General features: G+C 34.8%; 1 protein-coding gene across 1 annotated transcript; it reads right to left on the bottom strand.

The window, feature by feature from the left end:
• Window positions 1–2,183: 2,183 nt before the first annotated feature.
• Window positions 2,184–49,245, bottom strand: LOC133519969 (elongation of very long chain fatty acids protein 7-like). Its single transcript, XM_061854184.1, has 9 exons — window positions 49,083–49,245; window positions 27,519–27,664; window positions 25,849–25,956; window positions 24,634–24,714; window positions 22,508–22,564; window positions 19,760–19,865; window positions 5,926–6,062; window positions 5,468–5,629; window positions 2,184–4,835 (listed from the first exon to the last, which is right to left on the bottom strand). The coding sequence occupies exons 2-9, from the start codon at window positions 27,657–27,659 to the stop codon at window positions 4,695–4,697; spliced, it is 933 nt and encodes a 310-aa protein (XP_061710168.1). The 5' UTR covers window positions 27,660–27,664; window positions 49,083–49,245; the 3' UTR covers window positions 2,184–4,694.
• Window positions 49,246–55,898: the final 6,653 nt, after the last annotated feature.

Raw genomic sequence — 55,898 nt, 5'->3', positions numbered from 1 at the left:
GTCTGTCACAACGCTAAATATCTCGAGAACCACTTAAGCTATCGATTTGAAATTTGGAATAGTTATGAACAACGCTAACCCAGACACCTTTACATTTAGACACAAAGTATTTTTTTATTAACTATGCAAAATGCCCAATATGAAGAGGGGGTAAGAGGTTTTTTCTTTTTAGGGTTCCGTAGTCAACTAGGAACCCTTATAGTTTCGCCATGTCCGTCTGTCTGTCCAAGGCTTTGCTCCGTGGTCGTTAGTGCTATAGAAAGCTGAAATTTGGCATGGATATATAAATCAATAAAGCCGACAAATTCGTACAATAAAATCTAAAATAGTACATTACGATACAAGTGCGAAAAATAGGAAATTCGAAACGAGTGGCGATAAATTAAAACACGACCGAAGGGAGTGTTTTAAATCGACACGAGTTGCGAATTACCTATTCGCACATGTATCGTACAACGTTTTACAGTACATATGGCCCTTTAAATGTTCGACACAGTAACGTAATATGCTACTTCTCGCACTAGTGCTATAAAGTAGCCCCATATGTACTGTAAAAATATATTTTTTTAGGGTACCTCCTTTACACGTAAATTGGGGGTGTTTTTTTTTTTGCTTCAACCCTACAGTGTGGGGTATCGTTGGAAAGGTCTTTCAAAACGAATAGGGGTGTTCAACAAACATTTTTTGATAAAATGAATATATTCGGAGATAATCGCTCCGAATGAAAAATAAAATATGTCCTCCCCTTCTAACTTTTGAACCATAGATCCAAAAAATATGAAATAAATCGTGAAATGGAATTTCATAGAAAAACTACCGTTATTTCGTTAGGAACGCAAAGCTATTCTTCCCTATTAAAGTACGCATCTTTTTCTAGGAAGACCCCTTTCTTGAAAGTAGGTCTTTTGCAAGTTGCTTGATATCTGGGGGCACGGCCGTGCCCCCGCTAAGACGAGACAAAGGGCAAAAGGCAGTGCCTATCTTTTCTCGGCACGTTTCGTCGTATTTTCGGATCTCCCTTATTACACCCTATAAAGGTCACACCCATATAAAGTAAGACAAACCGACAATCACAATATAAATTCCTAAGAATTTACCACGCGTAGTTTTAAGTGAAATTGTATATTGTGAGATAAATAAATCATATCATATCATATCATATCATATAAAGGATGGGAATTATAAAACACACACAACGCATATTTCGACATAGGTGGCATATTTCGGTGAATACATTTTTCCTCCAATACTTGTTCCTAGGATTTGCACTTCGGATCTGAAATGTATGTGAAGATTACCATTCCATACTTACCATTCGCAAATTGTGTTTATAGGTTTCTAGAAATACTGCCATCTTTTGAAGGATAGCCGAACTGCATAGGTAATATATTGTTAGGCCGAACTTAAAGGCGCTTATCTTACGCTACTCAACGATAGATGGCGCTTAGTATAAAACAACTTTAAAGTATAGTAGTAGCAAATAGTAGTTTGCCGGTGAGTAAGGTTGCCAGAGGTCGAGGGTGGGGGGTGTCAGGGTCGGCAACGCCCACCTCTGGAGTTGCAGGCGTTCATAGGCTACGGTAACCGCTTACCGTAGTATAAAAAAAGTATTTGACTGACATGTTTTTCTTTTCCGAGCAATGAGTTGTGAAAATATACACTTTATAAAAAAAATATTTTGTACATCCCTATTCGTATTTAAAAGACGACCTCTATACAACGACACCCCAAGCCATAGGGTTGAAGTGAAAAAAAAAAGCATTCCCACTTTACATGTAAGCAGTGTTGGCCGAAACGTTAATGCAATTGACAATTAACCATTACAAATTGAACCGTAAATTGTAACCATCCGTTACAGGAATCTGTCTGTCCGTCTTAACTAGATTCCTAGTTGACTAGGGAATCATAAAATTATAGTTGAGATCTGAGATTTAGGACTTGCTTCGTGCAACCTAGCCTTCTACCAGTCTGTAGCTAACAATAATTACTTATTACCAACCGCCTCAGTTAAATATTAACACCTACGAGTATAAATATAAATATAGGTTGTGTCCTTCACGTAGACCCGTGCCTTGACTCGTAATGTCATGTTATTAAAGGTTAGATTTGAAAAATCTGCGCGTCATCGTAGATGACACTAACTATATAATTTGTTTGTAGAAAAATGGAAAAAAAACTCATAGTTTTTATAATCTTATTTTTTATTTAAATAAGTATCACAAAGTTTGATAACGCGGCGTTATTTTAACCATTACCTATATACATGATATTAACAATGTCAATTTTGTGTAACTACACTTTCATGGTCAGACCCCTTAACAATCATCTGCTCTTCCAGTGGACAACCAAGATAAAGGTATTCTTAAATAGGCCAGCCAAACGGGGCTAAGAATTTTTTTATGTGTGAATAAATTAACAGGATTTTGGTTGTTTGAAAATCGTGTAAATACAGTTAAAAATTAAATGGGGATCTCTCACAAATGCTGCCTGGAGTCACATACAACCAATTTATCATAGTTTTAATTATAATCTTTTTAAATTGTCTATCAAAATAATGCTTCAAGTGAACCTGATAGTGTAATCTTTTTACGTATGTAGGTATTTAACAGATTTAAGCGAAGACTACTACATGAATCGGTCGAGCAACCAATGAAATTACATTTTATAGGTACCTATCAATTGATTGTTTGTCATAGGAATTGGCATTATGCACTTCCTGATCCTGATTAGACTTCCGGTGTTACCCAGACCCCAGACACCTACGCTACGTCCATAATAGTACAGGACGTTTGCTACCAACAGACTTCCAATATGTAATGAAATGTATGGTTAACATTTAGTTTAGACATAGATAAATAACCATACAAAGAGATATAACAAACCTAAAATCCTTCTCGAAATACAAAAACAAGTTTCTTTCTCCACATACTACGACCAAAAAAGTGATCGGGCAAACAATACCTACTAATATGCTTGGATATTATTAAAAAACAGTCATGTAATTAACAACTAAAAAGAGATAATTACTTTCAATTATAAATAATAACTAAACTAAATAAGTAAAACTATTTTACAGGCTAGAAAAATGGCTTGATACATAGGTACATTCGTATGCTACAAAACTTACAATAATGCCTTGATTATAATAGCCTGGGCTAGATAGAAAAAACCCAAGGGTAACCTCTGCGACTACGCTGGAACTAAGTAGGTAAGTACCTACTGTATAGTACTGCTGCTGTATAGTTCGGCAAATGTTAAACCAACCACAGAGTGCTTAGCCTAACATTCATCCGAGAAATATTTACTAGATTTCGTGACACGGACGTGTAAAGAAGGTAAGATAAGTCCTCACGCAGCCTCTCGTCAAATCGTAAGTTGAGATCTGGAGGCAAAAATAACAATAGGATTTATTTTTCATCGTGAAATAAGTTAGAAAATTCTAATTATACTTGCACTTGTACTACAATATCAAACCTTCCACCTCCACTTACATCGTATTTTTAATTACCTGAATTCTCGGGGTACGATTTACACCGTTTTGGCCTGGCACTATTTTAAAAGTATATTTACCGTTTAGCTTTACCTGACTGGTCGGATTATGTACAGTTTAGCAAGGCATCGGTACCAATGGCACTCACACATTAGACACACACTCATACCATTGAACAGAATCGTCAACAATAATATTGACGTCCTTCAAACGTACTCACACAATTACTAGCAATGTCGACACTTGAAAAGTACTTAGTTTTACTAGACTATTACCTCTTTTATCGAGTGCATTGTCCGAGACGAACCAGTATAAAATGTGACCTCCTTAAAAACTAAGCGTAATCGTAGACCATACCAATACTGGAGCGCCTAAGGCGCAGCGTTCGGTGCATATTGGAAATACGAGCTGCAGTCATAATTATAAAGAAGGTAATAACTTCGTTACAATATAATTAAACTAAGATCAATGCCAGATTCATAGCACAGGAAATCATAAAAGCAACAATGAGAGCGTAACTATTGCTTTAACCGGTAGTTTTGAGGTACAATGAGTTGAAATATTTTTTCATAGATTATTATTACTACTGACAACCATACAAGTATCCCAATTTTATAATTGACACAGATAAACATGCATGCTTTTCTGGTCAGATTGCATACAAAAAGGACGACCCTCTTTAATTATTATAAACATCGGTTGCCTCACACGTGGACGGTTGCTAAGCTAGCATCTTTTAGACAACAAAATATATCGAAACGGTAATCTAAACGTGTCAACGGGTTTTTCCATTAACCCCACAAAGGCGTATAGACTATACTAACCGCAAACCAAACTGACGGCGTAGGCGAAAATCATCTGCATCGCTTCAGCAAGAAGGAAAAAAAAATTTGACTGCGGTGTTCTGTTTGGTCTGCGGGTAGTCTTATTTTATTACGTTGTAAATTACGCAGTCACACAACATCTACACTGATACTTTATAACAATTCTACATCTAATTATTAACAATAACTTAAGATTACCTAATTGAGCTTTCTCCATCGGGTACTCTTATTTAAAGGGCCACATAGAATGCGAAACGTCTACCCCTTTCGCTCTCCGGTAGCGTTTGGATACCGGAATGAGGAGCAGAGTTGGCTATCGGAGTCGGTAGTGCCCCCGTGGTTGCGGGTGGATTGTTCTAGGATCTAAGGGCGCGCGGCGGTCACTGCGCGGCGACGGCGCCGGCGACTCGCTGCCGCACGTCGCCAAGCGCGGCGCCATTGCTGAACCCGTTCAGGAGTGGGTACATCATGTCCTTTGATTCCGATTTCGCTGCCTCCGCTGCTACTTTCGCTTTGGCGATCTGAAAAAAATATATGATATTCACAAAAATATTCTTAAAAACACTATTTATCTTAACTATTTTCTAATTTCTACTATCGTGTCAAATTGAGTTGTTTGAAGTAGTTTCACTCCCACATTACTCATATTAGGAGCTAGACGTATCTTTTAGAGTATTAACCTTTGATTTCAGGGTCCTCACAATCTAGTTATGCTTGTAGAGGTTTGTTTACCTAAAATATTTACCAGTGAAGGTAGCACGCTATGTCAAACACGCCTACTTATTATAGAAAAAGGAAGTGGTCATGTACAAATTAGGTTAAGGTCTTGAACATCAACAGGAAATATGTTTTAAATATTTCCAGTGACCAAGAGAACAGGTTATGGAAAGATAGCCTAGACATGCAAATGATCAAGGGTGTGACCCTAGAGTTTTACAATGTATAATCAGTGTTTGATAACCATGATCGTCTATGGCAGTTCAATTAATAGGAATTATAGTACCTATAGTAAAGGCGTAATGCCAACACTGATACTTTTTATTAAGTTTCTGCTATAGACAAACATCAAGAAGATATGTCATATCGGCCTTGAAACACAATTATTTCTATGGTGACTATATGTATTAGTACAAAGAGAGCTCCAAGTACTCACTTTAGCTTTTTCCTTCCTCAGATAAGCCTGTTTGTAGAAGTCAGAGAAGAGGTAGTAGAACAGGACGGAGTGCATGCCGATCCACCAGACGAAGGCGCGCGGGTAGTCGCACTCCGTGAACAACAGCTGGAACGTGTGGAAGAACACAAGCACGAACTGGACCTGAAATAAGCAGCAACAATTAAGTACCCTTTAGCAAAGTAGACGGGTTACATTTTCGCATGAGTTAGGGTTATGCGTCTTTCCTCTGGGCGTCATAAAATAAATGAACCAATGAGCTTACAACAATACACTTAATTTTATTCGTGTGCAACCTACATTCGTGTGTACCTACTGTCTTATTTTCCTGTAAACAATAATCACATTAAGGCACCACAAATTCATCATCTAAGTACCTACTTTTTCGTTTTGGATGCTCATTTTAAGTATTACTGAGTTTTTCTTTTGTTTGTACTAACCATCTGCAATGCGGTTAGGTATTTCTTCCACCATAGGTACCTCTGCACCTTAGGTCCGAGCGCGGCCAGTAGGTAATACGAGTACATTATGATGTGTACAAATGTGTTCAGCATGCCGAAGAAAGTCGAATGACCACCTGCAAAAAAATAAACATAAATTACAAATAACTCGATTTTAGGTTGTATTTTAAATTCTTTCAAGACACGAAGACCATGAAAAAACCATGGAAACACAACTTATAAAAAAATAGTAATATAATAAGGACACCGCGGCATACAGAATAAAATCAAGGTTGCTGGTAACGATCCCACGTTTTATTTTAGGGTAATAGTGATGCAAGGGAAAGCTGTTAGTCCGGGTTGTTGGTAATTAAGTGCTTACATCACAGGGTTCAAGAGTCTGGATATCATGGTATTTAAAACAGACACTTTGTAGCAGCATTTGAATCTAAAAAAATAGGAAAGTTTGGGTAGGTAAATAAGTCAAACATAGATTGAGGCAAGAGAAACACTTATACCGAATTCCTAAGCATAATAAACTATGTTATATAAAAATGTTCCTCTTAGCCACATTACCTTATTTCATTTGATATAAGCTGTGCAACATTGCTAGCTAAAATGGATATAAAGTGTGCAGGAGAATATATTGAAACATTATCAAATATAAATAAATTATTTCGTGTTCCAATGACGCCGCAAATCACTTTCATGTAACTGATGTAACTTTAACATGAAGAGATGAAAATTAATAGAACAAACTAAACTGAAGTAGGAAATATTCTCATTGGATTCACGTGAATTATTTAACTCTCTCATACACGAATGACTAAATATTTACTTGTAACATGAACATGACTGTAGGTCGACATTGCAATTATAAGTTTATGCGTTGACCTAGCCCGCGCTCAGGTGCCTTTTAGAATTATATGACCCTTTTTTTTGCAGGTAGTAAGCACGTGCGGTTTTACTTAACAATAAACAAAGGATTAGCCGCTTGGGGCCAGCTTCAAATCGAACGACTATAAATATGAGCGCTCTTCTAACAGTCATTAATTAACCTCATTTAAAGCAGTTTCCTTAACTGATTCCTTATAACACTAATCTTACAACTTTAATATACAATGCCATGTAAATGTATTAAAACTGTTAAAGGAATGATTTACTCGATCCAAGTGCAACCAGAACTGGTCTATATTTCTGTAATCGCTTCTTGGAACCTGCCTATGGACATAAATTGCATCACTCAACCGTTTTTGTTGAAAGGCACACTGCTGCTTTTTGTTGACAATTTTTAAGTAAATTTCTGAATTATATCGAATAAATAAAAAATACTAAAAAGTAATAACTAACAAAATACTTGGACTATGAAATTGAATTACCTTTTTATAATGTTACAATATAATAAAATAATTATTACCCGTGATTTTGTTCTGGTTCTTCATAAAGATAATAATTGTTATTTTCGGTAAATACGTAAGTATAAACCTAATTTGAGGATGCTCTCCTGGCTGCTGCGTAAGATAAAACAGCTGTAGATTTATTTTTCTTTATATCATTTTTGATCCTTTAAATATTTTATTAAAATATTTAAATATATATTTTTTTACGGCCGGTCGGGCCCAGTGGGTCTGGGTAGTGACCCTGCCTATGAAGCCTATGGTTCCGGGTTCAAATCCAGTTAAGGGCATTATTTGTGTGACGGACACGGATATTTGTTCCTGAGTCATGGGTGTTTTCTATGTATTTAAGTATTTATAATTATACATTATATATATCGTTGTCAATAGGTAGGTACCTACCTACAACACAAGCCTTATTGAGCTTACTGTGGAGTCAATTCGTGTAATAATGTCCTAAAATATTTATTAATTTATATAATTTGCAACTAGTGATGGGTCGTTACCAGTAACTTACTCAAAGTGGAAATATTCCCGGTAACGCTACCAGTAATATTACCCGTAATATTACCCGTGATCGGTATGATTGAGTAACTTTGAAAAAATAATTAGAATGTTTACGTTTTTTTCGTGTTAAATACTTAAATAAATAATAATGCATATGCAATCTACAGTCATAAAACAGTCAAGGATTCTCTGATAGAGTAAATTCCCAATGTTACCGGTAATGTTCCCACTACTACCGGGTATTTTTCCAAAGTTACTGGGAACAATACTATCTGGAAGTAATTATCAAAATAAGGCTTAATTGTATAAAATAAAATAAAATATGCGTATAAATCAGTATAGTTAAGTTTGAAAATATAACAATCAACATTTTGTATAATAATGATCACAGTTTTATAGTAAAATATCAATTAATTTGTTTAAAATAAAATGAGCTTTATACATTTTTTATATAAATACAAAAGTACATATGTACTAGTATCCAACCGAAACATGTTTTTATGCCGAAACCGAAAGTTCGGTTTTGGTTCTAGTTTCGGCCAAAACCAAAACTTTTATAGACGTATTAAAATTGCGGAGTAAAATGTAAATGGACCGTTAGGTTAGACCTTTCTTTTTAGGCGTGTGAACTATAAAATATCTATAATTCGCGTAGATGGTACAAAATAAAACAAGTTTAGTAAATATACGTTAAATAAAATGTATTTATGAGTTTAATCTTAAGAGATCACAATCAACCAAACTTCAATAAAGCCTATTCAATTCACTAAGCGGAGACTCATTCTTCCACCTCTTTTAATCTGCTAATTTAAAACAATTGTTGTACAGCTCACTACTACTGCTACATATTTGTTGCCTAATAGTCAAATTTTACTCGATGGACCGAATTTATTTGGAACATTGCAAGTTAGTTGTGCAATCATAGTGCACAATGCACAGGCAAGTATTAAGTGCAAAAAATCGTAAACATGTTCAAATTTTCCTAGTCAAACGTGAATCAAATAATGAAAAAATCTTTAGAGAGCATCGTAAGCTTAAAGATTTTTCAAAATACCGGCACAAAAGCGACCCAGCTAATCTACAAACCGAAGTATTCTCATGTGGCTATTAAAATCGAAATCGAAATTCTCAAGAAAGCAGGCTATAGCGTAGCGTAGGCACACTTTGAAATTGATTTTAATTGTGACGTTCTCAAGCAAAAGGTACTACGTCTTCGCTTACCATAAGGACGAAATTTGCTCTTATCTTTATACGAATAACCTTTCAGAGCGTCCTTATGGCAAACGACAATGTAGTACCTTTTGCTTGAGAACGACACAATTGTTGACCCATTTACGGTTCAAGCAAATTGGTTGTAAATACTAACGCTATGATATCTCATATGTCAACTAAACCCTAAATGGCTCAATGATTAAAGTCCGCGACTGTACATAAATTGTTGGACTAAGACAATAACTTCTGAAGCTTATTTTATCTCATATAAATCATGAGTTTCGTATCTTACCATCTTTTGGGAATGTTAACGGTAACATTGGTAACTTACTTATAATATTCCCAAATGGAAAGTTACTGGTAGCGGGAATGTTTCCGCAGCCCATCACTATTTGCAACTATTATAAAATAAAGAAAACTTGTCTTGAAAATAGAAAATTCACTATTGAATCTTTAAGTTTAAGTTACAGATCAAAAGCATTAGCGTTTATTATACGTAGTCACTCGATAAATTTAGCACTCCACCAAAACTAATAGAGTAGCACGATATGAACATTTTTCAAATGACATTTGTAAAAAGAATATTTGAGATAAGAAGCGGTAGTTATTTCCGAAACTATTCAACATTAAATCTCTATTTAAGTTTAAAATTCCATAAGTATGAAAAACACATGAGATAATACATGAGGAGTGTCTTTTCAAAAGGACTTATTTCCATTTCTAACTATTCCTAAAAAGGGTAGGCAAATAAAACTGTCAACACATCAGCTGTTAATAAAAATTAGTTTTATTATATTACAGTGAATTACTTGGGACAATAAGTAGATTTTTTTTTAATGTCAACTTAACATCTATACCTACCAGCAGTTATCTCCATTCACAATTCACTAATAAAATTTCTCCACTTCAGTCAAGATTAACATAACCTAAAAGTCAACACAAAATGGAATCTGTCAAGCAGTCTATAGATGAAATGACAAAGAACTTCAATGAGCAGATGGCGACCTTCCAGAACCAGCTTGAGAAGAATGCTCCGACGAATCCCACAGTTTCATCGCTGGCGGCAGAGTTCAATGCCTTTAAAAATTTCACAATAAAAGCACTGGAAGCACTGCAGTCACAGGTAAAGCTGCTGGCTAAGCAGGTAGACCAGCAGGAAATGAGGACCCGTCGTAAAATGCTCCTTTTCCATGGCGTCACCGAAGCCAAAGATGAGAACACATCGGAACGGGTGCTTGAACTACTCAGGAAGCACTTGAAGTCCGACCTGGCTCTGAAGGATATTGCCCGCAGTCATCGCATGGGCCGGCCGCGAGGCAATCAATCTCGGTGCATTCTTGTGAAGTTTCGTGACCTCTCTGATCGTGACACTGTGTGGTATGCCAAAACAGCACTGAAGGGAACGGGCATTACGCTATCAGAATTCCTAACGAAGCCCCGGCATGATGTGTTTATGGCGGCCCGAGATCGTTTTGGAGTGCGTGGCTGCTTCACTCGTGATGGAAGTGTTTTTGTTATCGGTGCGAACAACGAACGCCGCTGCGTAGCATCTCTCGAGGACGTTAATAAAATCCAAGTGGACGCTGATGCTAATAAGGTTGAGCCCGGGACTTCTTCAAACCAGTCGGACAAAGAGGCTAAAAGGCTCCGAAGGCAAGCGGCGAAGTTGCGCACTTAGTACTTATTATAGAATCATATTACTTTCTTTTTTTTGATATTTTTAAATCCGGACAAAGCTTCTATTGATTAATTTTAGTGTGACTTTCATCCATAGTCGTATAATGTAGTTGTTTTCGTACCCACTTTTCTCTATAATGTAATTACTTGCGTATTACTCATTTCATGTTGTTATTGTTAAATTAAGGTATTTTATGGCTCGAATTTGGCACTTGGCAGTGACAGTACTGACCTTTCTTTTTAAGTTTTATAATGTTGCCAGGGTTTAAAGTAACGTTACGTTACAAATAACGTTATCTAGATCGTTTTTCTGTAATTTTATTTTTTGTGTTGAAATGTTTTAACATTATGAATTGTATTACTGCTGGCGGGTAGTAGAATGAAATTTAGTCTTATTTTTATTTTTGTACGTAGTCATTTTATATTTTAATCATATTCATATTTTTATACATATATATAACTATATAATTTAATTTTTATGACACAACCTAGTTTAGCTTGCGACAGTGATAGTGGTGATGAGTTTATTTCTTTGTCGTCTGGTGAAGGTGACGACAGTTTCCACAGCCTTCCGCCCTCCCTTCATGACATACTTAACAGACAACTAATCGACTTGCCTAAAAACTTTAATGTTGTACATATCAACGCCCAGAGTATTCCCGCCCACTATAATGACCTTTTATTAACCTTTGATTTAAATAACATACATGCCATTCTTGTTTCTGAATCATGGTTCAAACCTTGTTTGCCGTCCACTTCATATTCCCTGCCAGGATTCCAGTTGGTGCGGAATGACCGCTCTGGTAGAGGCGGTGGTGGGGTTGCCATCTATCTTCGATCTCACATTCCCTTTTCTATTATTAGTATGTCACCCGCTTGTTCCAACGAAGCAGAGTATCTATTTCTTGACGTTTCCTTGTCCCATTCAAAGGTTCTTCTTGGTGTTTTTTATTCTCCTTCTATGCATATGAATTATTTTTCTTCACTTGAAAAACTCCTCGAAGACCTTATGCCTTCATTCAATCATCATATTATTATGGGTGATTTTAATACATGTTTATTAAAAAATGATTTCCGAGCCAAATCATTAAAATCCTTAGCTAGCGCTTGCGACTTAGCTATTCTCCCTTCTGGTCCTACTCACCATTTTCCCAATTGTTCTCCATCTTTACTGGATCTTACTCTTGTTTCCTCTTCAAGTCATGTTACTAAATACGAGCAATACCCGGCAGTAGAATTCTCTTATCATGATTTGCTTCTCTTATCTTATAAAATTCGACCGCATAAATCTAAACCTAGAATCCTATTACAGCGCAGTTTTGGTAGAATGAGCATTGAGCAGTTGTGTGATGATGCTCTTCAGATTGATTGGAGCGTCATATCTGAGGCTAGTGATGTCAATGACAAACTTCTTTTATTTAACTCTCTCCTATCACAGCTTTATGATACTCATGCTCCAATCCGCCCAGTTAAAATTAAGCACCTTCCGGCTCCCTGGCTGACCGATAGCATACGATCTTTGATTGCTAAGAGAAACGTAGCAAAAGTAAAATACAGGATAAATCCATCAGACAGAAATAAGGAAAAATACCATACGTTGCGTAACAGATGTAACACTGTTTGCCGTGATGCCCAGAGACGCCACATCCACTCTTCCATTGAAAATGGCGATCCTACTAAGACCTGGAAATTCCTTAAGACATTAGGAGTAGGTAGATCTCAGCAATCCCCTGTAAATAACGATGTAGATCTTGATTTACTCAACCAGCATTTCTCCGCTTCTGCTACTTTTAGTGGACCAGCCAAAACTCAGACTCTCAACAATCTCTCTAATTTCACAACTTCTGCCTATTCTCATTTTTCTTTCTCAAAATTTTCCGAATGTGACGTTAAGAAGAACATACTATCGGTATCCTCTAACGCTGTTGGCGTAGACAATGTAAGCCGTAATATGATCCTTCCGCTCCTTGATCTCCTTGTTCCTATCATTACCCACATCCTTAATAGCTCCATTTCGTCCGGTGTTTTCCCAACGCTTTGGAAAGAAGCTCACATAATCCCTTTACCTAAAAAGTCTAAACCTTCTTCTTTTTCTGACTACCGTCCTATTTCCATTCTTCCCTTTCTTTCCAAGGTTCTAGAGCGTTTAGTCCATCAACAACTAACCTCTTATTTAAATAGATATAGCCTCATGAACCCTTTCCAATCCGGTTTCCGTTCCGGTCATAGCACGGTTACATCGCTTATTAAAATCACTGATGACATCCGAGCGGGAATGGATAAAAGGATGGTAACGGTATTAACGTTGTTGGATTTTAGTAACGCATTTAATACCGTAGATTTTGACATTCTCATTGCAGTATTATGTTCCCTTAATCTATCACCTCCGGTTCTTCAATGGTTTAGAAGTTACCTTGTTGGCCGTCGGCAGAGAATTAAGGTGGAAGATTCTCATTCCTCTTGGTGCAACACTCTTGCCGGCGTTCCGCAGGGTGGCGTTCTATCACCACTTCTCTTCTCGGTTTTTATTAATTCAATCACTAGTAACATTGTCTCTTCTTATCACTTGTATGCTGATGATTTACAAATTTATTCTCAGGGTGTGCTTGATGATCTACCATCCGTTATTAATACTACAAATAATGATTTGGAAAATATTTTAGACTGGAGTCATCGCCATGGTCTCATTGTCAATCCGTCTAAATCGCAAACAATCATTATAGGTAGTTCAAAATTAATCTCCCGAATAGATTTTTCCAACTTACCTACGATTTTATTTAACGGCACACAGATCCCTTATTCTTTTCAAGTTAAAAATTTAGGCATCATTATGGACCGTACTCTATCTTGGGTTCCTCAGATCAATGAGGTTAGTAGGAAAATGTTTGCTGCAATAGGATCGCTACGGCGGCTTCGTAACTTTTTACCGCTCGCTACCAAAGCTGCGCTTGCTCATGCTCTGCTTCTCCCCATTTTAGATTATGCGGATATCAGTTATCCCGATCTTACTGAAGAACAACTAAATAAACTCGAACGTCTTCAAAATCTATGCATCCGGTTCATTTATGGCTTGCGAAAATATGATCATGTCTCCTATTACCGTTCGCAGCTCAAGTGGCTTCCCATACGTTTGCGACGCAATTCGCATATTCTTGCTCACCTGTACGGTATTTTATTCAACCCCTCTACCCCACTCTACTTGAAGGAGCGCTTCAAATACCTCTCTTCTTTGAGATGCTCCCAAAATTATATGCTTGCCCAAATTTCTTCTTCTTCAAAATTCTATAACGATTCTTTTACCTTCAAAGCGATTCGGTTATGGAATGCCCTGCCGTCTGAGATAAGACATGCTAAATCGCTCCCCATTTTTAAGGCTCAACTCAAAATACACTATCTGTCCCTTCCTCAAACTCGTTAATCATTCGATTCAGTCTCTTTGATTCTGTGTTGTGTGAAATATGTATGTATATGTTTATATATATATATATATCATATTTATGTATATATTTATATGTTATACATATATTTGTGCTGTTTTATTTTTTTCCTCTGTTCTGGTTCTCCATTTATATTTGCTACCCTTATACATATTTCTTCCTTACAGTAATTTCTACTACCTGAAGGTTGTCTGGAAGAGATCGCTTTTTAGCGATAAGACCGCCTGTTGTTGCTTAGTTTTTTATGTTAATTACTGTATTTAATCATGTTTTCGTTGTGCACAATAAAGAATATTATTATTATTATTATTATTATTATTCTAACTATCAATGCGGTTATGTTTATAACATAAAATTATGCATTTTCATTAAGATGAAAGTTCTAAAAAGTCTTTTCTTATTTTCTAAAAGAAGGTTCAAATTTCGAAGTTCGGATCAAAAGGGCTTATTTCTTCTTTATACATACACAGTGTTTTGATTTAATCCAACACGATTTTTATTCATAATTTTAAAACGAATACGGGACTTAATCGCGTAAACTTACGTTTATTATATGGCCTGACGTTTCGAACGTGACGTTACGTTCGTGGTCACAGGTAGACTGGCGATAAATTGTATCAACATCTTGCTGCGCGGGTTTTGCGAACTACCCGCATTTGATCTTGATTATTCACTTGTACGCTAGGGTTGTCACTCCCAGAGTCCTCTCAAGGGAACGTCTTTACTACAGCAGGAAAGTACGTGAAGCAATTGAAATCATTAAACACAGAAATTGCTGATAATAACCTGAACCTGAGTATAGTTATTATGAAAAATTGAACAGTTTGTTATGCTTTTAAAATTATTCATTTTTATATAAAATCTACTACAGCACGGAGTATCGAGACAAACCTTACAGGTTTAACGATACTTAGTAAATAAGCTTAGTTTTTTTTTGTAATTACCTGAATAAAAAAAAAACACCACCATATTCCATAACATTAATTTTAGTAGTTACTTAGTTTAATTTCTGGATAAAAAGTTATCGATTTCGAAAAAGTTGATTCATGAAATGTGCAAATCAAAAAAGTGGATATCTCACAAGGCCATAATAAAACGGCCTAATTCCTGAAGTTTGCATCAAAAGTGCTTAATTTTGAAATTTTATAGTAAGTTAAATAATTATTTAGATAGATAATGAAACGTCAAAACAAAATTTATGCCAACTTACGGTAATACTGTGGATTTATGTTTTTTCTCGATTTCCCGAAAAAAGTTTATAGTGGATATAAGCCCTTTTGAAAAGACACTCCTCACATGTCTTTGGATTATGCGTAAAAAATGTGCAGTTTTTAACGTATTACTCAACTATATAGCACAGGATACTCGTTCAAGGAAATCCCAGTATTGCTCTAACCGGTCGTAAAAACATATCGAAAAACCAGATAACACTTTGCAATTGAAGCCGATTTTGATGTTTCATTATAATAGCCTAATATATTCCGAAACAATACCGGTTGGAAATCAAATATCTTAATACCTAACACTAAAGAGCTTATTTATGTAAATGCATATTTAATATGCTTTTCACACTGACATCACACAGATTAAACTAATATTCCTAAATCCTAAATACGACTGTAATTGCTCGGAGACTTGTATTATGTTATGTAAGATTCCCATTATAAACCTTTCTTGACGTCAATATAAGTCAAACAATGTTGGATTGCGCATGTTATTTAATTAATGCATAGGCATTAGGCAACGCAATACTTTGCTTTACTCTATCCCATCTAGCATTTTACCAACATTAATATTAAGATCTGTATTCTGTATGGAATCCTTTCCATCAGAAGTAATACTGTTGTATCAGCAGTTACCAATAGGTCAATTAATCCTGTTGTAAAGCTTATATTATAGCGGGTATATACATAACTATAAAAGTATCAGCCCCAGAGTCACGCACACAACGACGTCATATCATATCAACACTAATGACAGCGGAATTTTTAAATTAGTGTTCTTTTTTCTCACCGATAGCAAGGTAAATTGCAAGATTGAATGTTAGAAATTACTCCAAGAATTTTCATTTTAGGTAAAATTCTTTTATTTAAAAAATCTGATTTAAATGACACATCGTATTATTGCACAATTAGTTACTAATAAAAATTACGAATAATAATTATATTATTGTACAATTAATACGCTATAATATACGTAACATTATCCATTTATTATTTAATGCGTATAAAATAGAGTCAGACCAAGATAAGTTGCCAGCGATTTTGATAGCTCAAACGGGGCAAGTGTCAAGCAAACGGTATAATTCTATAGCAGTTTGACGTTTATGCAAACTCGTGCACCGTCTGGGCTATCAAAATCGCTGCCAACTTATTTTGGTTTGACTCTAGGTATTTGAATTGGATGAATGAAGAATAGAAAATTCAATCATTCGTAAAGATCAAAACTATTTATTTAGAAGTACTAACATATTAGTATGTACCTACTCTATTGTTTAGTCACTAGCTTTTTTGCTATTTGTAGGTACTTTGTGTCGCTATATAGGTATATGCAATATCATATCAATTTGGATGTGCATACCATTGTAAAGTCCCGCATTATTAATTCTTATGTTTAAACAAGTTAATTTGCGTTTATACCAAAACTACGTAAGTTTCCGAAAATACTTATTCGAGAAAAATCCGTTCGGGCCTCGACCGCGTTCTACAAACATCGTGATTACAAAGCGAGGCTCCAGGGGTCCGAGGCCTTCGAACACATTTGCTTTTTTTGCAGACATTATGATTATGACTGCCCATCAAGTTACTCGAATATTATAATTTCTTATTACAATGACGTTAATGACATACACTCAACAAATGAAGGATTTATTTTAAAATTATAACCAGAGACAGGAATTATTGTGGCATTATTGAACTGTCATAGGGAGTTTTCATTTATCGACTTCGAATACACATATATCGATACAATATAGAACACAAAATATTAAAATGATAATAGTTAAAGGATATTTGACAATAAAATAAGTGATTTAAGCGTATAATATGAAAAAATAGGCTAGATATTTCTTTTATAAAGAAACTAATAGAATATTTGTTAATAATAAAACAGACTTTGAGCGCCAAATTGGAAAAAACACGGAACTGGAGTAATTTAATGTGAAACTATTAAGTTTTCATTGTTTTATTGCACATCTCTATTTCGTATTTTCAACTAAGTACTTAAAAGTTATCTGGAAGAGATCACTCTTTCTTAATATGGTATATCGAAAGTTGATAAATGAGAAGTCCATAATGACAAATCAAACTACCACGAAAATTCCGGCCTCTGATTATGATCACACTGAATTTAATTTAACCGTTAACAATTAAAAGGTAACTAGCCTAGGTTGCTCGGGTGTGCCGACACGTATTACTAGCATACGACTAGCCTCTAGAGGGGTTCACGGCACGGTGCACTATGAATTATATTTTCATTTCACAGTCTGTCACAGTTACAGTGTGGGAACTTTTGAAGCGTTTCTTTTTTTCTGCTATTTTAAGTGACTTTTTGCCACTTTTGTGTTATTTATAGGACAGTATAATAGTAGTTTATAGTCAGGATCGCGAGCCCTTTACATTCTCGTAGGAGAAAATGTGTCCCGAAATTTCCATACATTTTTCAAACTTTCATTTTGGTAACCGCCATACAAAGTTTATGGAAAAATGGTAACGCAATAGGAAAACAACTCTGGGACATTTTTTTTATCCCATTAGGATCGAAAGAACTCGTTATTCTGAGTAGAAATACCACAAAATTTATGAAAAAATTTTTTTTTAAAGAAATGCTCTTTAACCATAAGTAAGTACGATTAAGATTATCGAAAAATTAATGTACTTATTTTTTTCTTGACGCTAAATGAGGGGTAGGTATTTTTAATTTCAGGACGTACAACTGCAAACTTATTTACCCTTATCAATCTTATCAGTATTGCCTTTATACAATAAGGTTAATTAAATACAAATTAAAACTCAAGTCTCGTTTATGTATATCTGAACTGACCAAACAAAGTATAATGACCTTTATTTAAATGTATAACACACCTACAGCTCTATAGAATGACAGTCGTTAGAGGCAAAGGAGAATGATCGTTTAAATATGATCATGACCATTATTGAAAATTTTCCAAATTAGACTTGTTTACATTAGAATTGGAATTTTTAAAGGAATTTAATACTACGATTAAAGTGATTTAGATTGTGGTTAATTGTGCACGTGCTCAAATTCCGATACCACTAATTTCGTCCTTAAATTTAGGTCTTTTGAAAATAGTTGTAAGAACTTTAAATACTATGTTTTTTACACATTCCTACTTATTATGTATCTTATCAATTATCATACAGCATATTCAGTCTCGAGATCTTCGACAACGTACTCAGGCATAAAAAGTACTTCTTTGGGGAATAAAATACTGTAGATACTTTATTCTACTTAGTCTCTCCCCCACAAGTTCCCCAACCAAGTAGGCCTGTTTAGGTTATATATATAATAAATCCAAATCGGAAATAAATTTATAAATCGTTACGAGTATTAAAAATAAATAATAAACGCGCATATTGTCGCTAATAACATTTTGGCCACTGCTCAAAATGGATGTAGGGTTAGGTCCCGTGGTACTAAAGAGCTCCTCCTCATAGACATGACCATTTGCCAACAAATCCGACGGAAAAGGGGGGGCCTCTTCCGCCGCTTGGATTGACTACAAGAAGGCCTATGATTCGGTGCCTCACTCATGGCTGGGGAGGGTCTTAGAGCTGTATAAAGTTGATACAGCTTTAAGAGCCTTTCTAAGCGCGTGTATGAGGCAGTGGACCACAGTTCTTCGTCAACCAGGAGGCGGGGATGACCGCCCTGGCCCGCAGGATTTTATAAGGATTGAGCGAGGAATATTCCAGGGTGATCCCCTGTTGTTCTGTCTAGCTCTGAATCCCCTCAGCATCTATTATCACTGACAGGACTATTGTAGCCAATAAGCCTGACATCGTGATCGCAACGCCGGGCCGTGCTCGTCGATATCACCATCCCCCATGATGAGAATCTCGTGAAAGCCGAGAAGGACAAGTTCAGCAAGTACCTAGACTTGGCTGACGAGATAACCGCCATGTGGGATGTTGATTCGACGATCATTGTCCCAATAGTGTTTCAGCGAACGATCTCATAGATAAGAGAAGAGTCTCGACCAACACCTTGAGAGACTCTCGCTAGGTGGTTGGATCAAGGGTCAGATGCAGAAGGCGGTGAACTTGGACACGGCGCGGATAGTCCTCTCTCTGCGGCCCTGACCACCAGCAGCTTGGGCTTTGCCCCGCTGCTGGCGGCACCCTAGGTTAGGTTTTTTATAATGTGTTTATATCTTTTGTATTGTTTTTTAAGTGTTTTTACTTATATTTTACTTTTATATACATATTGTAAAAATCCTAGCCTAAGAGAAAAACAGATAAATAAAGAATAAATAATAATAACTAACATATTTTTACAATCGGTACCTACGGCTGCAACGTGTTTTACTTTAAATATTTCTAACTTTTGTATTGGTTTTTGAAATTGAAAATGTTTGTTACATACCTGGTGTGAACTTGACACCGAACCACACAGACATGGGCATGATGCCGTGGTGGATCACGTGTAACTTGGATACATGGTCAAACTTCTTTCGCATCACGAAGAAGATCTGTAACAAGCATTGAGTGCAAATTATGGACACCATCCGTCTAAAAATATCTTGGTATGAAACCTGTCAGCGGTCAAGAATGAGATTGTTCCCGGCATTCTGGTTCCTCTATAAATAAAGTGTAATTTACATTCTGAATTTATTTGTAAAGAAAACAGGGGCTGTTGCGCCTCTTATGAATTTGGTACTAAAATTAAATGGAAAATTAAGATATTTTAATTGAACTGCTTTGTCAAGTTGCATGAAAACGTAGTATTCTGTTATAAAATATATGTTGGCAGACTGAAGTAAATGAAAATGGATTGAATTAGTTCAAAGTTAGATAGAGATTCAAAGAACGTGTATTAAACTCAAATACATATATTCGAAAACCAACCTCATGTACAACTACGATTCAAAGAAGCAAAGCGAAGCGTACGTAGGTATCCAGCAAATTCTTACAATATTAGTTAGATCGGACTCATAGACTTATGCAAATAATGCTGCGATGTGACCATATTAGTTGCGGAAATAAACATAACCGCCAACAACTTGCCTTCGTGTTGGTGCACCTTGGCAGTGTTCATTTATAACTTTTATAAATCTATAAAAACATTTATTTAAATGCACTAGTATAAACATTTTCTAATCTGTTTCCAACTCTTTCAAATAAGTATATTCATAATATCAGTTTAACGTATAACGTATGTATAGGACTAGGGAATAAATCAATTATTTTATTTAATATTTTGTTAGGAAACACTAATTTGTGAATTGTAAATTGAAATAGATACAATTATATCCGAAAGAAAAATTAACCGCTGTCAGTTCCCAAGGTTGCGATTGAAGAAGACGTTGGTTCCCAGCCCTGGGCCTGTTGTGTTGTTTGTATAATGTTTTAGTTTATATAATGTACCTATCTATTGCTTAGTGTCACTCGCGCCATCCAGGGTTACTCACTAACTCGGGGCTTACCGGTTAAACCCAGAGTTACCAGTACAATTTAACCCTGGGTTAAAGTTTAATTCCGAATTGAGACATTTACACCTCTAAATAATTTTAGTTTAGGTATGGCTTTGATTTCTTTTTTAATATCTAAGTTATTATAATACTTTAGTTTGAATTGATATTTACAGTTATTTGTATTTTATAATTGTTGGTGTTTTTTTTGCTTGTATTTTTTATTTATTTATTAAAAAACAGTCACTCATTAACATTAATCAGTAGATTAAGCAGCAGTAAATGGACCTACAGTCTCCTTAATTTACATATCAAAATACGTAGCTAATGCACTTTTAAATACAATGTATTGTATGTAAATTTCGAAATTTCCTAAATTCTATGTTGAAGCGGAAAAGTTCCCTTAGACATAAGTTCGCCTTTGTACGTAACATGTTTGTTTTGTCTGTTCTACGTTAAGGGTAACATAGGGAACAAGTGTTTATGTGCAAAAAAGTGACATACAAACATACAATGTTAAAGTTTGAAGTTCGGACCCAGGATTGGTGCAAGTGGCCCTTGTATAAATAAGGTGTGTACCTAATTTCCAAGACAATGTTCTATGTTATAACTTATAATAGTTATCATAGGGCCCAGAATTTTGGCTGCCGCTATTGATAGATTATAAGGCGAGACGCTTTTTAGGGTTCTGTAGTCAACTAGGAACCCTTATAGTTTCGCCATGTCCGTCTGTCTGTCTGTCTGTCTGTCTGTCCGAGGCTTTGCTCCGTGGTCGTTAGTGCTAGAAAGCTGAAATTCGGCATGGATATATAAATCAATAAAGCCAACAAATTCGTACAATAAAATCTAAAAATATATTTTTTTTAGGGTACCTCCCCTACACGTAAAGTGGGTCGTGAAATTTTTTTTTCGCTTCAACCCTAGAGTGTGGGGTATCGTTGGAAAGGTCTTTCAAAACTAATAGGGGTTTTTAAGAAACATTTTTTGATAAAGTGAATATATTCGGAGATAATCGCTCCGAAAGAAAATAAAATGTGTGTCCCCCCTCTAACTTTTGAACCATAGTTCCAAAAAATATGAAAAAAATCGTGGAAGTAGAGCTTAAGAAAGACATTAAATGAAAACTATAGCGGACATGATCAGTTTAGCTGTTTTTGAGTTATCGCAAAAAGTTTTCCCTTCATAGTAAAAAGACTTACTTTAATTAGGTACTGATTATGCAAATTTGCCTATTTGTTTAATTCGGGTGAACGGTACCGTTTCATCCCTTGGTTAACAATTTACTATACTTTAAGCTCCAGTTTAGCTTGTTGTGACGGAAGAGTAACTACGGAACCCTACACTGAGCGTGGCCCGACATGCTCTTGGCCGGTTTTTATCGATATAATCAGACTGTTACTGTATCAATGCAGTTAATTAATTTTAATAAAATTACGGAGAAGTCAACTTGTTAAAATGGATACTCATATCAATAAAGCAATTTAAAAGGATTAAACTTTCCGATAGTTCGATTTTTTTTTAATATTTGACCGTTGTAAAAATTGCGTATCAGAAAGTTTTATACACATCGTTTGAGGTTTGATGTTTAGACTTTAAAAGAACTATCGTATTATCGATAACATCGATAAATTGTTTTGTTCTCTCCCTATAATCCGCACCCAAAATTCTAGGCCTATGACACTCCTAAATAGTAGAATACTTACAGTATCGAAAAACTCCGTGAATTTAGAAAAGTAGTACCACCAACATCCGGACGCTGTCTGTAAACAACCAACGCATACATGTTATCATTAAAATATATAAAGTATCTATTTTATTTAACTAAAATAACAATTTCGCTAGTATAATGATTCATGAATAACTTCCTAATTAACAAATTAAACATGAGGATATGAATATATGATTTTTTTCTCAAACATACGTACCTACCTATTGCGACGTTTATTTAACATTAGAAAGAACTCCGTAGAACTAAGCATGAGGATTTTATTGGGGCACTGAATATGGAAACGAAGCAGTTCAGCAAAAGAAACATCTTAAAAATTTGCCATAGAAAATATCTGATGACGTGCTGATGAGTTAAGTTTTTGATACAAAAAAATCGATAGATAAATTTATCCAAACTACCTATCATCAGGTCACGTCGCCTCAAATGAGTTTATCAAACTACATATGTTACTAAGCAAACACAAATCCCCACAACCAAACGTGTTAATTAAAAGTAACTGTCGTGTTGGATCTTTTCTTACACTTTCCGAGCGATGCCATATTATACAGATATGAAGTCCGGCTTTGATGCTCATCAGCCATACATACACGACCGTGTATGTAAATTAGCAATTTGCGGGTTATTAAATTTCGTTTGCTTAACTACTCTATCGACAAGTGTAAAACGATTACACGAGTCAAGCGAGAATAAGCATGAATGTATATGTTTTCCACTAGAAGATAAGATGTCGTTTACCTAATACCAAGGGCAAGTGTGAAATAATTACACTAGTAAAAAGGAAAATAATGAAGCTAAATATCATAAGCTGAATTAATATAAATATTGAATCGTATAACCATAATTATTGGTGATGTTTTCATTCATAGCAAACGAAGAATGTACTCATTTTTGTAAATCTAGTATTATATATCCAGTTTATACATAATTACGAGTAATTTAGCATTTTTTTGCACAATTACTTGCAGCACTCGTCCTAAATTTTTTTTTAAATTGACATTGCTATTACCCATTCACAATCTTCAAGGGCTCATTACTGTTTCCGTATTACTGACAGCTCACCAACAATATGTAGATACACGCCTACTCTGTGGCGATTCTATTGAGTTTTCCGGTTATAAACTTCATCAAATTTACCGGTGATGTTATGCAGGCGCATACATTAGCCGGTCACTTGATCATTGTTCGTGTCAATAACGCATACGAACTTGAAGGCAAACAACCTGTTGTTTTACTCTCGATTCCCTATAACGTAGCCGACAATAGACATCTTACTCTAACTAGATACCTAAATCTTTTTTATGTTTATTCTCTTATGTAACAGTAAATGAATGAGCGTTTTTTTCTTAGACAAGTGGCTCATCTTACAGGAACTCCACAAAAGACAATGGAAATACATACCTAAATAGGTTGATAATGATAATGTCTGTCATCATTCATCTATTTTGTCTGTCAATTTAGGTATACATATTTACAATATCCTTATACCCTTTCAAAGTAACATAACTTTAACCCACTTTCACGCATAAGCTGTTTCTGAAGCGAAGACTGAACGCCCGAATCAATAAAATCGGACAGACAGACGGACATGACGAATCTACAAGGGTTCCGTTTTTTTGCCATTTGGCTACGGAACCCTAAAAAATAACTGCAGTCGGAGTAACATAATTTTTTTTTTTGATAATTATAAACTCATTTATTAATTGACCCTTATAAGTATACACCGTGGGCCAATTAAACCCGAAAAATGTTAAAGGTTAGACTACTGAGAGACATTTAGGTTTTAAAGTAAACTCGCAATTTTTATCTGTAAAATAAAACTTTACTTATTCGTAGTAATGTTTTTTTTTTACCAAGGTGTATAAATAAATAACGTGTCGTGTGCCGAAAACGCAAAAAAGTTCCGGCGAAAACATTTAATTAAGCATGAAATAGGTATGTAAAGCGTCTGCTAATAAACATGACAATGAGAGTTTATGTTAATAAAGCTTGGGCCTATGCTATGCTATCAAATTAACCTGAACTAATTTACACAAAAAAATAATTGTTGGTAAGATTTCATTTGACCTCATTGAGTATTAAATAAAAAATAATATCGCTTACCCTCATTGCCATTGGTGACCGTGAGTAGTCTACAGGCTGGCATCGGAAACTATACGTCGTGAACCATCCACTGGCTATGCTCTGTCACGGGAAAAATATGCAAATATTAATCACATACTCACATAAAATTGCCTTGACTTCATGCAACTCAATATACTATCTTATGTTAAAATCTAGGTTTAGGTATGACATATGTGAGTAAAAAAAAAAACAATATATCATTCACTCATTTTACATAATTGCTAACCATTTGAATGTCATCTTAGTCATTTCAATCTCAAAGTCGGCAGGTGCCGCTGAACTCACACCGCAAACAGCGGCAGTAGTTAATAAATAATAAATAAAGTTTTAAATAAATAATAAATAAAGTTTATTTCATTCAATATAAGTTAATACAAAGATAAATACAATTGTATAAATAATATGAGTAAAGTCTAAAAAAGTAAAAGTTTGACGATTCTTATGTCGATAACTACAAAACTAGGCAACTACTTAGGCTGTCAAACTCGGAATCTCGGAATATGTACTGCCCATTAAATATTTCAATTTTATCGAAGTGAATTAAGGATTAAACCACTTTTTCATAAAACATAGTAACCTCTTACAAACCTCTGTTAAGTTTTGTCTCTTTCTGACAAACAGAAATGTCAAAATGACGGATGGGACAAACGATTATCAAAGGTTTGTCCGATTTCACAAAAGTTTATGGAATAATGGCATAGTAGTACATTACGATACAAATTCGAAAAATAGGAAATACGCAACTAGTGGCGATAAATTAAAACACGACCGAATAGTGTTTTAAGTCGACACGAGTTGCAAATTACCTATTCGCACATGTATCGTACAACATTTTACAGTACATATGGCCTTTTAAATTTGCGACATAGTTACGTACCTAATGTGCTAATTAACGCGGTAAAGTACCACCAAATGTACTGTTAAAATATGAATCCCTTGAACATTAAGCAACTGGATTAGTAATTACATAAAACGTTGATTTCTTTTTTGACTATTCAAGAATATATCTTTATTAAAATTATTACCAAATATCACATATCCGAATAAAAGAAAAAATAAATATGTCATAATATTACAATCTAGGTAGTAGGTACATATTTACGTTCTAAGCAGCATCAGACATGCAACGTACCTAAGTATACTTAAGGTCAGGACAAGCAATAACAAACACATTATAACTATAAAAATAATTACCTCCTTAAATAACCATATACTGAAGAGCACTTGAAATAAATTGTACCATATAAGCACTTGTTTGAGTTCATAGGGTTTCCTGTTTTCCATAAACTTTGGCCCCGCTACCTGTAAATAAATAAAACTTTTTAAAATACTGTTATCGCTGTTTAATTCTTTCTTATCAAGAATTAAGTATTTAAGTCCAGTCCTAAAGTGATCACAGTAGTAGGTAGCTGCTAGTTAAATCCTTAAGTGACATATTACATATAAGTATAATGAACATCCTACGATTGAGTACGTACATACGGGGTATTTAATCCAAGTTAATAATAATGTTGTACGTTCCTTTTTTGTAGCATAGGCATGAAAGTACTATGCCCTCCATTATGTTACTTCTTCCAGCAGTTGTCCGGTTTTTACACAAAAACAGAGCCTAAATCGGGTAGCAGGAATAGAAACATTTTCATACAAAAAAAAAACAACTACTTTCGAAATTTTATAAATAAAGTTTTATTTCGTAATTCGGCATCAAGGTTCCTAAATACATATTTAGTTATCTTGTCTCTTATATCTTTGATGTTTACTGACTGACCTAATAGGATTTAATACCCTGTATGTTGAGTGAATCTCATTTACAGATTACGCAACATCAATAATTGTCGCAATACACGCAATATACCTACCGTACTTACGCGTCATTTACTACTATACGGTACTCGTTTGTAAATGATCATAATCGTCTATGGTTAGTTAGGTATTAATTTCTAGCGCTAATATAAAAAGGCAAACCTCTAGATTCGTTTCTCTTATTAATAGTTAAAATTTGTGGTACGGAGAAATTTTAATAATTTAAGTATCGATACGAATGTATAATTCCATATTTTTATAAAAATACAAATTGACAACCAAAACGACGCGCCATCTCCGAAAATACCTATATGTAGACTTAATATATCCTGCAAATGATTGGTACACTTTTGTAAATATTCGAACCCATTAATGTTGATAATATATCTCCGAAAAAGATTAATTGTATGTATCTTATTAGTGTATGTACTTAGTAACGACGACACGATGACAAGTTGACGATGACGGAGCTTTTTATTAGAGGAATTAGGAGGTACTATTCTTAACGAGTTGTGTATATTGTTACTAACCTAATTCGATTATAAACTAAAATTTAGCAATTACAATATCAATGAATACCAATTTGTTTTGTTTGACTACTGTTACACATTCGTGACGGCGGTTTAACATCTGGATGTGCTTTATTAATTATCTTTAAATAGCAATGAAACACGTATCTTTTAATCTATGAATTGATGCAGGAATTTGTGTCCATATATCGCTTTAATTCAAGATGCCTTTTGCACTTAAGCTTCTTAAAACCTTAAAGGTAGGTAATTAAGAAAAACGAAATATTGCCTTCCTCTAGATGTCATAAAGTTTAGTTAATTAAAAATCCAGAATTAAGCATTCTAAATGAACAACGAAGGTTAACATCGCAAATAATAAAAGCATTAATGTTACTTTAGTTACATTCTAGTTTTAAGTAGGCAAAATTTCATGATTAAAGAAATCTTGAGACAGTATTATCATGGTTATTTATAGATAATTATGTTATTAGAATCGTTATGTTATAACTCATGACGAATGGAAGTATATCCAATGAGACGTATTTTACTTACTTTGACTACGAATACGTATGTGAGGCATATCGCCAGCGTAGGCAGAGGGGACGACATCATGGGCCAATCTTTGACCCTCGGATCACTTTTGTTGTCCATCAGGTCATGGTAACCCGCCACTAGCCGATTCAACGTCTCCATTTTCACTGCAACAAACAGAAACTTATTTAAATTTACGACAGTCGAGCGTATTAGGTGAGGTGAGGTAACTAGCTGCTAGCCAGGCCGAATGTCAAGACAAACTGGCTCTCAGATTAGGATTAGGCATTTAACGTTCATTCGACCAAATTCTGTGTAGTGCCCTTGTACTCATGAACCTAGTAGTGAGTGGAGTGGACTGATTGATAACAGATGGTTTCTTAAGTATAGAGACAATATTTATCAGTTTATTTTAAATTGGATGCAACCAATTTATTCAACGAATGTAACGAATGAAATTAAGTTTCCGATTCGTATAAGAGTCTAATATACCTTTTTTTTAATAAAAATTAAAAATATAATCTATAAAAATAATTTATTTATCATCAATATCATCATACCATCCACTATTTATACGAAACAGTCACAAATGACTCTCAATTTGTTACCTATATTTGTTTCAGCCGTTCAGCGCGGTAACGCCGCCAGCCTTCTTGGCACCCTACTGGACGACGACGGCACAGATCTGGAGCGCATTTTTTATTTGTAGAAATTTTGCTTTTTAGATAGTTTTAGTTTAGTTTTGTATAGTTTATAACTTTATTGTTTAATTTATTTTGTTAGTTTTAATTTATTTTAGGCCTTATATTAGTTTATTTTTATGACTCAAATTTCAATTATTGAGATTTTAGTTGCCCTGGCGCAATTTTAGTGGCCCTCCCATGAGCCATGGCATAAAGCGGGGACAACGCCAGGAAGACCATATTTTTGATAACCGTAGATACATACATCGTAAAATTCATAAACCATCTCTATTTTGTTTACATTAAAATTATTTTACGAAAGTTACGACAACATCTTTTTCGAGGCGTTTACAAATTAGCTCCTGCATAGGTATACTGTAATCGGGTACTTATGAAATAGCAAAGTTCCAAGACAATCATAATTAATCAGTTATCTATGAATCTAAACCCGCTCACTAGCCATCAAGGCTAATGCTATATGTGGACATATTAAACGCATACCTTTTGTCAGTAATTTTGTTAAAGTTTTAATCAAGATATAATTATGAATTTGGTGTAATTTAGAAACTTATTTAGGAGATATGAACTGAACTATCGGTACATACATACATAAGATTAATTGACATACTTATGACCAGGCTTCGGAGTATTTTTAGCACGGTAAGACTAAAGTGAGCTATGGAGTCGTTGTTTACTTTAAAATTAAAGTTATACTTATACTCATCCTCATTAATTTAACAACATTTGCAATCCACGTATCAGATTCAAGCACATCCAATTCAGATGAAGATAGGTGAGCGTCAGGATGGCGGGTGGCGGGTAATAAATGGATGTATTTGTATTGTACCTTCAGTGTACCTCTGTAAACTATGAATAGAAATCAGTGTACCTATCCTTGAAGCGAGATATTTAACAAAAAAGGTATTTATATTTTCGTAAATATCTCGTTTTAGGGAGAGGTACACTGATTTATATTGAAGGTACAAGATTATACGATGATTGAATAACATAAATTTAATATGCACACGAGAGAGGAAGAGGAAATATAGGTAATTTAGTCCTACAAAACCTTTAATCTAATACTACATTACGCTTAATGTTTGATAAGATCTACAGGTACCTACAGTCAAGGCGCAGATCATATAATACTAGTACCTAGTCACGGAATTAATTATTGATCACGACAAAGTGCCAAAAACATGTAGAATACCCGACCTTAATGCCCATACATTAAGGTAGTGTGTAGGTACATACATTGGCTCTCCATCATCAACAATCAATACATCAACATCCGACCAGCCAAAATGTATTGAACAGTAATTCTTTTTTTTGTGATTTCGGGATTGTTCCCATAGTTGAAGTTACTCAACTCAATATGACCTATATATTCATCTTTCAAAATATTGCAAGTTATAAAAAAACATCCCATTTTTTTGGTACTATGTCAGTGTCGATATTTATTTTAATACCTTGACTGTGAGAGTATTTTAAAGCTAGTTTGTGATTAGAGGATGATTTTAATCGATGATTTTAAATTTGCGATACAAAAGCACCAAGAACTGTTACAATAAGTTCCTAACCTACATTTTAAGTAAAGATTACATGTCTATTTTCTAGCTTAAGGTGGTTCGATTTTCATACAAAAAACAATCGCTATTTATTAATTAATTACACAATATTATTACATAAATAGTTGCGCATCTATCTACTTTCGAATATTCATTTGCGCTAAATTAATAGAAAAACTTTGTTTCATACAGAAATCATGCAATAATCAACGTTATATTTTTATAAATTTTACTCATGTGTGTGTGACAAATGTCGTGTACAAATACATTGCGGCGTTGCCACTCCATGCTTCGGACGGCCATCGGCGCGACGTTGCGATGTTTGACGCGTTTTCAGCTGACTCTGTCGACACTGACATTCAGTGTGACCAGGCGTACGATAATTGTCGTACATGTACGATAATTTGGGCCCCGGTATGACATAATGTTCCAAAGAGCATTATCGTACACTAAAGTACTACAATTTCAGCCCTTGGATGATGCCACCTTAAAAGTCTAGTAATTTGAAGCAAAATATGACACTTTCTCTCAGAAATAGGCTAAAATGAGTATATTTTGGGTGTTCGGCTCCTTGGTGTAAGTTTAAAGTTTAAAATGTCTCAATTTCCTGTATACCGTTTGAGTCTATCCCAAAAATACACAAACAAACAGATTTTTTGCGCAATTTAGACGAAAATTGTCTTTTTTTTATTATTAATTGGAAATTTAAGCTTACTTTTTACATTTTTAGGGGCTGCCTTTTTGATTGGCGTACGATATTTTTTTCAACGGTACAATAATATTGACACTCAAGTACGTAAATTCTCTTCCGCTCGCCTGGCAACACTGCTGAAACTTGACAGGAGCTGGGGGCCTACCGCGAAAACCTAAATTCGCAAATTGCGGGGATCTTTCTCTTTTACTCTGACTAAGACGTAATTAGAGTGACAGAGAAAAATGCCCGAAATTGACGAATTTCGATTTTCCCGGTAGCCGCCCTGGTGCTTGACGTACTTGATAGAAAACAACGCTGCCGCATGTTCTGAATTGTGATTTTATGTGTTTTTGGATTGAAAATGATAGCGACGTCTAAATCACGTTACAAAAATCATCGATATTCTGGTCCGCGAAAAACTAGGAAAAGTGTAACTGTAATTGGAGTCTACAAAAATGACCAATTCATAGAAAATATGACCTAGAAACTAGTTAATTTTTATAAAACTCAATTTTGCCCGAGATTGTACTTAGGCGAATACCTAAGGGAGCTAAGTGTATTGATCTTGAATAATTGAATAAACATGATATGGACATTTACATCATAACTATTATACCTAGTTGGTTACTAAGTTCTGTTACTCGATTTCTTTCTTTCTTCCTAGCGTTGTCCCAGCATATTGCCACGGCTCAATCTATATATTTCTTCCTGCTCTTAGCAGCTAGTGTAAGTTATATATCATTTTCGTAAATAATACATCAGGTTTAAGTTTATAATTAAATAAAATATAAAATCAACCAAATGAGGGTGAAAGTTTGTCTTCTTCTCTTCTTCTTCCTTGCGTTGTCCCGGCTTATTGCCACGGCTCATGGGAGCCTGGGGTCCGCTTTGACAACTAATCCCAAGATTTGGCGTAGGCACTAGTTTTTACGAAAGCCACTGCCATCTGACCTTCCAACCCAGAGGGTAAAACTAAGCCTTGTTGGGATTAGTCCAGTTTCCTCACGATGTTTTCCTTCACCGAAAAGCGACTGGTAAATATCAAATGATATCTGTTCTGAAGTTCTGTTACTCGATTTGCAACCTCTTTATTTCCGTTAAAACAAATGCTACCGATAAAATAAAAAATGACATAATGTGGTGGATTTGTGAGCTATAATTATATACCACACATAACGCTTATCTCGTCGTATCTATAATGAATTGGGGCCTAAAAGAGAATCGTATTCCAATTTTTTGAAACGCTTGTATTACTTTCTATATTAACTAAAAGTTGCCTTAAAATTCAGCTTTTATACTAAAAACGGCTTTAAATATGTTAAATTAACAAAATATATTTTGACAGATGCTTTCGCGCCCAAAACGCTCTTTGAAAATTGTGTGACGTCACAGTTTATGGTTTGACACATAACTACATACACACGTAGAAGATACGAACTGTCAACTGATATTTGTCATTTGTTGTTAATCGCCTAACTGTCAACAGTGCCAATCCGAGAGTTGTGACGTCATCAGAATCTTCAATGACGTTTCGAGTTTGGTCACGTGACGTGTGCCAAAAGATATTTTAAATTCAATATTTACAAAAATATGGTCATTACAGGTCCCCTAAAAGTAGTTTAACATGTTCTTATAATCCAAAAGAATTTATTGGGATACAATTATGCCCTAAGATTTGTAGATGGAAACAACCCTATTGCGTTGCACAAATGTGGGCACCCGCCAAACATGATTTTGGGTGTGTCATACTCAGGGCTAACACAGATTCATTTCTGTGAAAAAGGTGTGAAAACCGGAAACTGGAAACCGTTCTCGAACCAATAGTGAAGCCCTTAAGCCACACCCTATTTCAAAACCAGCCATGGATCTTTGAACAGGACTCAGTTCCTGCACATAAGGCAAAAACAACTCAAGCCTGGTTTCGAAGGAACAAAATTGACTTTATTGCCCACGAAGACTGGCCGTCCTCCAGCCCGGACCTTAACCCCCTGGATTATGCCATATAGCAGGTTATTGAGGAGAAAGCCTGTGCTAAACCCCACACAAATCTTAACTCCCTCAAGCGGGCCATAGTTAAGACAGTGACGGAATTAGACATGACAATCGTGCGTGCCGCTATTGATGACTGGCCTCCTCGTTTGAGGGCCTGTGTCAAAGCCAGAGGAGGCGATTTTGAATGATATTGTCATATGTAATTCCTGATTTTGTGTACTTCATTTTAATATATACTTTATTAAACTTTCGTTGGTATATTTTATGTAGATAAAGATTATTGCAGTAACAGAATTTAATAACCAACTAGGTAGAAAACAATGCAATACATAAACACAAATTGGATATGATGTGATCCGTTGAATGAAATTGACAATAAATAAAATAAATAAATAATTTTCTATCCCTAGGCATTGTGTGAAACTTCTAGTTGTGTCAAAATATCGGTAAATCAATAATATAAACAAACATGGTAAATATCTCATTTCTTTTTATAATGGTTATAAATAGAAGGCCATGCAATTTTGTAACTCACTGTAATTTAATTAAATGTATCGTAAAAAAAGGTTTTAATTCTACTGTAAAATAGTACCTACTTTTTTAAAGGCTGGGCAGTAAGGGAAAACAGCGTTTTTTTAGGGTTCCGTAGCCAAATGGCATAAAACGGAACCCTTATAGTTTCGCCATGTCCGTCTGTCTGTCTGTCTGTCTGTCTGTCTGTCTGTCTGTCTGTCTGTCTGTCTGTCTGTCCGAGGCTTTGCTCCGTGGTTAGTGCTAGAAAGTTGAAATTTGGCATGGATATATAAATCAATAAAGCCGACAAAGTCGTACAAAAATTCCTAAAAATTAATTTTTTTTTAGGGTACCTCCCCTACACGTAAAGTGGGGGTGAATTTTTTTTTTCGCTTCAACCCTAGAGTGTGGGGTATCGTTGGAAAGGTCTTTCAAAACTAATAGGGGTTTTTAAAAAACATTTTTTGATAAAGTGAATATATTCGGAGATAATCGCTCCGAAAGAAAAAAAAATGTGTCCCCCCCCCCCCCCTCTAACTTTTGAACCATAGGTCCAAAAAATATGAAAAAAATCGTGGAAGTAGAGCTTAAGAAAGACATTAAATGAAAACTATAGCGGACATGATCAGTTTAGCTGTTTTTGAGTTATCGCAAAAAGTTTTCCCGTCATAGTAAAAAGACTTACTTTAATTAGGTACTGATTATGCAAATTTGCCTATTTGTTAAACTCGGGTGAAAGGTACCATTTACTACACTTTAAGCTCCAGTTTAGCTTATTGTGACGGAAGAGTAACTACGGAACCCTACACTGAGCGTGGCCCGACATGCTCTTGGCCGGTTTTTTTTTTTAAATACCGGAAAATCTGACTTACAAATTTGGACTTTCTTAGGTTCATTCTACTTAGAATCTTCTCCACCCTAGCATTAAAAAAAGATATCCTAAAATATCCATACCATTACGTCACATTTTAGTGTGAAAGAAATTTCAGTGTAAAACTAAAATTTGAATACAAATTTTCGGGTTTTTATAGCACGAGGATTGATTATGCTAGTGATTCTGAGTTGGAAGAACCCAAAAATATCATGATGTGTGAGAATCAGATTTTTAATATTTTTATGGAAAAACGCTCATATTTCTCATAAAATAATTTATTAATAATAGGTACTCGATAATACTGATAACAAAAAAAAAATTAATGAGTCTCGAACCCACATCCTCTTGCATGTATTTCCACGTACATACCGCAACGCTATTGAAGCCTACTCACGCTGTGCCAAATTGTCTACTACAAGGATCCCAGTACGACTGTTTGAATGTGTGAGTGATAGTTAGAAATAGAGTCAAGAAACATTCTGTCGACATTAAGGGCTAGTTTTTGTACAATGAAGTGTTCAATGTTTGTTTTAATAGTTCAATATTTATTTAAAGAGTGCGCTAAACATAATTTACAGTATAGAAATACCAAAGACTACTCCACAAAAAAATTAAAACTCAAAATTTGCAATTGTGGTGCCATCTAGTGAGGTTTAAGCTTTGGGTAACCTAGTCGAACCACCTTAAATCAATTATTGACGACCGGTTTGGCCTAGTGGGTAGTGACCCTGCCTACGAAGCTGATGGTCCCGGGTTCAAATCCTGGTAAGGGCATTTATTCGTGTGATGAGCATGGATATTTGTTCCTGAGTCATGGGTGTTTTCTATGTATTTAAGTATTTATAAATATTTATATATTATATATATCGTTGTCTAAGTACCCTCAACACAAGCCTTATTGAGCTTACTGTGGGACTTAGTCAATTTGTGTAAAAAAGAAAAAAAAAAAAATATTAACGTAACCTTAGCTAAATATCACCCAAATGTTATTGCTTTGTTTCTGAGAGATCAAAGAAAAATATAGATATTTATGACGTTAGGGGCAATTGTATATTACCTACTTGATAAAGTAATTAAAGTGGAACTCAATAAAAAAGACATATTATGTACCTAAACAAATATGACAGATTTTGTAAGCCTTTGACGTTTAACCTAAAAATGTACTATAGTTGTTTTCATTGAAATATTAATATTAACATATATTTAAACTAGTAGTGTGTAACTAACTAGCAGTAAGAATTTAAAGGGAAACACGAATAGGACATACGAGTAAACATTACGGAAGTGATAAATAATATTCTTTCACTTGAGTTTTAAAAATATGAAGTGAGAAGGTAATGATCTCCACAACCGAACTGCCTGGAACGTAAAAGAATCATTAAAAAAATTTGAAGACAATGACGGGACTTTAAGGAGATAAATGTTATGAGATACATAATTTTGGGAAGATCTGATAGACTGAACAAAGCTAAAACGGTCTTTGAGATAGCGGGGAGTTGCAGGATTAAAAAAAGTATGGAAAAAGAAGTGTAAAAATAAAAGTATGTCTTGGTTGTCCACAAAAAGTGCGAGATTATGAAAAAAATAAGGTAAATTTGTTTGCTTACTTTATTTGTCTTTTCTATTGAATTCCACTTTATGAGAAAATAGCCTTTTAGTTACTTAAAGCCACGGATAAACTAAGCACAACTGTCCCCTATCTAAAATTACTTTAACGTAGAAAAAGTTATAGTGTAACTAATAACTGTATCCGTAGTCGTAGTCGATAAATCTCATCTGTCTGTGATCATGCCTCTAGAACAACTCGAATTTACTAGATAACCGAGCGAATAGCGGATCCTGGCCAGAGAAAAGTTGTTTCCACTGTCAAATCTGTTTGTAATTTTTTGCAAACATTCGAGTGTTGACGTCAACTAAGCGGTTAATCTGGTCAAGTCGGAAAATAATAAAAACAAGATTATCAAATCGGGTTGACCTCAGAACCTTGCTGCCGACAACTGGTTTTCGGCTCGAGTCGCAAATATGTAATGCGATGCGGAGCAACGAACTTATTTGACGTCATATCCGAAATACCCAACATAGTAAGTATGTTCTGAGCATGATGCCAACAAAAAAATAACTTCAAAAATGTCTTAACACTTAGAACTAACTACTTACTACTAAAATGTTTCGAAACCTGTCCCTTCTAGATGTACCTAAGAACTGTAATAAAATTATTCTTAGTCTTATAAGCTTTCATATTAAAGCTGTATACCTATGCTATCTCTTAAAATGCCCGTAAACGTCGCTTTTAGAAATCAAACGATACTACTTAAATTTAGTATGACGATTTGAAACTGTTAATAAATCTGTCATAATGATTTTCTTTCAGTCTCGGGGTATTAGAACAGAACAGTACTTTGTTTTTATACACTTTTTGCGGTAAAAGTTTTGAAGTAAATCATAAGTAGCTATTAACCATACTACATTAAATTATTCAATTAATATTAACAACTAAAGAGCCCGACAAAAACTGCACGCTTACTTCTGTGGAGTTCTTACTAATGTTAATAAAAAATAAGTATAGTTTATACGTGATTAGATCTCATCAAAACGAATCGAAGATACGACTGTTAGAAGTTAATTAAAATCGGCTTGCAAGATTTTATTTCTCTTAGTTAATTTTTAAGAAGGGAAGGTAAATAAAAGTGTGATCAATGGGAGCTTACCGAGGAACCTTCTCGAGCCCGACCGCCCCGACAAGTAAACAGCGCCCGCTGTTCTTGTTTTACGGAAAAATACCGATAAGTACATTTAACCATCGCGGCATCGATAGGCACTTAAGGCACTTGCTTAAAACACATCGAGAGTTTAAACATAACCACACGGTTACAGTATCTAATGGCAGCCATGTAATCAATGTATGAAAAAAAAAACTATTTTCTCAAAAATTAAACATACCTAACATTCGTAAACATTGTGAGCGACTAAGCTCGCGTAATAGAAGACTTCAAAACATGCAATACCATTTTCACCCGCTTACAGGCTACATTTCAAAAGCTCCTTCCTTAGTAGACCTATAAGTACATATAAAAAGTGGCTGTGACATAATCGGACAGACAGACGGACATGACGAATCTATAAGGGTTCCGTTTTTGCCATTTGGCTACGGAACCCTAAAAACTGAAGCGATTTGGTAAAAGGCGATGCGGTAAAATAGTTTTAACCAGGGAAAACGCGTTTTCACTTTATATTAATATACATACAAGGTGCCCACGAGGAACCCGAGAGATTTTAACCATGTTTTTTTGAGGCTAAAGAAAGGAAACAATGATATATGAAAAAAAATTTTTGCTTATTTTATTTTTTTCGTTTTTTTTTTGTATATATATGTGTACCTACATAAAATGTAAACGCTATTTGTAAAATAACTCAAAAGAATTTGAACTTTTTTTGTAAAACCTATTTTTTTGCAAAGTAAGTAATTTTTTTTTATGTTTATCCTATAGTGGCAACATCATCACCAAAAAGGCGTTTTTGCACTAAGTAATAATAAAAAGATGTTTTTTTGTATGTGGCTTTAAACCTAAAAGTAGGCGAATTCCAAAAAAGTTTATAAGATATTTTGGTCTTTAAATAAGATCAGGAATATACTGTTAAAATCTCTTGCAATGCTCACGGCCCTCACGGGCATCGTGTATAATTCTAACTATAAGGATTTTTTTTTCTATAACTGACCTGACCTGATGTTTGTACATTTAATTTGTATGTAAATATTGTTTTAGGAGCTTTCAGATAGCTTTACTGCAATATAATACCTACTTCAGTGACTTTGTGGTCTTGTTCTATGTACTAATTACTAGAGTCCCCTTTGATTGTCAGCTACACATTAAAAATATAGCCCCCCTTCCATGCACCTTTATGTATACATGTGAAGTGGGGTTGGAGAGACTCCGCGCTATGCGACTGCGGCATCGATGACCAGACCATGGAGCACATCATCCAGCGGTGCCCACTCCGCGCATACTCGGGTAACCCAGATGATCTATTAGACTTATTGACGCCCGATGCTGTACAATGGTTGCAAAACTTGGATGTTGCCTTATAAATACAATAATACGGTATATGCATAATTTTGCCTATGTGACTATATCGCCATACGATTAAATAAATATGTATACATACTTATACATCGTATCCAGAGATGTGACTTATTTGTAATACTTGTTTTTAAAATGCAAATACAAAATGCAAAATACCTTTGTATGTATTTAAATACCTTTTGAAGAAAACTATTTTGTATTTTATTAGAAATGGTTTTTGGGACTTTATTTCTATTTTTTTAATACAAAATACTTTATAGTAGGTTTGTAGGCTACAATTACAATATCTTCTGAATACTTAGAATCCTTGCAACTCTCTCATTATTTTAAAATATAACTGTTGAGTCTGTTTAGCCTTGCCTTATTGCCTATTGGTAACGCCGAATCTTGAGCGTTGCGAGAGTTTCAAGGCACAAGAGGTGAACAAACATTCGAGACGTTTTCACCACACCAACGAGAGGCATATACTAGCTGTAAAACATTAAGAAACTAAATTAATGCTTTTGAAAATTTACCGTTTAAAAACAATTACTTAAAAATACATTCTCCCAATGAACATGAGAAAACAACTCGAAATTGGCACTCTAGAGTCTGTTTTCAAAGAATAAAGAGAGCCTTTCCAACGCGTAAATTCCGAGCAATACTGTTTTATTCAAACTAAGTAGGTGTTCACTATTCAGAGTACCGTTTATCGCAAAGTATTTGTATTTATGAGAAAAGTATTTTGAAAATATCTATTTTGTATTTAGTATTTTAAATACAAATTTAAAAACTATTTTGCATTTGAAATTGTATATCAAAGAAGTATTTGTATTTAAATACTTTTTATAAACTATTTTTCACATCTCTAGCCGTACCAAGAAGAGGGACTTCGCCGCGTTACATTATAGATCCATAGTTAACTATTTTTATTGCGAGATAACGAATGCATATTAATAATGCTTTTGTATAACGTAGTAAATAGCCAATGTAAAATATTCCGTAAATAGATTCAATGTAACAAATATATTTGGAAAAATCCTACAAGCTTATAAATAAACACACGATTTCGTCAACGGAATCATAATAAGTATATTTATTTCATTATTTAAATATTCTACAACATTTACGTCATTGCAGGTCAATTAATTATTATACAAAATATTTGCATTCACTATTATTCGCTTAGACTGTTTGAGGGTTATACAAAACAACACCTTTCTCTTTCCGTTTTTGCTCCTACACATCTCTTTACCTTTTATCTCTTTATTTGCATAAATCTACGATTAAATTTACCTTCAGACTGAGTAAATAAAAGGAAGAGGAAGGAACTAAATGGATCATAATATTTGTGCGACTTTGACCGTGACTGCTTTACTACATTACGAGTACTGCCCACTCGGTAGATATCCTTGTGCGGCGAGTTTTTTTATTAAGTAATTTATGAAAGCAATTTGGTATCTCTTTCGGTACAGCACAAAATTTACTATATTTTTACTCTCCTCGCGTTGTCCCGGCAATTTAGCCATGGCTCATGAGGGCCTGTGGTCCGCTTGGCAACTAATCCATAGAATTGGCGTAGTCTCTAGTTTCTGCGAAAGCGACTACCATCTGACCTTCCAACCCAGTGGGTAAACTAGGCCTTAGTGGAATTAGTCCAGTTTCCTCACGCTGTTTTCCTTCACCGTAAAGCGACTGGTAAATATCAAATGATATTTCGTACATAAGTTCCAAAAAACTCATTGGTATAAGCCGGGGTTTGAATCCGCGACCTCCGGATTGAAAGTAATACATAAAATGAAAGCTTGTAATTTGCATCTAGTAGATAAGTTTATTAACTTATGTATTTTAGGCAGTAAGCATCCCGAATAAATAAAAAACATCCATGACCCAGGAATAAACATCAGATCTATGCTCATCACACAAAGAAATGCCCGTATCGGGATTCGAACCCAGAGCCATCGGTTTCAATTCCAGGGTTACTACCGACTAGGCCAGACCGGTCGTCAAGACTACCATACTATATACCAATAGGTTAATAAATATATTTATATGTGATCTTTTTTTAATCTATATTTTTAAACAATGTGATAATTTTATATTAAATATATTTATTTATTTTTTTCAATTTAGTGCTCAATTTAGCTTATTATCTGGTATTGTTTCAACCACTTGTTGTTTGGAAGGAAACGCTTATTAGGGATAAAACTATATTTTCTGTACCAATCTTATTGTTTAATTTTATGTTTCAAGCAATAAAAAATACATTGTATTGTGTATAACCGCAAAGATCTCAACATCCTAAAATGTATCTCCATCCTGTAATAATATCCAATAGTTAGGACAAGGTGTGCAAAAACATCTACTTTTTTCTGTAGAGGTTATAATCGTAATTCTGTTACGTAAATAAATATTCGAGAAGAATGTGCCAGATTGAATTTAAATTAGATTTATATTGAATCAGATAAGTGCGGGTTAGGCACATGAAGAAAATAAGGTAACAGATTATTATTTGAATCCTGCATTACCTATCTCAAAGTGTTAGTAACAGAAGTCCCATTAAAAATGTAAATCAAGTTAAGATGTCATACTTATAAGTAATTAAGCCATTGTGTTGGTTACCGTACTAACCGACTATGCGGTGCGCAGGACCAATTTAAGTGCCTATTTTGTAAAAACATGCAGTACTATTAAATGGGGCCAGCGTTGTATCTTCATCTAATTCGATATTTTTACTTATCTGTCCACACTACCCTGTTATATGACACATTGCATTATTCGTATCATACAGAAATATACTGAGGTATCTGTGTGTCGCGTTTGCACACATTTATTTTTGCATTAACGAAAGAGTGCACACTATAATTCCATTCAAATGTAATGAAAATTTGACAAATTTTCATTGGGTAATTACCTCCTGAGCCTAGTTTATTAGAGGTCTATTCGAATTATAATAATCTCAACTTGATTTAGGTTTAGAGGGGACTGAAAACGCGCCGAGCGAAACTTGCGGCGGATGGTTTGGCGATCGCGCGGGCTTTAACGGTATACCTCATAACTCTAAAACTACACTTTCATTTAAAATTTTGCAAGTCAAATTTTATACTAAAATTATATTGTCTGTATGCATAGTAGCAATTAACAAGAAATTAAATTAAAATTAGGCACGATTTCGTGACTTTTTCAATCAAGACAACTTTAATACAAGGTGTCCACGAGGAACCCGAGAGACTTTAACTACGCAATTTTGAGGCCAAAAGAAGGAAATAATGTGATATGAGTTTCGGTCAATTTCATAAAAAAAAAATGTTTTTGTTCATTTTTTTTTCGATTTTTTGTAGATAAAATATAAACGTTGTTTGTAAAAATTTCTTTTGTAAAACCTATTTTTTTTTTCAGTGTTACTTGTCACGTTTTGACATCTATTAACAAGGATATTTGAATTAAGTCCCATAGTGGCAACATCGCCATCAAAAAGGTGTTTTGCACTAAGTAACAATAAAAATATGTTTTTTGTAAGTGGCTTTAACTCTGAAATTAGGCGCCTTACAAAAAAGTTTACGGGACATTTTAGTCTTTAAATATGATCAGGAATGTACTGTTAAAATCTGTCGCAATTCTCACGGGCACCGTGTATATAATATTTCAAGGTTTTGGTTGGAGTCTGCCCTTGCAAATATAGTCCTAGTTTATGTGTGATTTTTTATGGCATTTGCTTTTGATAAAACATCAAAATAAATTTTACAAATAAAAACTGTAATTTTTCGGTAGCAACCAGCAAAGCATCGTGCATATAGCAAATGGAGAGAAATCATTTCGCTTTGACTTGTATTAGTGCGAGCGAGACGCTCGCGCGAATGACAGATAATTGATATGATTCCAATATCATTCAAATATCGGTTTATGTTTAGTGTATGTTCGAATTGGCCTATGGATCGTTTATTGCGCATTGACGCGCGGCGCGCGGGCGCCGCATACACACGACGTCGTTGCCGCCTTGGTCGGCCCTGAGTGTGGCCCTGTCCACACTACCCTGTTATATGACACATTGCATTATTCGTATCATACAGAAATATACTTCCATTTCGTATTGTAAGCGGGAAGGATATAAAAAATTACCATTTTTTAAGTGTACACAGTGTGTAATTGCTTAACCCTTAGTGTGGCAAGAAGCCGGAAATCGATAGATGAAGTCAATTAAATATGAAAAATAATTAATTTGCTAAAAGTTGTCTTTTCAACAATTACGTATGCCATCTGAAGTGATAAACGAATTGGTTTTTGTGCCGCTTTAGTCTTTAATGGAAAGTTCCAAATAGCACACATTAATGACTGTCGTATTATGAATAACATAAACAACGATGGAGTAAACAAATTCAAATTCTTTCCGATTATAAAAAAAACTACCATTATTAGTAACCAACAAGTGCTTCCTGTTGATGTTGAATAAGATCAGCCTTTGTCGCTATAATTATAATATCTCGTCGTCACGGCAAGATTGAGCAACATTAAGTACCTACTTATAGAGTGTCAATGAAACAACCATTGCTAATAAGGAAAGCCTCTTTGTAGCAAAACCATTAGCAATGACTAAACATTAATTAGAATAAAATTTACGGTGATATCATTACCAAGATTCTATCGTTCGATTCTTAAGGATATCATGTTTTATAACTTCATTCGTCAACAGAGTATTTTACACAAAGCTGTACATTACCTATATGTATAACCGTATTCTTCATTTTATCCGCATTTTGTAATGTAGAAAAAACAAACAGCAAAACATTGTTTTTTTATTACGTTGGTCCGGTTTTGCGCAGCGTCGGTCAAGATGTTGCCCTTGGAATATTACTCGGTGTACATTATATAATAATAGGGCTTCTATTTTTTTTCTATGTATAAGCAAATCCAAACGTCACTAATATATCTAAGTATTGAGCGCACATAGCATATTAAAGGAACTAAACACAATTTACGGTTACTAAAAAAAGGCCGATTTTAATTTACTTTTGTTACCTACTCATTGAAATTGAAAGTTAAATGAGGTTTTAATAATATATCTGTAACTATTTTAGGCCAACCAATCGTTTTATTTACATATGCTTATACCACACACCTAGATCTATTTACATTTACATCAGTAAATATATTTGTACTTATATACGGTATAATTTTTCATCGAGTGTTGTTATGAATACAAAACGCCTTTAATGTCTAACATACCTCTTTGTTATGTTTCCGAGATTTGCGTTACGCGCAGTCAACGAACGTTAGACTTACTCTTGAGTAATCCCCGATACGAACACAAAGGATGACTTCAATTAAATGACAGTAATTGATGTAAATGGTCCAGTTATGTAACATGTCATTTAATTATGAGCAACTAGTTTAATTGCAGATTAATAGAAAATGGCGCCGTCACCACAAATATATTAAGACTAATTTCGCTTTTATTTAAGAAGAATTTAAAAGAATGCCAACTAACAATCTAATTAGATTACTGGCGCCTCATTTGGCAAATCTACTTATACGAGTAATCGCGGAGTTTCATATATAATAATTTTAACATGGTGTTTCACTGAATTCATATGTATAATTTTACGAGAGGCTGCATTAGTCTTCTTCTTCCTCGCGTTGTCCCGACATTTTGCCACGGCTCATGGGAGCCTGGGGTCCGTATGGCATCTAATCCTCATAATTGGCGTAGGCACTAGTTTTTACGAAATCGACTGCCATCTGACCTTCCAACCCAAAAGAATAAACTAATCCTTATTGGGATTAGTCCGGTTTCCTCACGATGTTTTCCCGAAAAGCGACTGGTAAATATCAAATGATATTTCGTACATAAGTTCCGAAAAACTAATGGGTACGAGCCGGGATTTGGACCCGTGACCTCCGGATTGAAAGTCGCGCTAGACCACCAGCGCTCTGAGAGGCTGTATTAGTGTGGTTAGATATAATTTACACTTAAGTAGTAAGTACACAAATATTGAATGATACATTAGGTAATTCAAAAATCTATGTGGCCTATGTGTGGTCAGTTCTTGTTAAACCAAATATTGTATGATATTGTCAAACGTTTTGACGTCAGACGTTTTTGGCTCACCTCATTTTATTTATATGGGTTTCATAATCTAGTGTTAATTGGTGTAACACTTATATGAGTTTTGAGATAAATAAATTAGCACCTATTTAATAAAAAGCTTTAGTTCTCCGTTTCAATTTCGAAATTCCTTTTGTCTTTAAACTTCTTAGAGTAAGCTAATCGAAATTAAAAACAAAATGTTTAAATAGGAATCAGTAATTGCAATCAAAGTCCATGGAGAGTGTGCCAGCAAAGTGACAGTGGTGGGTGTTCAATTGCAACACTAAACCGCGGCGGCGTGGCTTGCGCCACGAGACCGCTCCGCCGTCGGCGGCACATTCCTCGCTGCTCAAGCTCTTGGAGAAGTTCAAAGTCACCAGACTAGTCCTCTCAGATAACTGAGACGGCATTATGCTCAAGCCTAGCTCTCCGTTCCGCAGTGCTTCGATCTACTACTCGACGCGCAAAGTTCAGTACAATTACAATTACTTACATAAGGCCTCCGCTCGTCTTGGGATTATTTGCCCCATGTTTCCGTTATGCGTAAATCGACAATTTCCATTGATAATGACATCTTGCAATAAAATGATCAATTATCTGTGACGCGCGTGCTGCAGGTGTAATACATAGTTATGATTGTTATTTAGCTGGGTGCTATTTCAGTGTGTGTGGTTTTTTCCCTAAGTCGGAACGGAACCCATTTTGTGTAGATGTAGATATTACTTTCTCTAAAGTATATTACTGTTTCTCATTTTTTTAAAGTTATGATTCTTTCTAGATAACTAAATAAGCTTTAGTCCGGAATTACATTTTGAAAAACACATTTATTTATTGTCGACTAATCCCAAAGTGTCAGCTCCAAATATTGTATAATCTAAATGCAAAATTGTAAATCGATAAGGATATTAGAAGATTTAAAGTAGGTAGGTTAAAATCCCTTGTAAGATTTTTATTACATTGTTAGTTTATTATTACAAGGTTTTAAACCCACTTCGAGGATATTACTCATACCTACCAAAATAAATCTCTAAACCCAACTAATTAAAAGTTCTAAAAGGTCTAATTAAAAGTTCTAAAAGGTGCTTCCGCTAATATCTCCCTCACAGAATAAGTGAAAAGTTCACGGCTGCATCATGTAATATTAATTACGTCCTCATGCCCATTTGTTCTCGAGTTACAGGGGATTAACGTGCTTATTAATACGTAAAGTCCACCTAAGCTAACTCTACGACTTTAACAGAAAGAAATGGTAAGTGTAATTGCTTGCGCTTGTATCTATGTCTTCTATCAAATAAATAAAATAATTTTGAGTGCTACTGTATGTCGTTCTAGCTGTAGATTATATTTTACATGAGAAAAATTAAAAACAAAAATTTTCTCATACAAACAGCTCCACTATGTTACATTTTTTGGGGGCAAAAAACAAGACAACGAAAAGAATTTTGACCCAGTGATCATTACATGCGTCATATTTACACAAAAACATTCATAAGAAATTCCATGTAGAAATAGCATGGTCCGTCTTTACACTTCGTTTGTAATAGCGGCTACTATACCCTACACTGAGCATGCCCGATATGCTCTTGGCCGTTATTTATTGTAAATATTTTGGGTGTAATGTATAGTTATTGCATACAACTGCTAAGTCATGTACGACTTCAAGCTGGTACTGTGGTTTATATTATAACCACAAATTTACACGGTTGGTATTTACAATTTGGTTTGTATTTGGTTAGCCGTAACTTAAGCTATAAGTTGTAATATCAACATATAACGGTTATCTTCGTGTATTTCTTTCGGTACTCGGTAACTCATAGATTTATTATTTTCCATCTTGAGAAGCACAACATGTTTAGAATACTCGTTTGTTTTACTAAAACAATTATAAAAATCGCCAAGAGTAAGATAAATAACTACGCAAATATGAAATTTAAGCTATAGATGGCAACAAACAGTCGTGCCCATGTAGGGATGGGTAGTGAGTAAATGCTCACGAGTAAATACAGAGTAAATACCCAGTATTTACTCAATTTAGCAGAATTTACTCGATATTATGATTGATGGGTATAAACAATTTAGAGTACTGAAAGGGACATCTAAATTTGAAATTTAGGTGTATTTTGTAAGCTACTACTGGATTAGTACTCAAAATTGCAAGAAATATATTTTTAAGGGGGGCACTCCATGTAACTAATTGTCCCAAAATAAAAAAATTGAAACTACCAACATGTTACACATTAATAAATTGATTTTTTTAATTAACTTGAATGTTTCTAAGAACTTTTTTGGATAAATTAAATACTTTTGGAAAAGACCCATTTCTAAAGGCCGAAATAATGCTTATCCCTCCTTTATCTTTCAAACCAAAGTTCAAAATAATATGAAAAAATATCGGGAGATTAGCCGTAGAATAGAGAACTAAAAATACTCTGAACATGATCGGTTGTACCATTGTTGAGTTATCATTAAATATCTAGAACATCGATAGAATTGTCCCATATTTTTTTACTAAATACAACCTTCTTTATTAAAAACAAAATTGTTGGAGTTATAGAGATAAGTTGGCAGCGATTTTGACAGCCCAGATAGTGCAAGTGTTATTTTAAACGTCAAACTTCTATGAAATTATGACGTTTACTTAACACTTGCACAGGTTGGGCTATCAAAATCGTTGCCAACTTACCTTGGTCTCACTCTAACTACGCACTATCACAAATTGCCTCTCACTGATGATTAACCCTTTTTTTTTCAATTGAGGGCCCTATATATATACTTTTTATTATATAAATATTGTTATTATACGTTAACACTCTTCAATAAAAAAACAATTTAGTTCTGTAATCTCACTTTTTAATATATTATTAGCAATCGTTATTACTCACCTAAATGAGTAAATTAAGACGGGTATTTATCGGGTGCTTTGAGTAAATACTGAGGAAATACCCAGTATTTACTCGCCCGTACCCATCTCTATGCCTATGAGACTTAGTGTCCTTCCTTGTGGACTAAACAAAGCATTATTTAATTTGATAATTGTATGAGAACACTATCTTAGATATACATAAAACAATTATATTCATAGTTCATCGAGACAACACAAAAATGTTTAATCATTTGATGATTTCATAAGAAATCAGAGACGAATGCTATACCTACTAGCAAAATTGATTGAACTTATAACATATACAGGTGAAGGGCAAGTAGTCCATACAATCATACAAGCATTCAGCCATTAAGTACGTACGATCTCTGTGAGCCGCGAGTCCAAGTAAAGGTAAATCGAGGCCCCGGTCCATGCATGAGACCCATTTTGTTTAGATACTTAGCCAAATTATATAAATGATTCTTTACATCTATGCCAAGGCGCTACGAAGTATCATGGCTATGTTAAATTTAGTATACAAACCTATTCGAAATTAGTCAAATTTAAGCTAGAAATACATTCAGTAATAAAATCAAGATAACTGCAAAATAAAAAAATTTTTAAAAGTTGTGAAAATGTGACCTTGAAAGCATTAGTGAAAACTTTATGTTGATTCAAGTAAAGTTCAAGGGTAAGCTCGAGCCGGCGTCAGTCATTTCGGACGTCACGTGTAGCCGGTTCAAGACGAGCCATGATTTTAATAGCAAAATTATTAGCCATGAAGTATATGCCCAATTAATCAACGAACCATGGCAAATGTTATCCAAAAACGGGAAAAATCTATCTCCGTTGAGTAATTATAATTAACTGTACCTACGAGCTGATAACTATTAGAACGACGGTTTTTTTAATTGAAATTAAATTCTCGGTCTTGAGTATAATTTGATATGCAGCTTTAAATTTGATTAACATTGAAGATGAAGTATCATGAAGTAATAAAAAGTCAATGGGCGGTAAACGTTGGTTCCGGAGTGGACTATTTTCACATGATTCTATTTTCGTGAACGCATTGTTTTGGTTTATTGTGATGTGAATCATAGACAGGATGAATCTATGAAGATACGAAGCCCCTAAACTGTCTGCCCTAAAAATACTTAGCTTTGTGATATTTACTTTTTATTACTTTTTTTAACTTGGAACAGGTAATGAAGGAAGACTGATGAAATATAAGTGGACATATGTCTACCGATACAAAAGCGTTCGAACTTCAAGCGCATGTATATTGTCAGACGATAACGATATATAGTGAAGCTAAAAGATAAAAGATATGATATATACAGCACCGTGTCGAACGAAGAGTGCACGACATATGTGGTCCAAGACAATCATACAATACGATTTGGACTTTCACATAGAAATCTGTACTTAGGATTTGTTATGGTATTGTCCGCTTCTAGACATATTCTGCATAAACACTACTTTCCGCGACACAAAGAACTTGTCCGTCACCTGTAAGCAAGTTCTAAGAACAATTTAAGCACAAGACTCCACTGTCGATACGGTTCCCAGAGCCAGTCATTATTTACTAGATAAATGTTGAGCAATCTAGGTAAAGCAATTATTATCAATGCTGTCCATTTGAAGACTATTTTCCTCATCTCAAGTTCATTATTAATAAACAATATCTAGGTGACCGAGAAAAGTCGAGGCAAGAATTTTCGCAAGGACGAATCCTAAATTGATTGATTTCATGTCTTCGTAAGTACCTATATTGTAAGTTTCATAAAAATCTTTAGAACCATTCTGACCGAGTTATGAACGCCAATTATGCTATTTATTAAGTATAAAATAATAGAATCTGAGTATATTTTTTTCATTTCGTTTGTCTTTTTCTTTAGTTCATGTAGAAATGTTCAAATAAAAAAAACGAAAGTAACAAACATTATAAAAATATCTGTCACTTTAAAAAATAAGGGCTGTATCTCCAGTTTATGGTAGATTACTTGTACCAAAGTATGTATATTCTTTGTTAACTACTTAAGTGCTACTAGATTAAACACTGCTAGACTAAGTTTTAGTCGCAGAGTTGTTAGAAGTATATTAACAATTATTATTTAATTGAAAGATCCATTAAAGAAATAAGGACAATGAACACTAATAAAACTAGATTACTCTAAATATGCTGTAACAGTAATAAGTACCTATATAATGTTCTATGTTTTCATAATCAATAAGTATAATCCAAATCTTACCAGCTTTATTAATGCTCCAGCACAGAAATGTTCACTCAGGGCACTGGTGCAATAATTCAATAATATTTTATGGATATAGCACCGTCCGCAGCGATCTAGATCTGTCGTGCGAACTGGCGGCGCGGGCGAATGCGCGGGTCTATTGTGGACTAATAATGAGCGCGCGCGCGGCACGCCGCCGTATATATGCCTGCCCCTGACGTCACTCCGAGATAAGGACTTCGCAGCATCAAACTCCCATAAAGAAACGTGTTTAATCGCGGATAGCCGACTGTAATCCGATAACCGGCACGGGTGCGACGCTGTCCAGAGTACGACTCCGATGCTTGTCGCTATCTCCTATTAGAAGCAACAGTAAATACCGCTTTCCAAAAGTGTGAAGATACAATCATTTACACGGATAAGGTAATCAAATGTTAGACTATACAAGTGACATTTATTTTTCTTTTCAAAAGTTTTTATTTGTTTTTGTGCCTTTGATTTGACACTATCAATGTAAGAAGTATAATTGTGAGAACTTTATAGTAAACACTATTCTATAATTCCATATTAAATTTCATCAAATATACGAAATTTCCACTTGCCGAAAAAACGTACCTATGAAGATATTATTCATAGTTTTGAAAATAAAATTTTAAGCTAATATTTTACTGCAAACTGTTATTTTTTTGTTTGAAAGATATTGATGTATTGTACTGGTAATATCATTATAAACACTGTCAGAAAAATAGGAAAAAAATAATTGAATGAGAAATAAAGTCAATCAAAACAATTTAATGAAATTAAAAACCCAACTGCGGTTCTAAAATTAAATTATCAAATTTATTTAGGTAGCTATAGACTGAAAAGCAAGGAATGGGTTCTAAAACAAACAGCGGGCAGGTCAGCGCTTTGGGTAGCAGAGTAAGTATCAGATAGAAGGGATACCCACTTCAAAATACAATCTGAAGGCATGACTACAGTGCAATTTTTTTTTAGTGATAAGATTTAAAATAGTGATAGTGTAATTAAGACAAAAGTGGACTACCGGCACGAAAACACCTTTCCATACAAAGGGAGTTCTCATTTTCCTCTATGGATATTAATATTATTGAAAATTTTTAGGATGCAGTTGGATGTACATACCTATATCGACAGCTGCATCCACTGTTTGATTTTTTTAAATTATTATAAGCGTTAGGATCATTTATAAATTTTTATGGAAATGGGTTTTCGCACCTAATTCTTAAAATAATCAAAAAACGATAAAAGTCAAACGAAGGGACGTAGCGATGCTATTGATACACGTACAATTATATTATACAAAAATATTTTCCATAATGTCAATATACAGAGAGGAAAATAGAGAAACCGTTTGTATGGAAAAGCGGCCGCCCCCTTTCCTCATAACGCAATAGGGTTATTCGTCTACGTTCAATAAACAAACTAATCTAGTACTTTTGAGAAGGACCGGACAGGATATTCTGCAAAAAGTACAAAGCCGCAATGCCAATGATAAATGTCTACAAAAGTAACCTATAATATCTGTGACACTTAGTTTGCCTGCAGTGAGATAAAAATAAATTAGTAATATATATGTTTGCAAATCTGTATAATTCACTTACCTCCAAGTAGAGTTCAAGCGGGAGTGCCTCGCATATCGATGTGCCAACAGAAAGTATCTAAGTATGGGGAATTGAAAATTTAAACATAACTTTTGTTTCTTCTAAACGTTTTCAGATAGGTATTGTGTATGCGGAGAAGGCTATAAGGTATTCCATGTAGGGTAGAGCTGCCGCTGATGCCCATTTTACATCACTTTTAGGAAACTACACGAAGATGATTAGGAAGAGACCTTATGACGAAAGTTGAGGACCCGCTCGAAATCGCCTTTTCATACAAACGTAGTCCTCATTTTCCTCTCTGGATATTAACATTATGGAAAATATTTTGATACAAATAGTTGTATATTAACCACAGCTATGCCCTACGATTGATTTTTTTCGAATTTTTAGTTATTATGAGAGTTAGGAGCATTTAAAATTTGTATAAAATCTGTTTTTCGCTTCTAATTATTACAATAATCAAAAAATCGAAAAAAGAGTCGTAGCTGTGGTTGATATACATCAAATTATGTCAACATATTTTCTATAACGTCAATATCGAAAGAGGAAAATGTGGACTACGTTTGTATGGAGAAGCGGCCGTCCGCTTTCCTCTTAAGATGGATAGGTGTTTAACGGCTGCAAAATTTCGAATTAGTATTTCAATTTTTATACAAACACCAATAATTGTCGCAATTGAATTTCTTTGCTTGGGTATGTACCTATACAAGTTTTCTTGCAATGTTTTCCTTACCGAAAAGTTATGAGAGTAATGACCGCACTGAATAAGTCATATTCAGTAAGGTCAGCATGATTGTCAAATCACAATACTCCCGAGATAGCGCCTTTCGTCTCTTTTGCACAGTTGTTCTAATGAAAAACGGGTCGGTGTTAGAATGCCACGGGCGCGATTTGACTCGTGCGGTGAGATTTATGTACTAAAGCTGGTCTATAAGAACACATTTTTTGCATAGATATAATACACCCAGGACTAAGTTTGTATGGTACGGTACAGTAATTATTCGGTATTTGGGCAAGTTTTGCAATGTTCGAATTGTTCGGTTAAAGTGCCGAATATTCGGCAAATCTTTTTTCACCACACCAACTGGTAAAGGGTTTCTTGATTATTCAGGAACGAATAAGAAGGTTGCATTTTATCCACATGTGGGGCAAAGTGATCAGATGCACATGTTGAGTTGTTTCCTTATGTTAGCTGGTAGAATTGACTTTTAAATGATCGTTTTGAATGATATTTTTTTTTAACATTCATTTGGATTTGATTTGGTTTGATTTTTTTGGTATCTCATAGTTCGTATTTTCTTCATGTTGGTATGGTGAAAAAGAATGTGTTTCACTCGGAGGCAAAGTTTGTTTAACCCTCGTGTCTTGAAACCCTCACAATGCCCAAGATTCCATTTCTCGAACTACTCGCCACCCTCGTGGTTTATTTTTGGAATCTTTCGCTTGTTCGGGTATCAAGCGAGCGGTTAACTTTGCCCCCTTGTAAAACATATAACTATTTATTATGTTTGTCTTGTTACAACACTGTATTTAATATGTAAGCTCCTCCAGAACTTGTCAAATACTCTCTTCCGTCAGATTGAGTTTTCCCGTTGTCGTAATTAAAGGCTTTTAAAATGGTTTAGTAGAATGATGCAGGTGAACCGAAACATACTAAACTCCATATTGGAAAACCCGGTTCCGATACAGTTTTTAATATATACGAGTACATAACGTACCTAACTCCAAAATAAAACTTATAATCATATTTTCTAAAACGATAATTAATAGCTACGAAGACAATTCAACAAACATTCATTATAAACCAAGTTTGTATAATTTTCGGTCCTAAATATAAACATAGGTATAATTATTATGTGCGTTTACTACTAGCTGATAAAATATTTGTATGCGGTTAGCCTCTAATATTGTAAGCGATACCTAAATGTAATATGTGAACCCCTTAAGGGCAAAAATCTTTTAAACGTCTTACAGGCGGTGAGGCGATAACACAAAAGTGACCACCAATAGTATGACACTTAAAAAAGTGGGTGTCGAAAAAAAAGGTTAGCTCAGGTAAAGCTTATTGTCGTCCAATGTCTTTGTAGTGGCCGGCATTTGCAAACTAAGATAAGGAATCCTAAATGCATCCTAACTGGTTATCTTTATGGGGAGGCGAAGATTAGCCTAAACAACCACTAATAAACTGTCCTTATTACCTATTGTTTGTCTTATTACCTGCTTTTACCCTTTTCATTATTAAGATAAAGAATTCTAAATGCATCGTAATTGGTTATCTCTATGGGAGGCGGAGTTTAGCTCGGTCGTAAGGATCGGGGCAAAAGTTTTCTGAACTGGGGGCCTACCGGGAAAATCGAAATTCGCAAATTGCGGGGATCTTTCTCTTTTACTCTCACTAAGACGTAATTAGAGTGACTGAGAAAAATGCCCGCAATTGACGAACTTCGATTTTCGCGGTAGGCCTCCTGGTTCACCGCGAATGTCCCCGATAGGTATTAGTCTTATTACATAATTTTTTTTTTTTATACCACCTCGGTGGCAATCAATCATACGACCCGCCTGATCACCAAAGCAAGCAGCAGGTAAGCAGTCACCATAGCCTATGGACGCCGGCAACTTCAGAGGAGTTACATACGCGTTGCCGACCCTTTGAAAACCTGTAAACTCCTTTTTGAAGTACCCCATACGGTAAAACCTCGAGAAAACCTCGTTTACAAATAAAATATGTCCACCTTTTTTACCCGACTGCGTCAGGAGGGTAATGTTTATCGAGCGTATGTATGTATGTCCATTTCGTTGACACACCCTACAGCCCAAACGACTTGACGGTTTTAGACATATGAGGTGTCGTTGAATTATAAAATTGAAAATGGCGCCCGCATTAACAAAGGGGTTATTTTTTTACCATAGCAATATGCGTATCAAATGAAAGCTAATGAAAAGACCATTTCCTATATATCCTCCTTTAATGAAGCAGTCGAGTTTTTTTGTTTTGATATTAATTTACCTACTTGATTAAGCAAATATTTCGGTACTTAGTCTAAACGTTTCCATTTAACGTGACATAATTACAGCCATGTACGGTACCGTTAGAAAAATGAATGAAGGTTTTGATATATTGCCGTCGGAACGTAGGAAGTATCAAACACATACCGGTTCTATAACATGTCATTATCGAACCCGCGTAGGTATTATAAATTTTCTGGCCTACGAATATATATAAAAATTAGTAAGTTGTAGCTATTTTAACATTTTGTGTGCTGATGTAAAATTTTGACTCTTAAAACGTAAACGTGTAAAACGTGAACTTAATATTTAGACACAAGTTGAATTTAGGGATGCACTGAGTACCAAGGCATACCAAAGGTTAATGTCCTCTGCGTTTTTAATGCTGTTATCTTTCATTTTATTGAAGTACCTATTTATTTTTTTAATTTATTTGTGGAATGAATGAGTGAAAGGAGGCTAACAAAGAGAGTGTATACGGAAGAAGTAGAAGAGGGAACTGGAAGGGGTAAAAGACCACGCCGGACTTTCTCTGATCAAATCGGGAAAATCCTGAAGAAAGGCCAGGTCAAGAGCACCCTAAAACGGCGAGCATGTATGAGAAATGTTATGAAAGTATTGATTTCCCGGTAAACTACAGCCAGTACAATTTACATCTTTTAATTATAAATCTATGGCTGACTTATCGATGTTATTATTTGTCGATGTTTCATGTTCTCAAGCACTCCTTTTTGCCACAAAAACTTATACCTATGTCTGAACTTAAAACTCCGCACCCTCGTTAAGGTCTGGCAACCTTACTCACCGGCAGGAATAGAACACTATGAGTAGAGTCTAGTGTTATTTGGCTGCGGTTTTCTATAAGGTGGAGGTACTTCCCCAGTTATGCTCTGCTCTAGATCTCGAATGACATCCGCTGTGCTGTGTCCTAACTACATGATGACATTCACAGTGCCTAAACACCTCTTACACGAGATACATAATGTCATCAACTATTTAAAGCTACCAATGATTCAAAGAAATAAAACAAACACCATTCACAATATACTAATGATTACAAATCCAAAAAAACATACTTAACCATAACTTTGGCACCAAGAATAATCCAAAACAGGAATCCCAAATTCCCAAAAAAGTCCTATCTTCTGTGAGTATATAAAGGTATCAATTGGTAGCGCGTATAAAAATTACAAATGGTTATTTTATAAATTTCGGAGTCGGTTTTCTATTTAAAAATACAGTTCATCTATATCACTATTTAGCCTATTTACTGCTTACTAGTAAACATATCGATCTATATAGACACCCAAAACCCCCAATATAAGTACTATTTCAAGATGGTCCTTGTTAGGGCCATCGCCCAGTCGCCACCCTAATAACGTAATGAGCCAGTGTTTGAGAAGACTACAATTTTAAATTTTATACACAATTTGCAACATGTTAAAACATCTTTGCCTTTGGATATTTGACATACCACTTCATTTGTATTGTTACCCTGTGTTGTGACTATGGTAAAAAGAAAATCAGGAATCACTAATATTTATTGTGTAAACTGGGTACAGTTTTGATGAGTACTTATCAACAGTTTTACCCTTTCGTGCATACAATTAAGAAAGAGTTATGTTTCAGATAGTGTCCGACTGAAACCGAAATTTCAATTTTGCTCGAACCTTGGGCCGAAACATGATGTAAGTGCCGAAACTGCTTACATTTTTTACTTGGAGATGAATCTCCAAAATATAAATATTTTATCTGTATTTCATAAGTATATCTTGTAACTTAACATTTTATGGAAATTGTAATATCGGAGTTATACAAATACTTCGTCAAAAAAGTTGCAGAAGGATTTTCCCCATCACAGTTCATTATAAAGTTTTTAAATAATCTTATATCCAACATAAAGCATAATCAACTTTTTACTCATAATTTGCGCTCATTGATAATCGAACAAAAAAAAAGACGTACGAATTGGCGTACAAGTTTTTCCGAGACGTGTTGAATACTTCTCCTGGCAATTTTTGTAGATAGAGATCCGTTAACATATCCGTTGCCGGTAAGTGTAATTAATGTAGGAAAATCCCCCATGCCTCGGATATTTTTTTCACTTACTTAACAAATAAGGAAGGGCGGAGGAAAAAGATTCTTCGGGAAATGGTTCACATTGTCTATCTCCGAATTATAAAGTTCGTTTGCGATTTAAGTGCCC

This window comes from Cydia pomonella, chromosome 7, assembly GCF_033807575.1.
Source record: "Cydia pomonella isolate Wapato2018A chromosome 7, ilCydPomo1, whole genome shotgun sequence".
In the NCBI taxonomy this organism is placed as follows: domain Eukaryota; kingdom Metazoa; phylum Arthropoda; class Insecta; order Lepidoptera; family Tortricidae; genus Cydia; species Cydia pomonella.
This window is presented reverse-complemented; position numbering and strand designations above follow the sequence as displayed.

Coding starts and splice junctions, on each gene's coding strand:
- LOC133519969 (XM_061854184.1), bottom strand. CDS start 27,659: ATGGAGACGTTGAATCGGCTAGTGGCGGGTTACCATGACCTGATGGAC. Junction 25,957..27,518: donor CATACGTATTCGTAGTCAAA/GTAAGTAAAATA, acceptor ATTTATTTACAG/GTAGCGGGGCCAAAGTTTAT. Junction 4,836..5,467: donor TGAGGAAGGAAAAAGCTAAA/GTGAGTACTTGG, acceptor TATTTTTTTCAG/ATCGCCAAAGCGAAAGTAGC.